At 49.7% G+C, this 70,532-nt stretch overlaps 2 protein-coding genes and 2 long non-coding RNA genes across 4 annotated transcripts; 3 read left to right on the plus strand and 1 right to left on the minus strand.

The window, feature by feature from the left end:
* Positions 1-25,793: 25,793 nt before the first annotated feature.
* Positions 25,794-28,645, plus strand: LOC123330541. Its single transcript, XR_006546536.2, has 2 exons — positions 25,794-26,552; positions 28,430-28,645. It is a non-coding gene; the product is annotated as an uncharacterized LOC123330541 (long non-coding RNA).
* Positions 28,646-31,826: 3,181 nt separating this feature from the next.
* LOC112580653 lies at positions 31,827-32,423 on the plus strand. The gene is made up of 2 exons (XR_003104994.3): positions 31,827-31,968; positions 32,231-32,423. It is a non-coding gene; the product is annotated as an uncharacterized LOC112580653 (long non-coding RNA).
* Positions 32,424-33,934: 1,511 nt separating this feature from the next.
* On the minus strand, positions 33,935-38,198 carry LOC112580664 (collagen alpha-2(I) chain). The gene is made up of 5 exons (XM_044932494.2): positions 38,085-38,198; positions 37,167-38,053; positions 36,859-36,991; positions 34,497-34,774; positions 33,935-34,331 (listed from the first exon to the last, which is right to left on the minus strand). The coding sequence occupies exons 1-5, from the start codon at positions 38,196-38,198 to the stop codon at positions 34,040-34,042; spliced, it is 1,704 nt and encodes a 567-aa protein (XP_044788429.2). The 3' UTR covers positions 33,935-34,039.
* IRX2 (iroquois homeobox 2) lies at positions 38,100-43,725 on the plus strand. Its single transcript, XM_025270733.3, has 5 exons — positions 38,100-38,442; positions 39,787-40,192; positions 40,497-41,219; positions 42,019-42,093; positions 42,798-43,725. The coding sequence occupies exons 1-4, from the start codon at positions 38,197-38,199 to the stop codon at positions 42,069-42,071; spliced, it is 1,428 nt and encodes a 475-aa protein (XP_025126518.2). The 5' UTR covers positions 38,100-38,196; the 3' UTR covers positions 42,072-42,093; positions 42,798-43,725.
* Positions 43,726-70,532: the final 26,807 nt, after the last annotated feature.

Genomic DNA, 70,532 nt, shown 5'->3' on the forward strand with positions numbered 1-70,532 from the left:
AGGCAGTTTAGAACATCTCTTGCCTCTCACAGTTGGGAGGCTCTGAACAATCACATGTGGCCAGAAAAACCCATTCAGGCAGGCTAGAGGATTTCCAAAGGAGTTTGTAGGTTGAAACACTGTCACATCCAGGAATTATTAACTGGAGCTGTGAGCTAACTCTTTTTTCAGAGAGAGGTAGTGGGGGACAGCCCCCCGTAAAGTCAGAGGTGTAGGTGAAAGCACAAAGCAGAAAGTAGGCAGACTCTGGTTTTGGGGGTAGATGCTCGAGAATTTCCAGGGGGACTCCTGAGGCTCGATCCCGCCTTTGCGTATGCCGAGCCTCCTTCCTCATGACCTTTGTCATGGGCGGAGTGCCTCACGCTGGCTCCCGGCAGTGATAGAATTCCAGTTGAGCTATTACAGATCCTCACTCAATATGCAATATGCCGGCTCCCAGCAGGGCCTGAAGTTTTCCAGTGGTGACGTTCAGGCAGCAGCCCCTCCACGTGGAGGATCTATCACTCCGTCACACCTTTGTCACCCATAACATTCTCTCCCAAGACATCTATTCCAGGTTTTGACAAGTCTTTTCTGATCACCATTGGCCCAGTAGGAGACCCTTGATGCTAAGTCCCTCAGACTCTGTTTCCCAGGAGTTGGAGGGAGTCGTGTGAACCCAGGTCCCCCAGAGGCGGGTCTTTCCCCAGACACACTAAGACTCAGGGAGTCCTGTCTGCTGGAGAGCAGAAAACACAAAACCCCTCAAACACAATCATGTCTCAGGAATGGTCAACCCTGGTTTGGGGACTTAAGTTACTTTGTCCTCGCTAGGATAAACCATTTCGATCTCCCGTTGTCCATTACAGACTGAACTGTGTTTTCCCAGATTCAAAACTGAAACTCCAGCCCCAGCACCTTGGAATGTGGCTGTTTGGAGATGGTCCTTTGTAAACAGGTGAAGGTTAAATGAGGTCAGAAGGGTGAGACCAGCTCTCTAGGACTGGTTTCCCAACAGGAGGAAAAGATGCTGAGAAGGCCACCTGCGACCCCAAGAGTGGTTCGTCCCCGGAAACCGCTGCTGCTGGGAGCTTGATGAGGGACGGGCAGCGTCTAGAGCTATGAGATGACACAGCTCTGTGGCTAAAGGCCCCCGTCCGCAACACTCTGTCAGCGCGGCCCCAGCAAACCTGAACAACATCCCTAGAATTTAAGCTCAGTGTAACGGCTTCCTCAGTGCGATAGATTTACACAGGAGAGTTCCATAAAGAAATTCCTTACTGATTGATACTTGAATTAAAAAAAAAAAAACCTGAAGGGACCCCAAATAAGTTTATTTTAGGGTAAATCTTACCTTGTGTCAGTTTAAGGGGAAATGGCCATATTTCATTTTATAATAATGGCATTCCCTTCCTCAGTAGCTTAAATGTCCCCAAACTCATTATCCCCACCTTTGAAGATGCACCCAGATTAAGACCCCTACTCAACTCTGTCTGACAGGTCCTCACAGTGTCCAAGGTCAGGTCTAGTTGCCACGTATTTATAAACAAGAACTAAGGTAAGATCTGGCTGTGGAAGAATCCTCATTGTGGCTGATTTGCTGGAGATTTATATCTCATCAAAAGGCCTATATAATTTTTGCACATACCCTCATTTAGGGGCTCATAATTCATCAACGAGGAGACTTAGTGAAGTTGCTTTTATAAAATTTATTTATAATTACATTAGAAGGGAAAAAGGAGAAGTTACAACAGGCAACACCAAAGTATGAAGGATCATAAGAGACTATTGTGAACAACCATATGCCAATAAAGTGAATTTTAAAGAAATCTAAATAAATGTCCTGTATGTTTTCCTAGCAAATGTGATCTTAGGGTCCACTCCTTGTTAAGGAAGGCTCCGCGTGGGTGTTGACTCTCTGCTGGGGGGAGTTTGTTGCCATCACAGATAAGAGGTCATTCCAGAGGAAGTGGTGAACCACGAGGAATGTCGACACAGAGCAGAGGTCTCCAAAAAGCAGGTTTCCTACCTCCCTCCACCTGCGGGGTGATCCCAGCTCCTACCTGCCTGCAGCTGCTCAGCTGAGCCCTCAGAGAAGCTGGTGGAGCAAACGGAGAAACCACTGCCTCACATGATGTCAGACAATGACAGAGGGCTTCTTTATTATTCCAGGGACAATCCAAATCTGAGACGAGTGACAGATGACACTGAGTCTGAAGCAATGTGTCCCATTAGAAATGTTTACTCTGAGGATAATCTGCCAGCTCATGTGATGTCCTCCGTAAAGCACCATCTCTCTCAGTTCTCACCTGGAGAATCTCTTTCAGATCAGGCGCTTATTTGGACTAAGGGCTGGGAGTAGAACCGCAATTGTGAAATTATTCCATTCACTGACTATAACTTTTCTTTCACAGACATGAGTATCCGAGCTCTTGTTTTCTGCTTGGTTCAGAACCAAAAATAAATATTTGGATTGTAAAGAGCTGAATATCAATTCTCAGACACGTCACAGTTGTTCTCAATACTGTATTTCACATTGTCAAATGGATTACAAATGAGACTCACTCCGAGAAAGTCACCCAAAGTGCACTGAACTGAAGTGTTAATCACTTGGTCAGGTCCAACTCTTGTGACCCCATGGACTGTAGCCTGACAGGCTGTTTTGTCCATGGGATTTTCCAGGCAAGAATGCTGGGGTGGGCAGCCATTCCCCTCTCCAAGGGATCTTCCTGACTCAGGGTTTGAACCTGAGTCTCCCACACTGCAGGCAGATTCTGCACTGTCTGAGCCACCAGGGAAGCCCAAAGCTCACTGAAAGCCATCTCAGACCCTGAGACCGGAAGGTGGACCCAGCATCGGAATTGCTGCCAAGTGACATCACTTGAGGCTGAGATCATCAATCAGGTGAGCCTCTCATGGGACCACACCCCTCAATCCGATGGTGCTCAATAGCTTTCTCTCAGGAACCATTTAATCATTAATACACTTCTCAAAGGGTGGTAAGAAAGTGAACTCTTTAAATGTAGGTGGTTGCTAAGAGACTGATATTTTGAGAATTTTCGTCTTTATCAGATATATTTTTTCCATGGCAGACAGGATCTCAAGATCTGTCAAGAGGGTTAAACTATGACTTTAACAGAAGAAATTTATGCAGTTTTATAAATATTAGTCCCTCTTTTCCAGAAATGATTTTCTTCAAGTCTAATTTATTAATGAACTTTCAGCATCCTCATTCAGGCTAATGACAATTATTTACTTGTATTTAATAACTGAATACTCAACAAAGAAAATATCTACATGCCAGATAACATTCTCTCCTTTCATGCTTTCTTCTCCTGCTTGCGTGCTCAGTCATCTCAGTCATGTCGGACTCTTTGTGACCCCTGGGCTGTAGCCAGCCAGGCTCCTCTGTCCATGGAATTCTCTAGACAAGAATACTGGGGTGGGTTACCAAGCCCTCCTTCACAGGATCCTCCCAACCCAGGGATCGAGCCCAGGTCTCTTATATCCCCTGCATTGTCCGGCAGTTTCTTTACAACTAGTGCCACTGGAAGCCCCCTTTCCTGCTTAGGTTAGACTACTTCCTAAACCAGATTTGAAAACTTGAATGAAATAGACAAATAAGATTAACAGTCATTCCTAAACCTGAGGCCAGGAGGAATAACAGAGATAAATAAATCTGCATTTTATTAATTGATTCACTGATCAGATCCTCTGCATCATCATTGTCATCATCATTACCAGACTCGGATGTACTTCTGGTGGAGCTGAAGAAACCACATTTACAATCCAGCATTTCTGTGTAATTTTAAATTATAAGAGGAAAGAAGGCTGAGAGCCGAAGAACTGATGCTTTTGAACTGTGGTGTTGCAGAAGACTCTTGAGAGTCCCTTGGACTGCAAGGAGATCCAACCAGTCCATTCTGAAGGAGATCAGCCCTGGGATTTCTTTGGAAGGAATGATGCTAAAGCTGAAACTCCAGTACTTTGGCCACCTCATGCGAAGAGTTGACTCATTGGAAAAGACTCTGATGCTGGGAGGGATTGGGAGCAGGAGGAGAAGGGGACGACAGAGGATGAGATGGCTGGATGGCATCACTGAGTCTATGGATGTGAGTCTGAGTGAACTCCGGGAGTTGGTGATGGACAGGGAGGCCTGGCATGCTGCGATTCATGGGGTTGCAGGGAGTCGGACACGACTGAGTGACTGAACTGAACTGATTCTCATATTCACTGGAAGGACTGATGCTGAAGCTGAAGGTGGCTTTGGCCACCTGATGCAAAGAACTAACTCACTGGACTGCAGTACGCCAGGCTTCTCTGTCCATAACCAGCTCCCTGAGCTTGCTCAGACTCATGTCCATCAAGTCAGTGATGCCATCCAGCCATCTCATTTTCTGTTGTCCCCTTTTCCCCCTGCCTTCAATCTTTCCCAGCATCAGGATCTTTTCCAATGAGTCGGTTCTTCACATCAGGTAGCCAAAGGATTGGACTTTCAGATTCAGCATCAATTCTTCTAGTGAATATTCAGGACTGGTTTCCTTTAGGATGGACTGATTGGATCTCCTTGCAGTCCAAGGGACTCTCAAGAGTCTTCTCCAACACCATAGTTCAAAAACATCAATTCTTTGGTTCTCAGCTTTCTTTATAGTCCAACTCTCACATTCATACATGACTACCGGAAAAACCATAGCTTTGACTAGACAGACCTTTGTTGGCAAAGTAATGTCTCTGCTTTTTAATATGTTGTCTAGGTTGGCCATAGCTTTTCTTCCAAGGAGCAAGTGTTTTTTAATTTCATGGCTGCAGTCACCATCTGCAGTGATTTTGGAGCCCCCCAAAATAGTCTGTCACTGTTTCCACTGTTTCACCATCTATTTGCCATGAAGTGATGGGACTGGATGCCATGATCTTAGTTTTCTGAATGTTGAGCTTTAAGCCAACTTTTTCACTCTCCCCTTTCACTTTTATCAAGAGGCTCTTCAGTTCTTCCTCGCTTTCCACCATAAGGGTGGTGTCATCTGCATATCTGAGGTTATGGATATTTCTCCCGGCAATCTTGATTCCAGCTTGTTCTTCATCTAGCCTGGCATTTTGCATGATGTACTCTGCATATAAGTTAAACGAGCAAGGTGACAATATACAGCCTTGACATACTCCTTTCCCAATTTGGAACCAGTCTATTGTTTCATGTTCATTTCTAACTATAACTACAGAAGTGGTAAATGTGTAGATAAGCATTGAAATATTCTCAATCTTGAATTCTTTTAAGGATAACTCACTAAAGTAAAATGTAATTAGATTTTGTGAGGTTTATATCATAGGTGAATAAAATATATATCATTGTAAAATGGAAGCACATTCTTATAAGATTCTTATATTATATTAGATATAAAATTTAAAAGCATATTTTATTGAACTAATATCAAATATTGTAAACTCAAGAGACCAGTAAAAACATGTAATTTTAAAGATGTATGTTTAATGAGCCAATAATGAGATAAAGTAGACTAATAATTTTAAAAATCTGCCTTCCCTAAGAAGGCAGAAAAGGATAAACAAAGAAAGAGAAAAGATGGATCAAATTGCAATCAGATCCAACTAGTTCATCTTAAAGGAAATCAGTCCTGACTATTCATTGGAAAGACTGATGCTGAAGTTGAAACTCCAATACTTTGGCCATCTGATGCAAAGAACTGACTCATTGGAAAAGACCCTGATGCTGGGAAAGATTGAAGGTGGAGGAGAAGGGGGTGACAGAGGATGAGATGGTTGGATGGCATCACTGAGTCAATGCACAGGAGTTTGAGTAAGCTCCGAGTTGGGGCTGGACAGTGAAACCTGGCATGCTGCAGTCCATGGGGTCACAAAGAGTGACTGAAATGAACTGAACTGAGACTTAATCCAAATTATAACAATAAGTTACATTAAATATAAGAGATCTAAAAATACCAGTTAAATGGTAGAGATTGTTAGACCTGATAGAAAAACAAGACCCAACCATGTACTGTCTACAAGAAATAAGCTTCAAATACAGAAACACAGCTAAATTAAAATAAAAGAAAGTGTTAAAATGGACAGCCAGCAAGGCCCTACTGCGCAGTACAGGGAGCCCTGCTGAACATTACGTGACAGCCTGGCTGGGAGGGAAGTTTGGGAGAATTGAACGTTATGTGGCAGCCTGGCTGGGAGGGAAGTTTGGGAGAATGAAAACGTGTATATATAATTGCATCCCTTCGCTGTCCACCTGAAACTATCACAATGCTGTTAATCGGCTATACTCCAACATAAAATAGAAATATTTTTTAAAAAAGAAAATAGTGAGAAAGAACATACAATGCAAACACTAATCATAAGGAAGCTGAAACGATGACCTTGGTGTCAGACACTGCACACTGTAGGACCAGGACTGTTGCTATGCATGTAGAGAGATATTACATGATGGCAAAACTGCTGATTAATCGCAAGTATATAACAATACCAGATGCGTATGCACCTAATACTAATGTGCTGAAACACAGGAGGCAAAAAAAGTGATAAAGTGGTGAAGAAACAGACAAATACAGCTGACAGTGTTAACATTCCTTTCCCAGCATGTGACAGAACAAGCAGATAGAGAATTGTTAGGAGCACAGGTGACCTGAACAACACAGTCAACCAACTTTAACAGATGGACTTTCATAGACTACCCCACCTTACAACAGCCTTTAGAGTGAGCCTAAGGTCTTTATAACTGTTTGAGTGAATTTATAACCTTTTGAGAGAGACTAAAATCCGCCCCCCATATAGACCAAATAATAGACCATGAGATGTTTCAATAAGTTGGGCAAGGATGAAATTATACATCATTTGACATGATATTATATTAGAAATAATAAGAATACATTTATGAAATTATAAGTATTTGGAAAGTAAGCAAAATATGTTTAAATGACTAAATGATCCAAGAAGACAGCAAGAAGAAAGAAAAATTAGAAAGTATTTTTAAGTAAACAAAAATAAAACTTTTTTTCAGGCTTCAGCAAAAAGCAATGTTTTGTGGGAAATTTATAGCGTTAAATGCTTGTGTTAGAAAAGATGAAAAGTCTAAAAGGGTCTAAGCCTCCATATTCAGAAGCTAAACATTAAGAAAATAAGAGAAGGAAGAAAATAATAAAGACCAGCGCTGAAGTCAATGAAATATAAAATGGACTAACTGTAAAGAAAAAGCAATTTCTCATTCTTCGAAAAAAATCAAAGAAACCAAAAACTCATTCTTTGAAAAAAATCAGTACAATTCATAAATCTCCAGTGATCTAAACAAGGGAAAAAGAGAAGATACAACACACCACTACCAAGAACCAACGAAGGCATTTCGCTAATCGCCACAGATCCCACAAACATTGAAAAGATGATAAGGAAAGATGGCAAAGCGATGTATGCTAACACTCAACCACTTAGATAAAAGGGAGCCATTTCTCAAAAGATGTCAAACTTAAGAAGCATAGAAAATCTTGAGTAGTTCTAGGTCTACCTAAAAATTACAATTATAATTTAAAATCTTCCCATAAAGAAAATTATTGGCCCATATGACTTCAGTCATAAAATTTATCAACATTTTAAGAAGATAATAGTAATACACAAAATCTTTCAGAAAATAGAGAAGGGGGTGGAATACCTCTCAACACATATCGTGATACTAGAAGTATTTTGATACCAAGGTACCAAACCCAGACAAAAACATTGTAAGAAAAGAAAATTACCAAAATCCATCATGAAAAAAAGGATGAGAATTAAAATAAAAAAAAAAAAAACCTAGTTAAAGTTAAATCAAGCAACAAGAAGAAAATATATTTTGACCACATAAAGTTGTCTAAAAAATTCAAGCTTAACATAACATTTAAAAATCAATCAACACAATTCACCACATGAAAGAAAGAAGAAAAGCCATGCAGTTACCTCTATAGATGGAGAAAAAGCATTTGACACAATTCTACACCTATTCATGATGAAGAGCTCTGAAAGAACGAAGGGAAGCAGGGAGCACCGCAATTCAACCAAGATCAGCGACAAGTCATCATCTCACGTCACGTTAAACAATGCAGCACCACCTGCTCCTCCACCATCAGGAACCGGCCCAAGTGTCTGTTTCCACCACTCGCAGTCAACACTGCACTAGAGGCCCTGTCTAGTACAACAAAGTGAAAGAGAAAGTCACTCAGTCGTGTCCAGCTCTTTGTGACCCCACGGGCTATACCGTCCATGGACTTCTCCAGGCCAGAATACTGGAGTGGGCAGCCTTTCCCTTCTCCAGGGGATCTTCCCAACCCAGGGATCAAACCCAGGTCTCATACATTGCATGTGGGTTCTTTATCAGCTAAGCCAGGGAAGCCCAAGAATACTGGAGTGGGTAGCCTATCCCTTCTCCAGGGGATCTTCCTGACCCAGGAATCGAACCAGGGTCCCCTGCACTGCAGGCAGATTCTTTACCAAATGAGTCATCAGGGAACAAGAAACAAGAAAAAGCAAAAGTCACGAAGACTGCAAAAGAAGAAACAAAATTGTCTTTATTTGTAGACAACATAATGCTGTATGTAGTCAATCCTAAAAAAAAAAAAAAAAAAAAAAACTATTAAAGCTTCTAGAATTAAGAAGTGAATTTAGCAAGACCATAGAATAAAAAGGCAATACACTATAATTGATTATATTTTCTATGCTATCAACAGAGAGTTAGAAAAAGATTTTTTAAAATATGTATCATGAATAGCATAAAAACATTTTGCAGTAACAAAAATATCAAAATATGTACAATATTTGTACACTGAAAACTATAGAATATTGCTGAGAAAAATTAAATAGACCTAAATTATTGGATAGATATGTCATATTCATTGATTGGATTTTCAGTATTCTTACAGTACAAAATGCCCTTCAATTAATGGGATAGATTAATTACAATCCAAATCAAGATCCTAACTGGCTTATCAGTAGAAAGTGGCAGGCTGGTTCTAATACTTATATGACAATGCAAAGGATCTGGCTGTTTCAAAATGGGTTAGAGATGGAGGACTCAGTCTGATTACAGAGTTTGCTACAATAACAATGGTATTGGTATTAAAACAGGCATGTGGATCAGTGGAACAGAATGAATAACCTAGACACAAATGCACATTTCGGTGGTCAGACAGTTTTCTGCAAAGATAATAAGGCAAGTTAATGGGTAAAGGGGAGTTATTTAGTAAATGGTACTAGAACAGTGAGCAGAGTTGGAGTCAAAGCAAAAACAACGCCCAGCTGTGGATGTGACTGGTGATGGAAGTAAAGTCTGATGCTGTAAAGAGCAATATTGCATAGAAACCTGGAATGTTAGGCCCATGAATCAAGGCAAATTGGAAGTGGTCAAACAGGAGATGGCAAGAGTAAACATCGACATTTTAGGAATCAGCGAGCTAAAATGGACTGGAATGGGTGAATTTAACTCAGATGACCATTGTATCTACTACTGTGGGCAGGAATCCTTTAGCAGAAATGGAGTGGCCATCATGGTCAACAACAGAGTCCGAAATGCAGTACTTGGATGCAATCTCAAAAACGACAGAATCATCTCTGTTCATTTCCAAGGCAAACTATGCAATATCACCATTTCCAAGTCTATGACGGGACCAGTAACGCTGAAGAAGCTGAAGTTGAACAGTTCTATGAAGACCTACAAGACCTTTCAGAACTAACTAAAAAGATATCCTTTTCATTATAGGGGACTGGAATGCAAAAGTAGAAAGTCAAGAGATACCTGGAGTAACAGGCAAATTTGGCCTTGGAGTACAAAATGAAGCAGGTCAAAGGCTAACAGAGCTTTGCCAAGAGAATGCACTGGTTATAGCAAATAACTTCTTCCAGCAACACAAGAGAAGGCTCTACACATGCACATCACCAGCTGGCCAGCACCAAAGCCAGACTCAGCATATGCTCTGCAACCAAAGTTGGAGAAGCTCTATACAGTCAGCAAAAAAAAAAAAAAAAAAAAGACTGGGAGCTGACGGTAGCTCGGATCATGAACTCCTTACTGTCAAATTCAGACTTTAATTGAAGAAAGTAGGGAAAACCACTAGGCCATTCAGATATGACCTAAATCAAATCCCCTACGACTATACACTGCAAGTGACAAATAGATTCAAGGGATTAGATCTGATACAGTGCCTGAATAACTATGGTTGGAGATTCGTAACATTGTAGAGGAGGCAGTGAACAACACCATCCCCAAGAAAAAGAAATGTAAAAAGGCAAAATGGTTGTCTGAGGAGGCCTTACAAATAGCTGAGAAAAGAAAAGAAGCTAAAGGCAAAGGAGAAAACGAATGATATACCCATTTGAATGCAGAGTTCCAAAGAAGAGCAGGAGAGAAAAGAAAGCCTTCCTCAGTGATCAATGCAAAGAAATTGAGGAAAACAATAGAATGAGAAAAACTAGAGATCTCTTCAAGAAAATTAGAGATACCAACATTTCATGCAAAGATGGGCACAATAAAGGATAGAAATGGTATGGACCTCACAGAAGCAGAAAATATTAAGAAGAGGTGGCAAGAATACACAGAAGAACTATGCAAAAAAGATCTTCATGAACCAGATAACCGAGATGTTGTTAGAGACACCTAGAGCCAGACATCCTGGAACGTGAAGTCAGGTGGGCGTTATGAAGCATCCTTACGAACAAAGCTAGTGGAGGCAATGGAATTCCAGCTGAGCAATTTCAAATCCTAAAAGATGATGTTAGAGTGCTGCACTCAATATGTCAGCAAATTTGGAAAACTCAGCAGTAGCCACAGGACTGGAAAAGGTCAGTTTTCATTCCAATCCCAAAGAAACGGAGAAGGCAATGGTAACCCACTCCAGTACTCTTGCCTGGAAAATCCCATGGGCAGAGAAGCCTGGTAGGATGCAGTCCATGGGGTCGCACAGAGTAGGACACAACTGAGCGACTTCACTTTCACTTTTCACTTTCATGCATTGGAGAAGGAAATGGCAAGCCACTCCAGTGTTCTTGCCTGGAGAATCCCAAGGACCGAGGAGCCTGGTGGGCTGCCATCTATGGGGTCGCACAGAGTCGGACACGACTGAAGCGACTTAGCAGCAGTAGCAGCAGTGGAGGTGATGGAATTCCAGTTGAGCTATTTCAAATCCTAAAAGATGCTGTGAAAGTGCTGCTCTCAATATGTCAGCAAATCTGGAAAACTCAGCAGTAGTCACAGGACTGGAAAAGGTCAGTTTTCATTCCAATCCCAAAGAAAGGCAATGCCAAAGAATGCTCAAACTACCACACAGTTGTACTCATCTCACACGCTAGTGAAGTAATGCTCAAAATTCTCCAAGCCAGGCTTCAGCAAAACGTGAACCGTGAACTTCCAGTTGTTCAAGCTGGTTTTAGAAAAGGCAAAGGAACCAGAGATCAAATTGCCAACATCTGCTGGCTCATGGAAAAAGCAAGAGAGTTCCAGAAAAACATCTATTTCTGCTTTATTTACTATGCCAAAGCCTTTGACTGCGGGGATCACAATAAACTGTGGAAAATTCTGAAAGAATACCAGACCACCTGACCTGCCTCTTGAGAAAGCTATATGCAGGTCAGGCAGCAACAGTTAGAACTGGACATGGAACAACAGACTGGTTCCAAATAGGAAAAGGAGTAAGTCAAGTCTGTATATTGTCACCCTGCTTATTTAACTTCTATGCAGAGTACATCATGAGAAATGCTTGGCTGGAAGAAGCACAAGCTGGAATCAAGATTGCCGGGAGAAATATCAATAACCTCAGAAATGCAGATGACACCACCCTTATGGCAGAAAGTGAAGAGGAACTAAAGAGCCTCTTGATGAAAGTGAAAGAGGAGATTGAAAAAGTTGGCTTATAGCTCAATATTCAGAAAACGAAGATCATGGCATCTGGTCCCATCACTTCATGGGAAATAGATGGGGAAATAGTGGAAACAGTGTCAGACTTTATTTTTTTGGGCTCCAAAATCACTGCAGATGGTGATTGCAGCCATGAAATTAAAAGACGCTTACTCCTTGGAAGGAAAGTTATGACCAACCTAGACAGCATATTAAAAAGCAGAGACATTACTTTGCCAACAAAGCTCCATCTAGTCAAAGCTATGGTTTTTCCAGTGGTCATGTATGGATGTGAGAGTTGGACCAAAAAAGAAGGCTGAGCACCAAAGAATTAATGTTATTGAACTGTCATGTTGGAGAAGACTCTTGAGAGTCCCTTGGACTGCAGGGAGATCCAGCCTGTCCAACCTAAAGGAAATCAGTCCTGAATATTCAGTGGAAGGACTGATGCTGAAGCAAAAACTCCAATCCTTTGGCCACCTGATGCGAAGAACTGACTCTTTGGGAAATTCCCTGATGCTGGAAAAGATTGAAGGCCAGAGGAGAAAGGGATGACAGAGGATGAGATGGTTGGGTGGCATCACTGACTAGATGGACATGAGTTTGAATAAATTCCAGGAATTGTTGATGGACAGGGAAGCCTCATCAGGTGGCCAAAGTATTGGAGCTTCAGCTTCAGCATCAGCCCTGCCAATGAATATTTAGGCTTGGTTTCCTTTAGGATTGACTTGTTTGATTTTGCATCTTTTAATGTCTTGGCTGCAATCACCATCTGCAGTGATTTTGGAGCCCAAAAAAATAAAGTCTGCCACTGATTCCATTGTTTCCCCATCTACTTGCCATGAAGTGATGGGACCGGATGCCATGATCTTAGTTTTCTGAATGTTGAGTTATAAGCTGCTTTTTCACTCTCCTCTTTCACTTTCATCAAGAGGCTCTTTAGTTACTCTTCGATTTCTGCCATAAGGGTGGTGTCATCTGCATATTTGAGCTTATTGATATTTCTTCTGGCTATCTTGATTCCAGCTTGTGTTTCATCCAGCCCGGCATTTCACATGATGTACTCTGTATATAAGTTAAATAAGCAGGGTGACAATATACTAACTTGACGTACTCCTTTCCCAATTTGGGACCAGTTCGTTGTTCCATGCCTAGTTCTAACTGTTGCTTCTTGAACTGCATACATATTTCTCAGGAGGCAGGTAAGATGGTCTGGTATTCCCATCTCTTTCAGAATTTTCCACAGTTTTCTATGATCCACACAGTCAAAGGCATTAGCATAGTCAATGAAACAGAAGTAGATTTTTTTTTCTGAAATTCTCTTGCTTTTTCTATGATCCAACTGGTATTGGCAATCTGATCTCTGGTTACTCAACCTTTTCTAAATCCAGTTTAAACATCTGGGAGTTCTTGGTTCATGTACCATTGAAGACTAGCTTGAAGGATTTTGAGCATTACCTTGCTAGCATGTGAAATGAGTGCAATTGTGCGGTAGTTTGAACACTCTTTGGAATTGCCTTTCTTTGGGATTGGAATGAAAACTGACCTTTTTAGTCCTGTGGCCACTGCTGAGTTTCCCCAATTTGCTGGCATATTGAGTGCAGCACTTTCACAGCATCATCTTTTAGGATTTGAAATAGCTCAGCTGGAATTCCATCACCTCCTCTAATTTTGTTTGTAGTGATGCTTCCTGAGGCCCACTTGACTGCACATGTCAGCATGCCTGGCTCTAGGTGAGTGATCTCAGCATCGTGGTTATCTGGGTCATGAAGATCTTTTTTGTGTAGTTCTTAGGTGTATTCTTGACACCTCTTCTTAATATATCTGCTTCTATTAGGTCCATACAATTCCTGTCCTTTATTGTGCCCATCTTTACAAGAATTGTTCCCCTGGTATCTCTGATTTTCTTGAAGAGATCTCTAGTCTTTCCCATTCTATTGTTTTCCTCTATTTCTTTGCATTGTTCAGTTAGGAAGGCTTTCTTATCTCTCCTTGTTATTCTTTGGACAACTGTATATCAATTTGAAAAACACAGATGCCAAACACAAAAATGGATTGTATGCCTAATATAAATCTGTAAAATTCCTTGAAGAAATAATTAAGAGAAAACATGTGTGATATTGAGGCAGGGAGAGATTTCTTAGAATGAAAAAGTGTAAATCCCATAAAATAAAAATTGATAAATTGAACTTGAATAGAATTAAAAACCTCTGCTCTTGGAAAGATTTCTAAAAAGTAAAAAGGCATGCCACCAACTGGGGAAAATATTCACATGTCAGACCAAGGGTTTATATCCGAAATATATAAAGAACTCTTGTAACTCAATAATAAGAACACAAATTGCCAAATTTTTCAATGTTGGCAAATATTTAAACATGCTACATATAAACAAAAGATATGAGAAAGATCAGTAAGCACATGAAAAGACATTGATTGAGTATGAAACCATTGGAATAGTTAAAATTTAAAAGCTTGAAGACAGAAGTGCTGGCGTGGATTTAGAGTAAGTGCAACTCGCACCATTACTGGTGGGAACAATGCGCTCCCTGGTAGAGCCGTCAAGAAGGCCTTGTAACGTCCGAAGTACACTTATTACAAGGTCCTTGTGCTACACACCGCTGGCACTCCTAGATATTTACCCAAGGCAAGTGAAAACAGTCCACATAAAACGTGTGCATGCATGTTCACAGCAGTTTTATTCTTAATAGCCTCAACGAACACATAAAATCACGCTCTGATAATGATGCTTAAATATACAATTAGAGAGAGGTCGGGGGTAACTTAGAAAACATGATCAACAAAATGAAGTTTACAAGGAAAGGATAAAAAGGGAAAATATGGTACCTAGAGAAACAAAAAACAAACAGAAATATGCAGAAAAAAAGCTAAGCCTATCAGTACTTATAGTAAATGTAAGTGAGCTACATTCATGTCATAAACAGGATCTTACAAACTGGGTTTAAAACATCCTATTTTAAGTCAATTGAAGAGACACATCAAAACATGGAAGTTGAAAAGAATGGGAAGGATAAAGACAGGCTAATCAAATGTTAATAAATTGTAAGCAACTGGAGCAACATTGACGTGGAACAAATCAGAGTTCAGAGCTAAGAACAAAGTGGCTGAGGCTGGATACTGATATAACCAAGGGCACAATGCACTAAGAACTGCCATCAGAAACCTTGTTTGTCCCCAACAGTACTTCTCAAAAGGACACAAAATAAAGACAAGGGAAGCATTCTCACAGAAGCAGCATAAACTTAAATTTCAGAAACTATTAACAACAGATTAAACAGAGAAAGTGTTTAATCCTGAAAAGTTGGACATCACACTTAACAAGCTATATCTACTTTGCTTTCAATATTAAAGTTGAACAATGAAAGAATATGCTGTCTTTTAAAATAATCATGAAACTGTCACAAAAATTGAGCATTTATTACTGCACATAGAAATTTCAATACATTTTAAATAAATCTTAGAGTAGACAGTCTCTTGATGGATATAAAAATTGATGTTTAGAAAAGAAATAAGATGAAAACTGCATAAGTTTGAATAAGAAAAAATGGGAAAACACAAAAAAACAAAATTCACCATGGAAGAAGAGCATAAATGATTAAAACTTTACAGAAACACATTTTAAAATCTAGACGTAATGAAATTATCATGGAGACATAAATAGACAATACTGTCTCAGGAACAGGTAGAAAATCTAAAACAATGGACTATTTTGCAGTTGATAAAAAGCAAGGAATTTGATGATATGAAAAGTTCTTAAAGGTTCTTTAATGAAAGAAGACGGCAGAGTATGCACAGCAGATTCTATAGGACCTACTGCATTATCTATTGAGTATACACCTATTATTTCACAGTTTGTGGTTCAGAAATCTGAGTGACTTAGAATCTCTGGAAAGGCTGTGGTGCTGCTGATGGCTGAGACCACAGCCATCTCACTGGGAGAAAATCTAACCTGATCCCACTGGGATCAAGGACCCTCCTCCAAGTTCAAAACATGTCTGTTGGCTGGCCATGACCCCCCACCAGGCAGGTTGCTTCGCAGAGAGCTGGTTTTCCACCAGAATAGGTTATCTGAGTAGCACAAGAGAAAGCGCACCCACAATGGAAGTGGCAGGCTTATAACTCAGACTTGGGAGTCCACCATTTATGCCATATTCTGTTCAAAGGCTTCCCAGGTGGTGCTAAGAGGCAAAGAACCCATCTGCCAATGTAGGAGATATAAGAGAGGTGAGTTCACTCCCTGGGTGGAGGAGATACCCTAGAGTAGGAAATAGCAACCCACTCCAGTATTCTTGCTTGGAGAATCCCATGGACAGAGGAGCCTAGCAGGTACAGTCCATAGGGTCACAAAGAGTCAGACATGACAGAAGGGATTTGGCACGCACATGCTAGCCAGTTAGTGAAGTTCTAGCTCCTGTCATATGTATGTATACGCCTAACACGCCTGCACATGCATATGCACACGCCTGTGCCCAATATGTCTGTAGATGCATGTACATGCACAGAAATGCGTGGAGAAAGCTCCAAACAATACACGCTGACCCTGAAGTAAGATTGATATACTGGTCTGAGGTGGGTGTATAATAGCAGGCCTCAAAATCCACCCACGTCCTAATCCCAGAACCTGGAAATGAGACCTTATTTGGGAAAAGGGTCTTTGCAGCATCCTTTCTGCTCACACCTACAGTCAGCACCCAGCCACATGACCTAGCTGCATGGCATTCTGGGAAATGTGGTCCTTACTCCAGGAGACCATGGACTCAGCTAAACACCAAGGTTCTGTGTTTCTAGGACTGGGCGGTTTGTGTGCCGAAGGGTTCCAGGCTATAGCATTTCCCAGTCACGACAGTTCAAAATTGCGTCCTGTGGACGCCAGTCCTTATAAGAAGCAGGGGCTTGCTGATGAAAGGCAAACAGGTTTTGTTGCATCAGCCAGAAACAGTCCATCATTGAAATCATTCAAATAATGCGTAAGGATTCAAGACAAGTTACTATGGTGTTACCATTTAGCTTTCCATGGTTTTATTAATAGGATATGTGTAGATCACACTTGCTTTATCATACACAGAATCTAACAAGTTATAGAGGCGATCTTCACGTTTTATTTCATATATTACTGCTTCATCCTTTTTCAGAATCTACTTAATAGTCTACTGTTGGACTGAATCATAAGGTATGTGACTGAGGACCTATTGGCTATCTTTTTAAATTGTAAAATGCTACATACCTGTGGTAAAAATAAAAAAGAAGAAAATCAAGAAGTACACAAGCTCCTCCTAGTTTCCCTTATCCCATTCCTCAGAAGTTATTCATATGGAATTTAACCATACAGGATGAATCTTAACAAAAGCTTTCAGTGTGTGTATCAACTGTACAAACCACTGATCTTAGACTTGCCAAATAATACTCCATCCATGAACTCTTACCTACTGCGTTTCCCTGACAGTAGATGTTTACTTAATTTTAGGCTGTTACAGACCCGCAGTAAGAAATGCCCTTTTAAGCAATTTTGGGGGTATTTCCACAATTTAAATTTGTAGAAATAAGATTCCTATTTCAGAGATTATGAAGACTTAAAATTTTGAGGAGCACTGCCAAGTGGCCTCCAAAAAGTGTGACGAGTGTCTATCCATGCCCCGATCTGTAATGTCCGTTTCCCCTCTGCCCTGGTGGACACAGTCTCACAGTCACCCACCAAATCGCTTGAGCTTTTCTCCTTCTTGTTGTTGCTAAAGTTGTTTCCTTTCAAAGTAGGTTCTTTGGGGGTTATTTTTTCATTAATATGATATTACGGTTGCCTATCTTTTATTTGGAGATTTAGGACATAAGTTTAATAAATTTTCTATGAATTTTATAAACATCTTTATTTGCTGAAAGTGTATATTCATAACATTTATGTATATACAAATATATATTATATATGCAAAATTTCAATTAAGATATGTCACATAAAAGGCACTAGTTGACAGCTGCTACATGAATTCCTCTTAGAAAACTGTCTTTGTCAGCATAAAACCTTGAGAAACTTGAGACCGAAGCTGACTGTTGGCAGAAGCCCACTCATGGAACAGTGGTCACCGCGCCCTAAGAAAGAGCGCGCGCCCTGGCTTTTGGGACGCAGGCCCGGGTGGACGAGCACCGGGGCTGGGAGGGCCGCTCTGGCGGGGAGGGGGACACTCGGGGGAGGGGAAGGCCTTGCTCTCGCTGCAGACCCTCCCCTCGTTCTCCCGTCGAGGCCGAGCCGGTCCGCGTGGGTCCCGCGGGCGGGCTCTGGGCGCGCCTCCCGGAGCGCAGGTGCGGAGCGCGGCGCCTCGGGGCGCGGGGTGGAGTCGGCCGTGGCCCCCGCCTCCCGAGTCTTCCAGCAGGCGGTGCGGAGTCTGGAGTGAAACTGGTTGAACCAGTTGCGCTCCGGAGCCTCTCCACCTGCATGCCGGCCTGTGGGACTGGAGGGCGCATTCCTGCGGCAGAGGAGGCTGCAGGCTGGAGAGTGGGGGGAGGGGCGAGGGGCGCCCCAGCGGGGGAGTGGGGGGCAGAAGACTCCCCACAAGCTGGAGCGGGCCCGGAATTCGGACGGTACCCTCCGCAGGCCTCCATGGGGACGGGAGAGGGGAAAGGCCGGGAGCCTTCCGCAGCCCGAGGGCAGAGCCGGGGCGGGCAGAGCCGGGGAGGTGAGCGCTCAGTCGGGGAGACCTTCGGGCAGTAGGGGGACCCTGGAAACCGAAACTGGAGGGAAGGGTCGGTGGAGACGTGAGAAGAGTCAGGGGAGTGCAGACCTGCTTCCCGCCGGCCCCTGCCCCTCCCCAGTGAGTCAGGGCGCTGTGTTCTGGGCTGCGGGGGCGGTGAATGTCCCCCAGATGCCAGCCGAGTCTGGGTGGGGACAGCCGCTCTCCCTGCTTTCAGAGCAGTCCTGAGTGTTCTCTCTCAGGACCCATTGGTTCTGAATTCCTCTAAAGTCTGTGTTGTTTAGTAGCTAAGTCTTGTCTGACTCTTTGCGACTCCATGGACTGTAGCCCACCAGGCTCCTCTGTTCATAGGACTCTCCAGGCAAGAATACTGGAGTGGGTCCCCATTTCCTTCTCCAGAGGATCTTCCCCACCGCTGGGATGGAACCCGTGTCTCTTGCATCTCCTGCATTGGCAGGCAGATTCTTTACCATCTGAGCCACCAGGGAAGCCTGTAATTTCTACATATTGTAGTTGGTTGAATAGACAACCCTCCCCGCCAAAAAATATAGATCCACTTGGCACCTCTGACTATGACCTTATTTAGATATAGGGTTTCTGCAGATGTGATCAAGGCAAGCATTGGCCTGGGTTAGGATGGGTCTAAGTCCAAGACCATGTCCTAAGAAGAGGATGCAGAGTGGAAGACCACGGAGCACAGAGGCAGAGCTTAGAGATGGAGAGTTGGCCCCAGACACTGAAAGAGGCCTCAGGAGAGAGCCTGCCCTGGGCAGCTGGGCGTCACACTTCTGATGTGAGGAGCTGTGAGAAAACCCACTCCTGCTGGTTTCAGATCAGCTCCATCACTCAGTCAAGTCCAACTCTTGCGACCCCAGGGACTGCAACACGCCAGGCTTCCCTGTCCTTCACCAACACCCAGAGCTTGCTCAAACTCATGACTCATGTCCACGAGTCAGTGATGCCATCCAACCATCTCATCCTCCGTCGTCCCCTTCTCCTCCTGCCTTCAATCTTTCCCAGCATCAGGGTCTTTTCCAGTGAGTCAGTTCTTCGCATCAGGTGGCCAAAGGACTGGAGTTTCAGTCTCAGCATCAGTCCTTCCACTGAATATTCAGGACTGATTTCCTTTAGGATGGACTGATTGGATCTCCTTGCAGTCCAAAGGACTCTCAAGAGTCTTCTCCAACACCAGAATTTAAAAGCATCAATTCTTTGGCGCTCAGCTTTCTTTATGGTCCAACTCTCACATCCATACATGACTACTGGAAAAAACATAGCTTTGACTAGCCAGACCTTTGTAGGCAAAGTAATGTCTCTGCTTTTTAATATGCTGTCTAGGTTGATCATAACTTTTCTTCCAAGGAGCAAGCATCTTTTAATTTCATGGCTGCAGTCACCATCTTCAGTGATTTTGGAGCCCCCCAAATAAAGTCTCTCACTATTTGCATTGTTTCCGCATCTATTTGCCATGAAGTGATGGGATAGTATGCCATGATCTTAGTTTTTTGAATGTTGAGCTTTAAGCCAGCTTTTTCACTCTTCTCTTTCACTTTTATCAACAGGCTCTTTAGTTCTTCTTTGCTTTCTGTCATAAGGGTGTTTTCGTCTGCATATCTGAGGTTATTGATATTTCTCCCGGCTATCTTAATTCTAGCTTGTGCTTCATCCAACCCAGCATTTCACATGATGTACTCTGCAGAGAAGTTAAATAAGCAGAGTGGCAATAGACAGCCTGACGTACTCGTTTCCCAATTTGGAACCAGTCCGTTGTTCCGTGTCCAGTTCTGACTGTTGCTTCTTGACCTGCACACAGATTTCTCAGGAGGCGGGTCAGGTGGTCTGGCATCCCATCTCCTGAAGTCACTTTTGCACTTTTGGAGTCACTGTCTGCATCAGTCACAGGCAACAAACACGCCGTGAACTCCGTCCTGCTCCCGTGGGACTGGACGTCTGCGCCCGCCTCCCCACACCTTAGGGACGCTCTCTCTCACTGTCCTCAGGTTCCTGCTTAAAGGTCTTCTTGTCAGCTTGACATCTGACAAGAGGGCCCTCTGATCACTGCCCTGTGGCTGGTCCCTTCCCCCATCACTTCCCCCACAGCAGAAAACCGGACGGATTCCATGGATCCTCCTGCCCAACCTCTCTGACAGTCTCCTCAGCAGACACCTCTCGGGGCCAGGGTCCAGCCCCGGAGACCTGTGCCTGTCCCTCCCTCTAGCCCGCAGCTTCCCAGGTCTGCACCTGCCGTGTATGAGGACCGCTGGGACCTGAGCACAGAGACGAGCCCCAGTTCTGCGCTCACAGGACTCAGGGACGCCCTGCAGAAGGATGTCGCTACACCCACAGAGCCCTCCGGAGGCCCTTCAGGGAGAGAGCCCCTCCTCATTCTACTCTAGAGCACAAGCCTGGACGTCCAAGGCAGTCGAGAAGGCCAGCCGCCTGACACACATGTCCCGGAAATGTTTTTCCCTCCAACAGCAGAGGAAAAGGAGACTCGGATGAGAAATGGTGCTTACCTCACAGGTGACTGAAAACCATGCTGGATTTTCTTAATTTCTTCTTGAGTAAATGGAATTTCCTTTGTTTACTGTCCCTTGCTTGGCTGCTTAGGCTGCAGTGTGGAACTGAAGATACGGTATTTGTTGCATATTTTTGGATGCTTTTGGCATTACCAGTGTGTGTGCTAAGTAGCTTCTGTTGTGTTCAACTCTTTGCAGCCCCATGGACTGTAGCCTGCCAGGGTCCTCTATCCATGGGATTCTCCAGACAAGAACATTGGAGTGGGCTGCCATTCCCTTCTCCAGGAAAGGCAAAGTGAAAGTCACTCAGTCGTGTCCAAATCTTTGCTACCATGGACCACACTGCTGCTAAGTCGCTTTAGTCGTGTCCGACTCTGTGTGACCCCATAGACGGCAGCCCACCAGGCTTCCCCGTCCCTGGGGTTCCCCACACAAGAACACTGGAGTGGGTTGCCATTTCCTTCTCCAATGTATGAAAGTGAAAAGTGAAAGTGAAGTCACTCAGTCATGTCCGACTCTAGCGACCCTGTGGACTACAGCCTACCAGGCTCCTCTGTCCATGGGATTTTCCAGGCAAAAGTACTGGAGTGGGGTGCCATTGACTTCTCCATGGACTGTAGTCCATGGAATTCTCCAGGCCAGAATACAGGAGTGGGTAGCCTTTCCCTTCTCCAGGGGATCTTCCCAAGCCAGGGATCGAACCCAGGTCTCCCGCACTATGGGCAGATTCTTTACCAGCTGAGCCACAGGGGAATCCCAACAATATTGGAGTGGGTAGCCTTTCTCTTCTCCAGCAGATCTTCCCCACCCAGGAATCGAACTGCGTTGCAGGTGGATTCTTTACCAACTGAGCTATCAGGGAAGCCTTCCCTTCCCCCAGGGAACTTCCCAACCCACAGACTGAACGTGTGTCCCCCACGGCTCCTGAATTGCTGGCGGGTTCTTTATCAACTGAGCCACTGTGGAAGCCCTAGCATACCAATAACCACACTAATTCCTAAAAGCCAATTACCTTTTTCTTTATAACTTTCTTTGTAAAAGAGCTTTTATCAGACTGATGAAATGCATGGAAGCCCCAGCCAAGGTAATATATCATATTAATGTAAAATTTGCATTGCTAAAATATCGCAAATTTTGTTTGAATACAGACCAAAAGCACGGCAACATTAAAATGTTTAATTTGTTTAGATTATCATGATATACTAACAAATAAAGATTGGGATGACTATGAAAGAAACAAGCCAAAACAAAGCCAGAAACAAACAAAAAATAACCGTGTTGATACAGGTGAAGGGGAAGCTCACTGGAGATAAAACTGTGATGCTTTAATCTTATTATGTCTTTGTCCACACCATCAAGACCCTGCAAGACCCTGCAAGACCCAGGCACGAACCCATGCCCCGTGCAGTGGAAGCAAGGAGTCCTAACCACTGGACTGACAAGGGATTCCCGGAACTGTCATGCTTTTAGAAAAGAACAGGAAAGCACAGTCTAAACTCTAGGAAGATCAGCATATCCTTCAGCAAACCTAAGAGAGAATGAGAACACCCGGAGGACCAGCAGTGATGAGGGTGTATTGGTGTCTGCACGCGAGCGTGCCCTGGAGCACGTGGGCTGCGTCGGGAAAGCTGGTCACCGCACATGACTCTGCATGAAGCGGCTGCAGTCACTTTGGATGTTGGCAGGAGGTTTGGACTCCTGTGCTGAAATCCCAGCGCTCTCTATTCTGCATAAGTTTATAGATTATATAACCTGGTGGAGCTTGGCCTGTGTGTCTCTCCAAGTCTTCTGATGGGTTTAAGAAGAAACTTGGTGCTGCAGTCTCTCTGCCCCACAGTGCAGAGTTCTTCTGCGCAAATTCAGTATAAGTGCATGGAGCACTCCAGTGCCCCCACTCATTCCAGCTTCAGTCTGCTCTCCTGTGAACACTGGTGCAAACCCCCAGAGGGAAGAGATTAGGTCTCATGGACAGCCCCTTCCCACCTAATCTGCAGGAAGCTCAGGCTGGGGTGGGGGAGCCCGCAGGCGGCTCTAGGTGTCTGCCACTAGCCCCCAGAACGCGGTGCTGCCTGGGGAGTGAGGGGCTGCTTGCCCACCTCCCACCCACAGGGAGCCTGCCAATAATCTGCCCATTGAGCACTGTGATTTCTGTTTTTGAGCCCATCTCAAGACAAATCAGCTAGGAAGTGTGACAAACTACCTGTTCCCTTAGCTTGATGTTGGGGTTGAGTGTGCAGATCATGGGGAAGATAGCGGTCACAGTCAGGAAATGCAGGCGGAGACTGTGTGCTGGGGAAGCAGTGCATTTGCATCCTTACCCTGGTGGCTCAGCTGGTAAAGAATCTGCCTACAGTGCGAGAGACCTGGGTTCGATCCCTGGGTTGGGAAGATCCCCTGAAGGAAAAGGCTACCCACTTCAGTATTCTGGCCTGGAGAATTCCATGGACTGTATAGTCCATGGGGTTTCAAAGAGTTGGACACGACAGAGAGACTTTCACTTTCACACTTGTATCCTCACCCTTGAGCATAAACCCCATGCAACCAGACCACTTTTTTTCTTACTCATAGTAGCATTCACAGAGGCGGGCCTCGTGGCTATTACTTTGAAGGTGTTTGTATCATCTTGTCAGGCTGCCCTAGTGAAGTCACAAGACTGAGCAGAGTAAAGAATAGGAATTTATTTCCGCACCGTTCTGGAGGTCAGCAATCCAAGATCAGGGTGCCCACAAGGCTGCGTGGGTTGCATTTCCTTCTCCTGTGTGTCATGAGACATGTAGGCCTGAAAAATGATCATGTGATCATGACCAAGAGGAGTAGCAGAAGGGGGTGACAGAGGATGGGATGGTTGGATGGCATCACCGGCTCAACAGACATGAGTGAGCAAACTCCGGAGATAGTGAAGGACAGGGAAGCCAGGGTGCTGCAGTTCACGGGGTCACAAGGAGTCGGACACGACTTAGCAACTGAACAACTAACCATGACCAAAAGGCCAGGTTGGGCTTCCCTGGTGGTTCAGACAGTAAAGAGTCCACCTGCAATGCGGGAGAGCTGGGTTCAATCTCTGGGTCAGGAAGATCCCCGGAGGAGGGCATGGCAACCCACTCCAGTATTCCTTCCTGGAGAATCCCCATGGACAGAGGAGCCTGGTGGGTTACAGTCCATGGGGGCGTGAAGAGTCGGACACCACTGAGCGACTAGGCACAGGGCACAAGGCAAGGTTGGTTTGACATTTGAAAGCTGATTACTGTAATGCATCATCTTAGTGGAATAAGTTTTTAAGATATGTTTAATCAGTAGATACAGAAAAACAATTTCCAAGAAAGTGCAGCTCCCCTCCATGCTTGAAAACTCTGGGCAACCTAGGAAAAGAGGGTGACTCCTAAGTTAAGGCCGTGTTCAGAACTTACAGCAGCATCGTGTTTGGTGAGGAAGGGCTGACCTTTCTAACTAGGGTCACGCCAAAACAAGGCTGCCTGCACCGCACTGCGGCTGCATAATCCCAGAGGCGCTGGCTGGTGCAAGAAAGACAGTGGCTGAGACAGCAAACAGGCTGGAAAGGCTGAAATAAAACTTTATTCACAAAAGGCATGATTGCTTATGCAGGAAATTTCAAAATTTACAGAAACCACTATAACAAATCACTGAAGTAAACAAGATCGAAAAACACGTGGTCAATATGCAAAAATCACTGCTATTTCTAAATAAGTGATGTCAAAATATGTCACACAAAGGCATTCCCAATGGCTTAAATAAGTAAATAAAATACTTAGTAATAACTTTAGTAAATCTTGTCCAAAATGTCTACACTAAAAACTATGAACGATTCCTGAGAAAACTTTTTTGGACTCAGTGGGAGAAGGCGAGGGTGGGATGATTTGAGAGAACAGCGCTGACACATGTACATCACCGACTGTAAAACAGATGGGCAGTGCAAGTCCCACTCGTGAAGCAGGGCACGCAGTGCCCTGGGGCAGCCCAGAGGGCCCGGAGCATCCGGGACGGGGGGACACACGTATACCTGTGGCCAATGCATGTTGATGTGTGGCAAAAACCATCACAGTGTTGCAATTACTCTCCCGTTAAAATAAATTCATTTTTTAAAAAACCTAAATAAAAGGAAAGGTATACTATATTTATGGATTGAATAAGTCAATATTTTTTAAAAGACCAGTTTTCCACAAATTGATTTATATTATCAATTAAGTTCCAATCAAATTGTAGAATTTGTAGAAATTGAAGGACTAATTCAAAATTCACATGGAAATACAAAGGACTTCAAATTTCCAAAACAATTTTATGAAAGAAAAATAAAGTTAAAAGACATACTACATAATTTAAGATTGTCTGTAAAGAGATAAAAACAAAACAATACGGTATTGAGCTAAGGACAGACAGGTCTGAAAGGGACATTGTTAAGAAGCCAGAAATACACCTACACTCAAATGGGCAATTGTTTTTTTTCTGCAAAAGTGCCAAGATAATTCACTGGATAAAATATGATCTCCAATAACTGGCATGATATAACTACATACTAGATGGGGAAGAAACAACGTTGACTCTTACCACACATCATACACAAAACTATTCCAAAATGAAGCGTCATAGGTAAAGGTAAGAGCTACAATCACAGAAACTGCAGAAATCACATAGGAGAAAATCTCCATGACCTTGGATTAGGCAAATATTTCCTTAAAATAACACACATATACACATCAAAGGAAGACTTTTTTAAAACTGATTTTTATAAACATGGGAAGTTTTGCTTGTTGAAAAACTCCATTAATAAAATAAAAAGAAATTGAAAACTCAAGGTACAGATTGGGAGAAAGTGTCTGCAAAGCATATATCCGAGAAAGGACTTGTGGCCAGAATATATAAAGAACCCTTATAACACAATAATTAGAAGAAAACACAGTTTTAAAAATGACCACAAGAATTGTATAGCCACTTCAGAAAAGAAGGCACGTGGATGGCCTACAGCACAGGAACAGATGATCAACATCATTAGTCATTTGGAAAGTTCACCTTCAGCCATAATGAAATGGCCATTTTGTTCTGAAACGAACGTGCGGGGTTTTACCTCCGGGAGGTGACTGAGCTCCAACGCCCAGAGGTCAGTGCCATGGAAAGGAGAATTTATGGCTCACGTTTCACACATCAGACTAGACAACATGCCGAGTTTCTCCGAACAGTCTACACAGTCGGGATGAGGAGAAACGAGCAGTTATTCAGGCTGGTGTCTGAGTACAAAACAGGACAGGGATCTGCCAGTTCCAGGAAAAACCGCACCCTGTGACCAGACGTCCCAGGTCTGAGGGCCAGGTTGGAGCGGCGTCTTCTCCAGCAAGAAACAGCCTGGAAGAAAGCTGCCAACCGCAGCGCTAGAATAGGGCGCAAGCGTATCACAGCACGCGAGTCCTTCACCGGGGTCTGGGGCGTGCCTATGACGCAGCCCTGAAGGGAATGCTGTTCCGCTGTTTTGCAGAAGATCAGGTATATTTGGGGAAATCTGCAGAAAGGAATCCGTAGTAATCTCCTTGAGTTACTGTTAGGAAAACATAGCAAGTTTTGCAAGGATGCGTGTAACCTGAGAAAGAAATGGAGAGGATTTCTTGACTAATGGCCACGAACGTGTGCATGCATTTGCTCACGTTTGCAAAAAGAAATGCTGCAAAGACGTGTAGAAGCTAACGAGGGTGGAGAGGGACTGCTGGAGGGCAGGAGAAACGGAAAACAGGGCCAAGGCTGCACCGCACCTGCTCCCTGACTCTTAACCACGCAAGTCATGGAACCCAAAGTGCAGCTCCGCCAACACGGAGGAAAGTCCTGACACTAACTCAGGGCTGAAAAGCAAATCTTTGTATTAAACTAGTAACAGATGAAACGCTATTTTCAAGTAATTTTGTAGATTGTTTTGTGAATCCCAAGTGTGATATTTTCTAGACATTAAATGATCTGCAAAGGAAAATAAAAGCTGTACTCAGTGATTTATTGTTAGTAGTCATGCAGATATTTATAGTTTTGAAGCATTTATGTATGTTTCACAGCAAATCAAATGAATGAAAACTGGTGAAAGAATGAAGAGCTTCAATATATGAGGAAAGATATAAAGAAACATTAAATATGAATTAAGATGTGTGCTTATCTCAAATATAATTTATTATATATAATAATTCAGAACATAGATGTATAATATATATATTTCTCAGACTAATGTAAAAACATATGAAAGTCAGAGATTTCAAAAGATAACATAAAAATATGTTTTTCTCATCTCATTATAGTACACACCCAACTCGTCATATTTGTGTATAATTTTTTAAATCTGAAGTCTAGTTGATTTACAGTGTTGTGTTGATTTCAGGTGTAAAGCACAGTGACTCAGTTATATGTACGTGTATATATATATGTACAGGCTTCCCTGGTGGCTCAGACGGTAAAGCATCTGCCTGCAATGTGGGAGACCTGGGTCCCTGGGTCGGGAAGATCCTCTGCAGAAGGAAATGGCAACCCACTCCAGTATTCTTGCCTGGAAAATCTCATGGATGGAACCTGGTAGGCTACAGTCCATGGGGTCACAAAGGGTTGGACACAACTGAGCGACTTTGCTTCATATATATGTACATGTGTGTGTGTGTGTGTGTGTGCTAAGTCACTTCATTCGTGTCCAACTCTTTGCAAACCCTGCCTGTAGCCTGCCGGGCTCCTCTGTCCATGGGATTCTCCAGGCAAGAATGCTGGAGTGGGTTGTCATGCCCTCCTCCAGGGGATCTTCCCGATCCAGGAATAGATGCACCTCTTAAGTCTCCTGCATTGATAGGCAGGTTCTTTACCACCAACGCCACATGGGAAAAAATATACATACACTTCCTCAGATTCTTTCCCATGATAGGTTATTCTAAGATACTGAGTATCGTTCCCTGTGGCATGTAGTAGCTCTTGGTGGTTTATCTATTATGTATATATATTAGATTCACTGATCCCAAATTTCCAATTTATCCCTCCCCAGCTCTGTATATAACTTCTATAAAAATCATCAAATACTTATAAAAGTCCAAGATACGGAAGGCAGTGTTCCTGGCTTGGCTCCTCCAGAGAGATGCTGCCTCTTACTGTCCCCTCTCACATGTCCTGCCTGCCTGTGCTCAGAGCGGGCACCGTACTCTGAGCCCCACATCTTCTGCAGCTCGAAAGCCTGAAAGGTCTCTGAAGACACAGACAATCAAGGTGTTGCCTCTCATCACCCTGAGGATCCCGCCTGTTCCTTTTTGTAAACAGGCCCCCCTCTCTCGTACCCTCCCCCCGACTCCCCCACCTTGTCCCTGACAGCCATCAAGCTGTTCTCTTTTTCTAAATTTTTGTAATTTCAGAAATGTGCTCTTGGCAGAATCACGCAGTAAAGAAGCTTTGGCATCGGCTTTTGTCCTCCAGCCCAGTTCTCTGGAGATTTCATGCGAGCTGTTTGGACCAATAACTCACTTCTACCGTTGAGCGTTAGTTCCACCCACTGAAGGACATCTGGGCTGACTCCAGTTTCTGTTACAAATAAAGGTGCTGTGAACACCCGTGTACAGGGTTTATGTGAACACAAGTTTCTGTTTCTCTGGGAACAATGCCCAGGAATGCGATCGCCAGCCTGCATGGTAGTTTCAAGTCGAGTCTTTTTTTTTTTTTTCTTTTAATTGATTTATTGTAATTGGAGGATAATTACTTTAGAGTATTGTGATGGTTTTTGCATCATCATGAATCAGTCACAGGCATATATTTGTCCCCTCCACCCTGTACCCCCGTCCCACCTCCCTCCCTTCCAGGGTGGGGTGTAACCGGCACTGGACCCCTGCGTCATGCATCAGACTCCCACTGTTTACCTTTATCAGAAACTGCCCAGCTAGTTCCCACAGTGGGTTTACCACATGACATTCCCACCAGCAACGTGTGAATGACCTTGTTTCTTTGCATTCTCACCTTTGATGTTATTGCTACTTTATTTTCTCATTGTAGCCATCCTGATAGGTGCATATACTTCTCAGTGCTTTTAATTTGCATTTCCTTGATGGTTAATGACACTGAACACCTTTCAGGAGAATATTTGCCATCTGTATATCCCCTCTGGTGAAATGTCTTTTGGCCAAATTCTAATTGGATAGTTTTGTATTGTTTTGTTTTACTATTCGGCTTTGAGTATTCTTTATATATTCTAGATACTAGTCCTGTGTTGGATACATAATTTGCAAATAGTTTCTGTCAGTCTGCATTCTTTTCATTCTTTCAGAGAATAAAATATTAATTCATGGATTCTGCTTTTGGTGTCTAGTCTACAGATTATTTGCCTTGTCATAGATCTTGAGATTTTTATCCTCTGTTCTTCTAAGTTTCATAATTTGACATGTAAGTCTGTGATCATGTCTAGTTAATTTCTGCATAAGGTACGGGAGTTGGGTTGGAGTTTGTGTATGTTTGTATGCGCATACTTGCTTTGTGCTCAGTTGTGTCCGAATCTTTGTGGCCCCACGGACTGTAGCCTACCAGGCTCCTCTGTCCCTGGGATTTCCCAGGCGAGAATACTGGAGTGGATCACCGTTTCCTACTCCAGGGGATCTTCCTGACCCAGGGATTGAACCCCTAGCTCTTGCATTTCCTTCATTGACAGGTAGGTTCTTTAACACGTTCAATTGGTCCAGCACCATTTGTTGAAAAGACTAACTTTCCTCCATTGAATTGCTTTGCATCCTGTCAAAATAAGTCAGGAATATTTATACATGTTTGTTTTTGGGGATTTTCTCTTTTGTTCCAATGATGTAATGTCTTGGAATTGGGTAGACTGATTCTTCCCACTTTATTCTTCTTTGTCAGAATTGTTTTAGCCATCCTAAGATTCCTGCCACTAAAAATAAATTTCAGAAGAAACTTGTCTGTTTCTAAAAAAAACCCTTGCTAGGATCTAATTAGCTTTAAACGGTCGGTCCCACTCTGAATTTTTCATTAACAGTATCTTCAGTCTAGTTTGCTTTTGTTCACTTTCCTTTTTCACGAACGTCTGTGTGCTGGGAATGGCACACGTCATGCGGGATGCAAAAAACAACAACAAAATGCACGCTCGCTCTTCTCAAGGAATGGAAGCTTTGGGGCTGACTGCTAACTCAGGAATTTATTTTAAAAATGAAATGCTATTTTCAGTGTGCATAGCTATCGGGACTTAAAATTCAACGTGGCAATGCACCGCGCTTCATACTGGAGAGCCAGGGCTCCCGAGGTATGATCAGGTTTGCCTGGATCACTCGATATCAAGACAGTCATGTGCACAGAAGATGCCTAGCAGGGAAGCTGGCAGGACACGTACGCAACCGTGATTTTTCTGTTTCTGTCCCTCAGTATCCTGGGTACCTTTGAGAAGAAAAAGTGAGTGACCAAGAGCAAGCCATTCACTGACTCAGTCAGTCAATATGTGTCTAGTGCTCCACAGAGCCCCATGGCAGGGGGTGACAGAGCCCCATGGGCAGGACCTTTGCAAGTGGCAGGGACTGATGTGGAGGGATGTGTGGCCACAGGCAGGAGGGCCAGCAGGCCAGGAGCCTGGGCAGAGAGCTGGCCAGGTTCGGGCGGCAGTCAGTCCCCAGGGCCTTCAACCTCGTGGGCCCAGGGAAGCCTTTGGACACACGGGGCTCCCCAGGAAGCCATCCCCTCTCCAGGTGCAGCCCCCCTCTGTCTGATCTTGACTTGAATTTTCTAAGGCACCTTTACTGTGGGTAGTGAAAAGATTTCAGACTTCTCCAGGGCAAAAGCGCCCCTCCCCAGAGACGAGAGCGGCCAGCCCCCGAGAAGAACCAGTAGCCACAGGTGAGCCACTCACCTGATGGGCCCAGGTGAGGAGCCTGAGGGCCCGCGGGCAGCATCCTGCCCAGGAAGCCCCTCTCTCTGCCACGTTCTGGATGACACCCAGTGACAGACGCACCGGGGGCAGTCCGTTCAGAGGTCAACACTGCAAATCTAAGACTGTATCTTTACGTTCTGAAGGATGGGATGGGCGAGGGTGGGGGGAGGTGAAGCCAGGAAGAAAGAGACAGAAACATACATTTTTGAGAAACTATTTTTTTTTTAAAGAAAGCACTCCTCAATTAGTTCCCTATACTTCTGCACTATGACACTTCTTTTAAAGGATAACACACATTCTTGTTTTAATTTTCCAATTGTTAAATATTTCACATGCTAGGAATGTAGAGAGTGATAGAATCCATGTAACCATCATTTCAAGTTAACAATCTCTGGTGACATTTGCAGCAGATAGATTTTTCAGAAACAAAGCCTAACCACCAGCGTGGGCCCCAGCCTCTCTTCAAGCACACAGTGGGCCTGCAGCCAGGGGAAGAGGCCCCATAGCGACACTGCCACCCCCGCCTGTAAACAGCAGGTATATTGCTGGTTTGTTTTTCTTTTTGTCAATTGCGGCAGGACCTCAAGCTGTCCGTATCCTTTTCTGAAAGTAGTATTATTTTCCCCAGCTCAACCTTATACCCCCAGGACTGGCTCCAGCGGATGCAAGCAGAGTCTGGGGTGGTTTCCGTCATCCCTGGGGAACACTCTGTTCCAGGGGACATGCCCTGGGCTGGGCTCTGCAGCCAGGCCTCCTCTGCCTGCCATTTAGGACGCTTCCAGCCCTGCACTTTGCAGACAATGCTGCAAGGGCAGTGCCAGGGCTCAGTGCCCCCAGCCTGGCTTTTTCTCAGCGGCGGCAGACAATGAGGCAGGGATCTGGGGGTCAGCGGGGTGGGCAGCTCCTGCTTTTTCAGATATGGACAAATGTCTCCCGGATTCCTCTGTAGCAGTTTCAACGAGCACAGCAGGGAGAGCGCGCCTGATCTCCACACACCCTGGCCCTTGTTTGGGGTCACACCGTGGCATCTGTCACATGGTAAGGTGTCCCCGTCAAGAACGAACGTGGGCCTCTGTCCTCTGTGCGGAGACTCCTCCGGCCTCCTTGGCCCGTCTCTCGGGCGGCTGGCTTCACCTGCTGACCTTGGGCGCCCTTCCTGGTTCTGTAGGGCAGTCTTTGCCATTTACGGTCACTGCAAACCTTTCTCCCCAGGTCAGTGCCAGCAATTTCTCTTCAACTGAAGTTTCTTACTTTTAATGCAATCAAATTTATCAAACCTTCCTTTCTGCATTTCCGCCAGTATTAACAACAACGACAACAAAAAAAAGGCCTTCCTTACCCGCGGCTCTCCCACCCAGCTGCGTCAGTGTGCGCCTGACCACGGTCTGGACGAGCCCTTTTGATGAAGAGTCAGCAGGCGGCTATGAAACGGGACCGGGACAAACGCCCTCTATAGCCTCTCTCGTCTAATAAAAGTAATGGGCAAAACACGGTTCCTTCTCCCCCGCTGGTTTTCTTGCGAGCGAGGATCCTACCCGCTCTGGCCCGATCCGAGCGACGCTCCGGGTCACTGCAGCCCCTGGGCGCGCTCACACCCGCGTGCACGTGCCGAGCTGCGCTCCGGAGTGGAAAACAGGGAAAGCAAAGCGAGTAATGGAGAGGCTGAGGACGGCCTGGGCGTCGGGGGGGCGGGGGGGCGGGTGGTGAGAGATGGGTGTGTATGAGCTAAGTTCTTCCAAAGGCTGTCTCGCAGAAACATTTAAAAGAAAAAAAAAAAAAAAAAGGGACACCTTTCATCTGTTTCCACTTGCCTACAGCCGCTCCCGCGGCGCGCGGACCTCCTCGGGCAGCGCGACTGTGCGCGCGCACGTGTGTGCAGGTCGGGGCGCCTGGCCGCGCGGCCGTGAACGCGGAGGGCAGAGCGCTCGCCCACACTGTCCTTCCAAACGATCGCCGACCGCTGAACGAAGGCGCTCGGGTCTTGGCGGCTTGGAAGAGGGTCTCGGGTCACTGGAATCCTTCATCCCATCCGCGGCGCGCGCACCGCCGCCCGCGCACCGCCACCCTTCGGCTCACCCCCGCTCGGCGCTCCCAGCTGGGGACGCGGACACCGGCGGGGACCTGGGCCCGGGGAAGCGCGCACGGCTCTCCCAAAGGGGCTGCGGGTCGGGGTTCGCGGGGGGCAAGGAAGAACCGGAGCGATGGAAGCACGGGATGCGGAGAAGAGGCGAAGGATGCTGATTCCTGGGCCGCGGCGCAGGAGAAACTTCAGGAAGCGGGTCGGAGGCGGGGCGTTCGCGGAGAGGATGGGCCGTGTGCGGCCGCTGAACGAAACCAGGAGGAACACGTTAGCGGCCCGCACAGTTCTAGTCCTCCGACCTCAGGGGCTGGGCCATGGTGCTAGAACCGGGTCTCAGGCTGAGCCCAGAACGTGCAGAAGAGCGCGCCCCGGTCCAGGGACCCCTCCCGCGGCACTGCCCGCGGGGCCCGAGTCTTTCGGGCCGGTGGAAACCCAGGGGCCGCGTCCGCGCTCCAGGTTCACTGACTGGAGCGGCGGGGACCCCCTGGGCTTCGCCTCCCGCGGTGTTTTGCAGACACGCGTGGCCGCATCAGAAGACCGTGTCAGAGCTTCGAAAGGCCAAAGTGTCCAGAGACCCGTGAGCGGGCTCGACCCCGCTTGGAAGGCATTCTCGTTTCATTTGACTTAAACTCTGTACAGTTTACAGCGAAGTGTTCCTGTTTCCCAAAAAAGAAAACACAGACCCGGACTCGCGGCTCTTCTTGCCAGTTTCTGATGCCACTCGCTCCGCAATCCCCCAGGAAGAGCGACATCAGAGGGGACAGGTTGCACTTGACACAGAACTTCACGAAGAGGAACCACGTAAAATGTGTCTTTTTAAATCTTAATTGACCCCCTCCCCTCGGCATATCTACACGCTCCAAGATGGTACCTCTTTGCCCACCCAACTCTTACAAACTCCCAAGACAGGGCAAAAGGCGGGAAGAGAGAGAGAAGCCGGGCTCGGCTAGGCTTTATTCAAACGCTCCAGGGTTGCTGTCCGTTTGCCCCGAATGCAATCGACGTGGGGGAGGCCGGGCCGGGGCGCCCTCAGTGGCCGGGGACGGCGCCAGGCCCACCGCGGCGGGGACGAGGCGGCATCTGCGGGCCACAGCGCCCCCTCGCCGCCCGTGCGCACGACTTCGGGCCGCGTTGCCGCTGGGCCTTCCCGCCTCCCGGGAGTCCCGGGAAAGGAGTGGAGGGCGCCTCGGTCTGCGCCACCGCTGCTTTCCGATGAGGACCTAGAGCCCCAGGCCGCCGTTCCCCAGAGCTCGGCCTCCAGGAAACCGCGGTTCCCGGAAACACGAGTGTCCTCGCCAACTCGTTCCAAAAGCACCGGCCACTGTGGGGACAAGAAACAGAAATGTGACGGTGTTAACCGATCCCTTTTTTTTATTTTTTTGAATGCACACCTGGGGCAAAGTGTGTGTGTTAGGGGCGGGGAGGTGGAATCCACCGTAAATCCCGCAACCGAACTGCTCGGATCCATCGCGTTCAGGGCACGCACCCGGTTGGCCTGCGCGCCGGCTCTTTCTCTTCCATCCCAGTGAGGAGGGCAACCGAAAGTGACAGAGGCCGTGTCCGTCCAGACTCCAGCGCTCCACAGGCCTGAACAGCCTCCTCGCCCGTGAGCGGAGCATCCAGGTCCTGCTCCCCGAAAGCGACGGCCGCGGGGTCCGGGAGCTCCCCGCGGTGACCCGAGACGCAGTTGCAGGATTCCAGGCCACCCTCGCAGGCGGCCGCGCGCCCAGCCATCGCGTCGAGCCTCCGCATTTGCAGCCTGTTCTTTCGATTGAGTTTTTAGAAAAGAAGACCGAGCCAACTTTAAGAAAAGGGAAAGTGATTTTATATATTTAAAAAAAAAAAAAAGCAGAGTGCTTTAAAGCGAAACGGAGTTTATATATCCCGGTAACAATGCAGAGCGTAAATGTTAATGTCTCTGCGTAGGCATTTTAATTTGCTACAGTCACCACCAATAAAAACAGCATGTAGTACGATTCGACTGTTTAATAGTGCAAGGTAGACGGCTTTTATTAGTAGCAGGCAGCAGTATGGAAAATTTAGATTTCAGGGGAGGAGTATAATTGCTGGGGGGAAAAAAAGACACTGAGCAGAGACTGTCTTCCGGATCAGCTGCGCTGAGCTGCGGGCAGCGCGAGAGCCGGCAGCCCTTTCTGGAGAAGCACCCTGGGCGACGCGAGACCCTCCAAAGCCACGTGCACATGTCTGGTTACACACTTAATTGATGTCAAAATCGAGTGTATCGGAGCTTATGCTCCCTGCTCCAAACTGGAGATGTTTTTGTAATAATTCGCTGTTTTCTTTTCTGCCCCTGGCAGAGATCAAGCCCTGGGGGTGGGGGGTGGGGGTGTGGAGTGGGGGAATCGAGGGAGGGGGAGGAGAGGGCGGGGGGAGGGGAGGAGAGGGCTAGGGGGGCGGCCCCAAATGCTAATGAGACAACAGCAGGATCTGGTCTTTAGAAATGGAAATACTCAGGCCCGTCCTCCTTGGAGATAAAAATTAGACCTGAATTTTTTTTTTCTTTTTTCACTTGAACTATGTAATTGGAAGGGAACCGAAGGCCCAGAACCTGGTCTGGCGCTGTGAACGTTGGTCATCCGTCGTGTGTCTGTCTCATTTCGGCCTCTTCCTGGCCGAATTCCCTCCCGGGAAGACCACGGATGCCGGGAACCCTGGGAAAAGCAGGCTCCACGGGGCTGCTGCGGCCTCTGATTCTCCCCGCTTCCCTTTCCTTTTTAACGCGACAATAATTGATTTAAAATAACTGCCCTGAACTGAATTAGGGCGTCCTGCTTGGGGTCAACGCATTGCTGAAACTCACCTGCTGGGCCCTCGAGGTGGCGCAGAGTGTGTGGGGTGGGGTGGGGGTGAAAGTTTGGGTGGGTGGTGAGGGGCTGGGGAGTGTTTGGGGGTGAGGCGTCTAGGAAAGTGTAGAGGGTGCAGGCTGGGGTTTGTGGGCGGCGCGGGGGCTCAGAGAGGAGAGCAGGTGTTGAGGGGACAGGCGAGGGCGCAGCGGTTTGGGGGCAAGTGGGGAGGCGGCTGGGGTCAGGTGCCTGGACCTCACCTACCGGGGGACCACCGCCTGCAGGCGGAGGCGGGTGGGCTCTGCTCAAGTCCAATCCTGCAGTTTACAACCGGTCTCTTTGGATCTGGGGGAACGAAACGCGGCCTCGATGGTTCCGCAGGCGGTCAGGCCCGAGGCTGGAGCCTCCTGGTCCTCGCGCTGCAGCCGCGCCTCGCAAGAGGCCGCATGGCGCCTGGGGTACCCGGGAGGCCGAGACCCGAACGCGATCACCCTGGTCCTTCCGCGAGCTGCCCAGCCAACGGGCTGGGAAGTGGGCCAGGGGGGTGGGTAGGCGGTGGGGTAGGGGGGTGGGTAGGCGGTGGGGTTGCAGGGTGGGTAGGCGGTGGGGTTGCAGGGTGGGGGTAGAGGAGTAGGAGATGGGGTAGAGGGGGGGTAGAGGGGTGGGTAAAGGGTGGGCGGGGTCGGGGGAGGTGGGTAGGGGGGAGGTGGGTAGGGGGTGGGGGAAGGAGAGGCTGCGGCCTGGAGCTCTGGCCTACCGCGTTCCCCACCACCCCGCAGGAAGAGGCACCTGTTGTGTTGACCACCACGCCTGGGCCTCGCACACCCGCCGCCTCCTTCCCCGTGCGCCCACTTCCTGAGCGTCCACCGGTGGCCCCATCTGCCCCCGCCCCAAGACCAAACCCCAGACGCCCTCCTCCACGGCCCAGTGGGGGAGGGTGGAGGAAGCCCGTGGAGAAGGGTGTCTGTGGGACTGGGTCCCAGAGCCTTTTGCCGAGCGCCTCGCCGCTGGGCCCCGAGAGGCGGCCCCCAAGTCGCCTGTTACCTGCGCTACCTGGGCAGCCGCGTGCGCCGCCCGCGCCCCCGGCCCGTGACTGTCTCGTCCCTTCCCGAGTGACAGCGAGGCTCCACGTCCTGCCAGAGGCGGTGTGTCCGGTGACGATCGTTTCCCCCGAGTGCTTTACAACACAAATCCGAAAGAGGCGTCAACTTATTAAAACAAAAAACCCTTTGGGGGAGGCGGCGGCGTCCTGGAGAAGCACTGGAGACGCGGGCTAAACCGCATCCGAGAGCAGAAGAGTCCTGACACCCAGGGCCCGCTGGCCACTGCGGACCTTGGGGCAGAGAGCTCACCTCAGGGCCCTCCTGGCGGCTCGCGACGAAAGCGCCCGGGATCCGGGTCCCGCGGGGACACGCCGGGGCGGCGCGGGGCCGGCGGCCAGCTGCGAGGCCCCGCGTGGAGGCTCGCCCCGTGCAGCAAGCAAGGACGAACCGGGGGAGGTGGGCGTGAGAGCCGCGCACGCCGCCCGCAGGAGGACTCGGGCCATGGCGCCGCACTCCCGCCGCATCACCCGTAGCTCCGATCCGGGCACGAGAGTCCGGCGCGCAGTACGCGGCCGGTGAGGGGGGCCCGGGCCGCTCGTCTCCCCACCCCCCCCCACCCCAAGTGGCAGCGGGCGGCCTCTGCGCGGGTCCTTGCGGGCCGATCTGGGGGCGGGGCAGTGGGAGGGGGCAGAGTGGCGGGCGGGGGCGTGGGGGGCGGCCGGGAGGGGGGGGGCGGGGGCGGGCGCCGGGAGTCCGCGCGAGTGGGAAGAGGGAGCGCGCACTGCCCGGTGCGGCCGGGCTGCGGGCCGGGGGCCGGGGCTGCGCGAGAGGCGACTGAGCCACAAAAGCCTGCGCGTCCTGCCTCTCGCTCCCGCCGCCCCTCCGCCCGCCCCACCCCCGGCGTCCCCGCCCCTCCCCCGGCCGCGGCCAGACAGCGGGAGCGGGCGGAGCCGGCGGAGCAGGGGAGGGGGCGGGCGCCCGAATATGCAGATGAGCCCGTGACGGACAGCTCCGCGTTCCAATGTCCCTCGGAAACTCGAGCGCTCCTTCCTCAACTCCTCACTCCCGACTCCAGACTCCCCCAAACCCCGACCGCCGGCCTGGCGCGCGGCTGCGCCCACCGGCTCCGAGCTGCCGCCGCCGCCAACGCCGCCGCCGCCGCCCCGCCGCTCCCCCGGCCCGCGGGGCCGCCCGGGCTAGTGCGCGGGCCGGCCTGCCTGGGCTGGCGGTCCCCGCGCCCGCCGCCGCCGCCTCGCGCCCCGGCCGGGCGTGGATGGAGGGCGCCGCGCGCCCTGCCCGCTGCTCGGCGTGACGCGGGCCCCCGCGCCCCGCGCCCACCATGTCCTACCCGCAGGGCTACCTGTACCAGGCGCCCGGCTCGCTGGCGCTCTATTCGTGTCCGGCGTACGGCGCGTCGGCGCTGGCGGCGCCGCGCAGCGAGGAGCTGGCGCGGTCGGCGTCGGGCTCGGCGTTCAGCCCCTACCCCGGCTCCGCGGCCTTCACCGCGCAAGCGGCCACCGGCTTCGGCAGCCCGCTGCAGTACTCCGCCGACGCCGCCGCCGCCGCCGGCTTCCCGTCCTACATGGTAACCGAGTGCGGGCTGGCGGGCGGGGTCGCGAGATGCCGGGCGCAGAGACCCTGGTCTGTGATCGGCGAGCTGAGGGTCGCGGGGAACGTGGTGTGGGAGGCGGCTCCGAAGTCGCGGAGTTGGGGCCGTGGCGCGGCCGGCCGGGACGAGAGGCAGGGCGGTCGGCCGGCGACGGCCGTAGCGCGGGGCTCCGGGCGCCCTTCCCCTCGGCTGCCGAGGTCATCTCCCGGCGAGCCCGAGAAGTGCGACCCCACTGGGGTCGGGACAGGATCTGGCCTGGGTGGCCCTCTTTCAGGCGCCGAAGCTGGGCGAGGAGTCTTGAGCGGGCCGGGGCTCGCTTCTTCCGGGGCGGGCAGCAAGGGTCGGCGCCCCTGGGCCTCCGGGGCGATCGCCAGGCGCTGGGCACTTTCTCGCGGGGCTTGGGGGTCACGGGGTTGGAGAAATCAGCGGAGCCTCGGCCGCGGCTCTGGGGCCCGGCCGGGCCGGCCAGATCTTCGCCTTCATCTGCTCCACAGGCCCGTGCTTTAGAAAAACATGTCGGCCGGCGTGCGGCCCGCTAAGTGCCGCCTCGGTCCCCGCGCGCCGAGAGCAGCCCCTGCGTCCCGGGCCCCCGGGCCGGCCCGCGCTCCTCCTGCTCCGCTGCCCGGCCAGGCCCGGGGGCTGGCAAAGCGTGTTTTAGACGCTGGAGGCCCGGACGGGGTGGGGGTGGGGGGGAGCCCTGGTGGCCACCTCCCGCCCTCGGCGGAATTCCAGAGCAGAGACGGGGTAGCCGGGGCCTCGGCGCTGGCTGTAGAAGTCTCGAATTTAAACGTTAAGGGTTGAATTAAAATGCTAATTGCCGCGTATTTGAAGAATTCGAAACGGTGACTGGCTTCGAGTTGCAAATTGGATTTGCCGAGCTTTAGAGTGGTGAATAGCGGAGCGGGGGCTCTGGGGTGTTTTTTTAACCATTTAAGGGAGGGGAAGGCGACTAGGAGGAGGCGGCGACTCTTTACACCAGGAGAAATTTAGATATCAAGAAGCTACCTGCGGGCCCGTGTGTGCGGGCCTGTTTGTGCACGCCCGTACCGGCGGCTCAGGGGCATTTGGGGCCAGATGTGTCATTTTTAGTAAAATGAAATCGTTGGAAAATTTGGGAATAAAACTGCAGCGCTTTCCGAGATCCACAGCTGGCGTTAAACGACCCGCTGCGTCCTCCGGATCTGTTGCTGCGGGAAGGCACAGCCCCAGCTCCGGGAGGCACCCTGGGAAAGGCGGCCGCGGGCGGGCGGAGGGGTCGCCGGGGCTCTGACACCTGTCCGGCCCTCGGACGAACGCTCACCGGGCTCTTGTCGGTTGCAGGGCGCGCCCTACGATGCACACACGACCGGGATGACGGGCGCCATCAGCTACCACCCTTACGGCAACGCGGCCTACCCGTACCAGCTCAACGACCCGGCCTACCGCAAGAACGCCACGCGGGACGCCACGGCCACGCTCAAGGCCTGGCTCAACGAGCACCGCAAGAACCCCTACCCCACCAAAGGCGAGAAGATCATGCTCGCCATCATCACCAAGATGACCCTCACGCAGGTCTCCACCTGGTTCGCCAACGCGCGCCGGCGCCTCAAGAAGGAGAACAAGATGACGTGGGCGCCCAGAAACAAAAGTGAGGACGAGGACGAGGACGAGGGCGACGCGGCGAGGGGCAAGGAGGAGAGTGCGGACAAGGCGCACGAGGGCACCGAGACATCGGCTGAGGACGAAGGTGAGCGCGGCCGAGGCGGCGCAGGGGCGCGGAGCCTCCTTCTTCCCAGGCGGGTCGCCGAGCTGAGGCCGGAGAGGAGGCCGCCCCCCCACCCCGCCCCCCGGCCCCCGGCACTCCAGGCTCCGCCGCCTGGCGCCTCTGGGGCCCCGTGAGAGCGCCGCTTGGAGCTCGCGAGCGGGGAGGTCAGGCTGCCTGGAGCACGCGGCTCGGGTGGGGTCGGGGTGAGGGATGGCGGGGGCGGGGAGCGGTGGGCAGCGGGGCCCGGAGTGCCACAGACCGTGCCCCCCACCCCGCGCTTCTGCAGGGATCAGCCTGCACGTGGACTCGCTCACCGACCACTCCTGCTCCGCCGAGTCAGACGGAGAGAAGCTGCCCTGCCGCGCCGGGGACCCCCTGTGCGAGTCGGGCTCGGAGTGCAAGGAGAAGTACGACGACCTGGAGGACGAGGACGACGACGACGACGAGGACGGCGAGCGGGACCTGGCGCCGCCCAAGCCCGTGACCTCGTCGCCGCTCACCGGCGTGGAGGCGCCGCCGCTGCTGAGCCCCCCTCCCGAGGCCGCGCCCCGCGGGGGCGGGGGCGGCAAGACGCCCCTGGGCAGCCGGACGTCGCCAGGCGCGCCGCCGGCCGCCAGCAAGCCCAAGCTGTGGTCTCTGGCCGAGATCGCCACGTCGGACCTCAAGCAGCCGAGCCTGGGCCCGGGCTGCGCGCCGCCCGGGCTGCCCGCCGCCGCCGCGCCCGCCTCGAGCGGGGCGCCGCCGGGCGGCTCGCCCTACCCCGCGTCACCGCTCCTCGGCCGCCACCTCTACTACACATCGCCCTTCTACGGCAGCTACACAAACTACGGGAACTTGAACGCGGCGCTGCAGGGCCAGGGGCTGCTGCGGTACAACTCGGCGGCCGCGGCCCCCGGAGAGGCGCTGCACGCCGCGCCAAAGGCCGCCAGCGACGCGGGCAAGGTGGGCGCGCACCCGCTCCCGGAGCCCCACTACCGGCCCCCGGGCGGCGGCTACGAGCCGAAGAAAGGTAGGCGGCCCGCGGGGCCCCGGGGGCGGAGGGGGGCGGTGGGTCCCGGCGGGCGAGCACCCCTAGGAGCCGGGAAAGGGAACCGGGCACCTGTAGGTCTGGCCGGGGAAGCCCTGTCCCTGAACCGGGAATGGGAAGCGGATGGCTTTGCACTCCTAAGTTAGAAATGAAGGAGGGGGGGGGGGGCGGAGCTGGTGAAGTCAGAAACAGGGTGGGGGGCCAGGCGATCCTGCCTCGAGACTGAGACAGGACTGACCCCCTTATTACTGACTTTTCATTTGATTTGTTATTATTCCTGTTGTTGGTATCGTCCTGACTGTTTTCGGTTTGACAAATACAAATCGACGCCAAATGTAGCTTCCCTCCGGCGTCCTGAGCGTCAGCCTCGGCGCTTTCTGTCGGTTCCTGGTCTCAGCTCAATCTCCTCTTCTGCCTTCGGCTGCAAGGAGATAAAGCCTTCTGCTTCCTCCCAGGGGTCTCCGGTTTTTAAATCTTCAGAACAGAAAACCAGAGTCCGTTTTCTCCCTCCCTTTCTTTGCCTCGCCTCTGTTGCTCCTAATGGAGGCTTGAGCCGATCAGACCTATAAAAGGAGGTCAAGGGGGCAGAAAATGCGGAAATGTGACGGGCGAGTGCCTCAGGGGGCGGGTGAGGGGGGGCAGCCGGGTCCCCCAGACTGCTTGGGGGTTCAGGGGGAAGGGCACGGCGTTGTTGGGCGGCGCGGGGCTGGTGGCCGCGAGGCTGTCGCGAGGCAGATGGCTCTGGGGTCGGGTCCTGACTAACTGCCCCCTCCCCTGACAGATGCCAGCGAGGGCTGCACCGTGGTTGGTGGGGGCGTCCAGCCCTACCTATAGAAGGGCCGAGACAGCAATGCAAGTAAGTGGGCTCCCTGGGGTCCCCCCTCCCCACACCCCTTGCGGAACCTTCCACCAATTGCCCAGCAAATTCGCTTAATGTGTATTTCTTGCTTCTTGCCATGGGGTCTGAGGACAGAGCCTTACTTCTCTCTCTCTCTCTTTTTTTTTTCTTTAAGTGGGAGAGGATTATGCTCTTTTTGAGAGCTCTTCTTCTTCTTCTTCTTTTTTTTTTTTTGTGCTCAAGTTCTGCTTAAAAAGAAAAGTCACTCCTTCAACTGGAATGTGTTTATTCCACCACTGCTGCTGTTTTCTCTTTGGAAAAACAGATTCTTAAAATCTGGGTATTTGTATGCAGTTTGGAACCTTAAAAAACTACACTTCAAAGGCACTTGCTTTCATGAGCTAGTGTTCCCGAAACTGGGGGTATCAGACCCATTTTTAGATGACATTTGCAGTCAGGCTGGAGAGACACAGAAATACTAGTCTTTTATCAGGCCTGTCCCCGTGTCCAGATGGAGTAGATAGTACCAGCAGTTTGCCTGGCTGACAGGAGTGTCTCAAAAAGAAAACTGCTTTACAAGTAGGCAGAATTACTCATCACAGATCTTGAAGGTGGGCAAGAAGCGAAACCTTTTGAGATGGACCCTTTTTAGAATGTGGTGATTGATACTGGTGGGGGCTGAAGGATTTGGGGGATGACTTGGTTTTTTCCTTGGTCCACAGGTAGGTGTCACAATTGCTTTGGAAAAAAAAAAAAGTCAGCAGGCCATTCTCTCCTCCCAAGTTCATAAATATACAGATATATATATATATATAAAATGACCTCTAAATCCCGACCGCGTCTTGTGCCACTGTAAACAGGAAGGATCCACAGGGCACTGCCAACCCACAGACTCTATCGGAGCAGACTTTTGTTGGACATACGTGAATTTGTTGGCATAGTATAGCTTCCCCAATGTATGTGTGACTTTTGAAAACAATCTTTTTTCTCAGGATATCTTGAATTGATCACTTCATTGCCACGGTATATATTCTATAGGTGTGATAGGATTTACTGTAAAATTTATTTGTAAAAGATGTACACAGTAGAAATAAAACGTGATTATAGAACTTGAGTACTTAAGAAGTGGAAACAAATTTGATATTTATTTTTATAATGATATAAAGCTTCTAGTAATTTATGCAAGTTGTATTGCAATGGAATCTAAACCTTTTGTAAATAAATTCTGCCTGGTTTTTATTTGAACATTGCTGGTTATACAATCTTTGTTGGTTGTTTAACAAGAATTCTTTACTAATTTATATCTTAAATTGTAAATAAAAACAAACTAGTCTACAACAGCGTGGTGTTTGGGGCTCATTTGTCCTGGAAGAGGCTTTGGGTAGGGAGCCCTGGGGACAGCAGCCCCTCCCCCCAGGTGATCTGACCTCAGGCTTTTTAATGAAAATGTGTAAAATAATCCCTCCCGTCTGCTCCTGCAAGAAGGCAGAGGCAGGAGCAGTACACTGTAGGGAGATACGCATGGTTTTACATTATTTATATACACATGCATTGTAAGAAAATCTGGATTTTGTGTTCTGAATATGCAAATGGATTGTTAGTGTACATTTTAAAAACTTGGCAAAATAAAGTGATCTGATACCCCATTCATTAGGATCCATTGGACATTTATTTCTGGGCTTACTGAGCCTCCTCAGTAACTAGAGTATTGTGAGTGGATAATGTGGATAATATGGGGTATAAATGATGCCCCCACCATAAATTATTGAGTGAAATAATTGTTTATTGTTTATTTGAATTATCCAGATTGGCGTAGATTATTCAGATTTATTGAAGGACTTCTTAACTCTCCTTTTCATATAACTCATGTTTAACACAAGGCGAAAATCTGGGGAGGAGAGATTTATTTTCCTTTCAGTGGCTCTTAGCCTTACCCTGGGGGGAAAGAAAAGTTTAAAGAACCCTAGACTATTGCCTCGTTATTGTGTGACTCACTACCTAATTCTAGGACAAGTCTACAATTTGTAGTCAAGGAACATATTCCCTTTGATTAGTATCATAAAAGCAGCAAAACTGTCACTTTAATTTTCAGCAAAATTATATGGATACCCATATAATATAATTTCAGAAAAGAAATGAACAATCGTTTATTTCCTCTCCAAAGATAAATTGAGTGAATATAACTTACGGTTATAAAACAAGAATAATAGCTTCTTAGATTGCCCTTTAATCAATCATACACTTATTTTTCAAGAGGTTCATCTATTTTATTCCATGATTAATAATGTTGCAGCCTGAGAGCATTATTGGATCCCAGCGGGGGTCGGCCCGGATGCTTTTAGCTGCTTTGGAATGGTCAGTTGGGGTTCATTATGGGCTGATATTGAACAATTTATAAAATCTTGTCTAAACATCTGCCGGCTCTGATAGGCCAATGTGTCTGAGGATGGGAAATTGCTGGACCAGTTGATATTGACAAACGAATCTCTCTCCAGTGGCTTTTTGTGCCGTGGAAATTAGTGGCCTCTTGCTGGGGTCTTGTTAGAAAGGGTATTCGAAAGTAATCTTAGCTACTTGAGGCAAAGCTGGGGGGCTGTGAACTGGTCACAGAGCCCTGCCTGTTATGGGGTCTGACTGCCCAGGAAGGCGCAGACCAAGGCTTCGGTTTTCTGTTCCTTTTCAGGCATTCTGTTGGCTTGGAGTAGATAAGCGATCAGAGGTTAGCAGAAAGCGAATCTTTGCGGGTAGAGAACTGTTTTCCTCCTTCCTGCCTCCCCTAGTAGGAGACCTGGACATGTTTGGAATGGAGCTATCTCTTGGCGACAGGGAAGATTTTTCACGTGGGAAGCCTGGTTGCTCTGTGGCAGCCGTCTGGAGGAAAACAGATTTGAGTCTGTGCACATAAAAGGGAGCCAGGAGCTCCTTTGCCTGTTTTTGTTTCAGATGGAACCTTTGTGGAATTACCGGGAGGATAATGATTTTCCCTCCAGATAGCATTTGACATTGCAGTCTGAAGATGTTAAGCGGTTTTGCTTTTATTAACATTAGCCATATTTCCTAAATCAGCAGAGAATCCAACCCTCGTGACAGCAGTATTTCCTATATGTGATATTCTAATTTGAAGACTTGGGTGAAAAGTATGAAAGTTAACAATATTTAACAAATAGGCACTGAAAGACCATGCTCCCTGATGAAGATACATAGTGACAGCCTCGGGCTCTTAAGGAAGCAGGGAGAACGAGGAAACCAAGTAAAAACTGATCTCCCTGCATATGTTCAGAAACTGAAGCCTGGATGAAAACTGCCTCCCTTTGGAACAGAAGATTGTTTTACCTGGATACATGATCCCTTCGCGGCACACACAGGCGTGCACGCGCGTGCGCCCACACACACACCACACACACACACACACACACACACACACACACACACACACACCCAGACCTCCTTCTCAGGGACAATCTGCACCTTTCAATTGGTGCAAACTCCGAGCAGCTCAGGAGATTAGCCCACACTAACGAATCCTCTTTGATGTTTATATGCCCAACAAATTATCAAAGATTTCCATAACTTACCCACCCTGCCACCTGACCTGAATTTCTTTCGGGAAAACTTGATTTTTTTTTTTAATGTATGCTAAGCACAGAAAACCTGCAGGTGTTTAGAGGGATCTTTGTTAAGGAAACGAAGAATGCAGTTTACGGTTCCTCCGCTGCAGCTCTTCAGGAAGGATGAGGGAGAAACAGAGGCTCTTCTCATGGAAGAGGGTTACTGTGTCTGATTTCTCTCTTCTGCTTTAAAATTCAGCTAATCAAACATTACGTCCCGGCCCACGGAGACTTTCGCAGATGTTAGCGGAGGCCGGGGAGAGGGAGGCGGGCGGCGGCGAGCGCGGGGCCGCGGGGCCGCAGGATGGAGCCCGTGCGGCCCGGCCTGCCGGCCTCTGCCCTGCGCCGCCCGGGGCGCGTTAGAGCCGACTTATCGGAATTCGCGCTTTAATCTCAGGTGGGACCCGGGGGCCGGGCCGAGAGCAAGCGGGGCGCTGGCCCGGCGGCCGCTGCCTCCCGCGCCCGTCAAATGTCAACATTTGTTCCCAATAAAAGAGTTATTGTTTCTGCAAAGCTGCTGCGCAACTGCCTTTGAAACTTGAAAAGAACTTCATCCACCTTTGTCTGCGGCCAGGCGGCGGGGCTGGCGCAGGGGAAAGGACAGGGGCTCCGCGCAGCTCGCGCCGCCACCGAGCTGGTCCAGGAGGCGGCGAGCAGCCGGTCCCCGCGAGGCCCGCCCCGCGCGTGTTCAGCCGACACCTGCGGGCCTGGCCCGTGCGGGCCGCTGCTCGTTTTGCGGTCATCTCACACCGCATCGAGATATTATCAAAGAGGCTAAGAGTCAATTCGATCTTTTGTTTCTTAAACAGGACAGAAAATATGCCCTAAACTTTCTCTGCTCAAGTCGAAGTAAACAATCAACCGTTTGCCAAAATCATCCAAAGCCATTTATCTGTGAAGTCAGAGCATCTCTTTCAAGTGTAAATAATACACTGGATTATTATAAAGTTCCTTCAAGTAACAGTCTCCAATGATCACCCACCATATAATTTTCCTTTAGTTCCCCAGTGCATTGACAATCCCAAGGAAAGCATTCATTTTAACCCCCAAATTAAGGACATAAATAGACCTTTTAAATATGTGTTTTTACACTGCTTTTTAAAAACAACATTGTAAACACTTAAAAAAAATGTGTTAACTCAAGAGGCAGTCGGGAACAATACACAACAGCCTGTCATATGTGGATATTATGATTAACAGCATTTGAATTTCTACAAATCGCAAAGGGGACATGTCCCTTTGATGTATTTGCAAACCTTTATGTAAGTGACAAATCCCTACAGATATTTTAAAGGCTTATTATAAGGAGAAGTAATCTATGACAATATAATTTTCCAGTTGCTGGAAATTACTTTCTATTGGCCATGACAGCACACGCCAGCCCTCCCCTGCCCTTGGGCTGCAAGGCCAACAAGCCGGTGTTTGATGCTGTGCACTTGGACATCAGGCCTTGGCAAGTGAGAGAGAAAGCATCCCACCCTGGGTTTGGGGAGCAAATATACCCCCTTCTGCACGCCCTACTCTGCTCTTTCACCTGTGTCTCCCTCAAACAGAGGGACGTTGTTTTAGCTGGCACCTCACCCTCCACCCTCCAGGCAGAGGACGGGCTTCTGTTCCCTCTACTGAGGGCAGCATGTTCACGCTCTTTCTAAGAAAGATAAAAACTGAAGATGTTAGGAAGGAGGACTCTCCTGGTAATATAATGCAAATAGGATGGCTTAGGAAACCCGAGGACCATTCTTTTGCAATCCCAGGTAAAAGGAAAGAGGAAGAATGGTCTTTGTTTGTTTAAGGGTGGCTCCACAATAATAAGGAAAGGCCTTTTAAAAGGCGTCCCCATGTTAGTCTGTTCTGGATGAAACTGAAAACAAATTAAATGGAAGGCTCTTAGAGAAGCAAGTGGGAGGCTTGGGGCTGCCTCCAGTGGCCGCAGCGGTGGAGCTTGGTAGGCAGTGACCAGGGGAAGGAGCGGAGTAACAGGACTTCACTCAGGGTTTTGTGGGGGAGATAAATTGGCAATTGATTGTGTGTAAGTCCTGATCAATTATTAACCATTAGTGTCAACAACACAAGGTTATAATTACCTTTGGTTATTTTAAAGACTTTTTTTTTTTCATTTCTCTGGTCGCATAATTAAGTTAATGCTCTTGAGGAATGATTCAGAGGGGAGATGATCAAACCACGCCCCTCCTGTTGCTGACCTTTAGGGGAAACACATTCACTGCTCTCCTTGTCAGAAACCCCCTCTCTGCCTCCATTCTACTTCAGGCACATATTTTTTTTCCTTTTCCTCTGCCATAAATAATGATTGCGCAAGAAAAGGGAAAAATGACAAACAAATAGAGCGCAGCTGGAATTAATAAGGCTGATCAAAGTTATTGGGGCTGGGATTGCTCGCTGCTACAGGTCTAAGGCCCATAAAGGTGCCAGCAGTTCCCGCTTTTGCCCTCCAAGATCAAGAGAAAGGGCAGAGCGAACATGTTAACCCCCGACATCTTCTAACGCGGGAAGGGTGAGCTTGGGAGAGAACGCCGGTTTTCAGGCCCTGTTCGCACCAGCACAGCGAGGCCGCCTGGCCCGGGGGTGGGAAGGGTGCCGCGTGTTCGCCCGGCGCGGGCGCGGGTTCCGCTTGCGTCCGGCTCCCTCATCCACCTCCGGCCCGAGGGCGGGGGCAGCGTCCTCGACCCTAAAAGTTGGGAGGTGAGCTGGCAGGTCAGATGGGGACAAGTAGGTGTCCGGGGAAGATCGGGGCGGCAGATGGATGTCCTCCGGGGAGGCAGTGTCAGCCCAGGAGGCCGCCCCGGAGCGCGTGCGAGGAGGGCCATGGGCGCCTGCGGCCCCGAAGGAGGCGCGCGCACGCTGGAAGCGGCCGGGCAACCCGAAGTTCTTTAACGTCCGTCACCCCAAGTTTGGTTCGAGCCCACGTTTGGCTCCTGCACAACTACTACAATCATTTCTTCAGGGAACTGTCTCCTCCTTTGCCTCCAGCCCCCGGGGGGGCCTTCCGGGGTTGAGGTCGGCCCTCAGCGGACACCCCCAGACTCATTTCTGTCCCGCCGGCCTCCGGCGCAGCGCCACCGCGTGTGCGCTCCTTGGTCACATGGAGGCACCGAAAGGCAGCGACCAGGACCGAAGAGGGCAAGCCGAGCCGCAGGTCCCGGGAGCACGGAGACTTGCCCGGGCACTGGGAAGTGCGGGGCGCGCGGCCTGCTTAAGGCCTCCCGCCATTTCCGGGCCCCAGCCCCTCGAGGGGAGCGGGCTTGGGTCACCCTTCGAGGCCTCCTTAGGAGGCCGCAGCCAGGGCCCGGGCCATCCAGCAGCCTGCCGGGACGCGAGACTCCCGCCGGGTCCCAGGGGAGGCCCCATCCCGGGCTCCCCCGACGACGCGCGCCCCTAGCTCGGCTTCGCCGGCCGCCCCTCCTCCCGGTCCCTCTCCGCGCCCCCAAGCCCTCCAGGCCTGCTCCGGGAGCCCTCGCCGGCGGCTCTGGGTGCCACCCGCCCTGCCCCTCGGGAGCGCCGGTGAGCGCGCGGAAGGGGCGCCTAGTGCACACCCGGGGCCGCCGCAAACCGAAAGCTCTGCCTTGGAGCTCGGGACGATCGGCGGAGGCTCGGGCGCCCTTCCCACGCCTGCGAGGGAGGAGCCGCCGCCAGCCTCTGTCCGCCCCTTTCCCTCTGCCTCTGCGAGTCTGCGGCGCTCACGGCGCTGCTGCGCGGCGCTGGGAGCCCAGTCGGGATGACACTCGCTGGGCCGCCCGGAGCACTCTCTCCGCCCGTCCTGCCGGGCGGTGACCCGCCCCCCACCCGCCGCACCTCCGGGACAGCGAGTCAGAGGCCTGACGGTTCTAGAGCGAGCCGCTTGGTCTGGGCGCGACTTCCCACTGGCGAGGGGCCTGAGACATCTCTTCTCAGAGCACTTACCAGGAGAGGTCGGGGTTTTACAGGCCCGACCAGGCGAGCTGACTTACCTCCACAGGCTTCTTTTTAAGAACTGGTTGGAGGGCTGCCTGGAGGTGCTGAGGTGCCCGCGGGGACACAGCGGAGTTAGGGGTTCGGATAGGGGCGCCCTCGGGCGTGCCAGGTCGCCTGGGTGGCCACCAGCTACAGTCCCTCAGGACAAGCTCCAGAGTCAAGGGGTGGGGGGGTGCTTGAACCCTTGAACCTCCAACCCTTCACTTTGGGAACTTGTGCCTGCCAGACCCGACTGGGGCCCTCCTCTGGGGGGTCCTGGCGACCTTGGCTTGGCCTCTCAGAGCTGGCAGCGCAGAGGTGGGACCACAGAAGTGGAGTCCGGAGCTTCCCGCTGGGCTGGAGAGGGTCCTTAAGAAAGGCAGGACGTGCAGGAGGCCTGGCCCTGCGGAGGAGGCTCTGGGGCTGGGGGCGAGTGAGGGTTGGACCCCTGGAGGTGCTTTGTACCCTTTGGGAATCCTCGGATGGGCCTGTTGTTCTGGGTCAGCTGTGCCCAGGACATGACTTTGGCCTCAGCTTCCTGCCATCCCACTCCAGGAGGGAACAGGGCGGTGGTCCATACACATCCAGGATGGGGAGATGGTGGAAGGGGCCTGGACCAACCCGCCAAGGCCTGGAGGAAGGAAGGGCTGGGTGGGTGGAAGGGTGGGAGGAGTGGTGGAATTTAGGGCCCAACGGACCCCTGGGCAGAGCCAGGTCCCATGTGCTGGTTTATTTAGACAGGAGGCCCTGGCTGCTCCAGGTTTATTCTTTCTGACTCTCGGGCAGTGGAAAAGCAATTTGTTTTAAAATGATTAGTGATCCTCAGCCCCTCCAATAATAACGCCTTAGTTGGTAATGGGCCCAGATGTAAACAGGAGTTCCTGAAAGGCCCAGCTTCCTGGGGGTGGGGGTGGGGGGCTGTCTGTGGCAGGGGTTGGGGGATCCCAAGCCCTGATGAGAAAGGCGTTGGCTTAACCTCTGGTGGGGCTCGGCCTCTTGCAGTGAAAGGGGCTTACTTAAGGCTGCTGGGCTTTGAAAGAAGATAAAGCCCCTTGCAAGGAGAGAGTGGCACAAACGAGTTACAATGTAAACTTTCTGCTGACTTCAGATCTTTAAGCAGAAGCAGAGGATGTTCTCAGGGGCTTGCCCCTGCTGGCCCTGCCTGCCCAGCACAAGGGTGTCAGAGCCAGACAGAAGGGTGCGCCGCAGGTGGGCCGTGGGCTGCAGGCGAGGCCCTCTTGGCCTGTTCCCTGGTGATCAGGGAAAGCCGCTGGTAGTGAATCTGTGGGAGACAGGCCTGCGGTGGTCCTGACTCATCGTGGTGGTAGAGGCCTGGGAGGCCTCAGGCAGGATGCCCAAGGCAGGTGCTGAGTGCCGTGATGGCATCGTCATCTGGAGTGTGTCCCACACTAGATGACGGAGCGGAATGGGGTGCGCAGGCGGCCTCCTCCGTAGGGCTCCAGCTCTGGCTCTGGGCAGGGGTCCTGAGGAAAGAGGCAGGGTCTGCACTCCGGAGGCAGAGCTGCTGGGCAAACAACCCCAGATGAAGCGATGCCTGCCGGTGCCCACCACAGCTTGGGAGGGCAGGGGGCAGTGCTCAGGAGGATTCTGGGGGGGTCCCTTGAGCGCCCCAGGCAGTCTGCCTCCCAATTCCCAGCTCCGCCTGCCCCGGAGGCTCTCCAAGAGGCTCCTCACTGGGTGATTCAGGCCACTGTCAGCACCCACCTGCCCTGTTGGCCTGTTCAGAGCCCGAGGACAAGTGATGGCCACAACGGGTAATGAAGGGGCCATGAATGACGGCCATGAAGGGACCAGGCCAAGAGGGTAAACTGAGGCCTGTTTAGAATGCTCACCATTTTCAAATAAGGCTTATAAACTGCCCCGTGCAGTATGTTTTAGCTTTCTACCTGGGAAAAACACACCTTAAGCTGACACAATCACAAAATATGTGCAAAACAAAGTTTGCACAGAAATCATTACCATATCAAAGAGGATTGACTTTAACGATTACTCTGCACGTCTGGGTGTTTCCTTCTGAGGGGCGGCAATGCTCAGATTTGTAATAAAGACTGTGTAATTCATAAATTATATATTTATTCAATCTTTTTCTTGTCTTCTTTTCAGCAGGATCACTCCTTACCTTATAGTAATCAAGCTTTTCACATAATTTCTGTTCCGCTGACAATAATGATTCAAAAATTAGAAAGCAACTGTATTCAAAGTATACATTTAAGTACATTTTCAACAGAAACTATGTAGTAAACCAGATGCAAAAAAAAACAAGAATACCCCAAACTGGGTGTTCTGTTTTTTATTTGCTAAATCTGGCAACCCTAATACTGATGAAATGCATTAAAAATATTTCTCAAATGATACTTTCTTCATACATGGCTTGGAACAGAGGTGTGTGGGAGGGGAATTGAGGCAGAATTGACAGGATTGAATTTAGTGACTTGCACAGATGGAATTAGAAGTGTAATGGGACTTGGGTTCAAGCCAGGATTACATCACCCAGAGACAGAAAGCAGGCAGAACTTCTTTTTATACAGAGTTACTGCTGTTCAGTTGCTAAGTCATGTCTGACTCTTTGCAACCCCATGGACTGCAGCTCACCAGGCTTCTCTATCCTTCACTGTCTCCCACGTTGCTCAAACTCATGTCCATTGAGTCGGTGATGCCATCCAACCATCTCATCCTCTGTCACCCTCTTCTCCTCCTGCCCTCAATCTTTCCCAGCATCAGGGACTTTTCCAATGAATTGACTCTTCACATCAGGTGGCCAAAGTATTGGAGCTTCAGCTTCAAAATCAGTCCTTCTTATGAATATTCAGGACTTATTTCCTTTAGGATTGACTGGTTTGATCTCCTTATTATCCAAAGGACTCTCATAAGTCTTCTGCAACAGCACAGTTCAAAAGCATCAATTCTTCAGTGCTCAGTCTTCTTTATGGTTCAATTCTCAGGTCTTTGTATATGGAAAAACCATAGCTTTGAGTATACAGACCTTTGTTGTCAAAGTGACATCTCTGCTTTTTAATACGCTGTCTAGGTTTTCATAGCTGTCCTTCCCAGGAGCAAGTGCTGGTTGCTCACTCATGCCTGGCTCTTTCCCATGGACTGCAGCCCACCAGACTCCTCTGTCCATGGAGCTTTCCAGGCGAGAATACTGGAGTGGCTTGCTATTCCCTTCTCCAGGGGATCTTCCCAATCCAGGGATTGAACCTGAGTCTCCTACATTGCAGGCGGATTCTTTACCAACTGAGCAAGCACCTTTGAATTTCATGGCTGCAGGCACCATCTGCAGTGATTTTGGAGCCCAGGAAAATAAAGTCTGTCACTGTTTCCATTTTTCCCCTTTTATTTGCCGTGAAGGGATGGGACTAGATGCCGTGATCTTCATTTTTTTGAATGTTGAATTTTAAACCAGCTTTTTCACTCTCCTCTTTCACCTTCATCAAGAGGCTCTTTAGTTCCTCTTTGCTTTCTGCTTTAGAATGGTGTCATCTGTATATCTGAGGTTATTGATATGATTCCCAGGGGTCTTGATTCCAACTTGAGCTTCCTACAGAGAGACCCCAACAATTCTTTCCTCCAAAGGATCCCTCTCCAAACCCTCCATCTCACATTTCTCCAGTGAAAAGCTGCCCCCAATTCACAGTCTCTTCTCAGAAGTAAATGCTGCTATTTCAGAACGGTCACCTGACTTCAGCATGGATTTGTTGCCAGTCACCCACATTTGGGGCTTTTACATTGTACATTAAGTGACTTCATATGTTAACCCAATGCTTCTGAGCCAGGAGAGGCTTGAATTCACCTATAGAGATCGGGGGTCAGTTGGTCTGGCGGGACCCAGGCGCAGGACCGAGGTGAGAAAGTGAGAACAAAACAAGCCGCAGTGGACCTTAAGGAGGCAGCAGGGGGTGGAGTCCTGCAGACAGGGCTGGCCCTGTGGCGTCTGTGGGCTTCCTCCAGGGTGGAGTGCAGACGTGATGACCCACATGCTCCCGAAAGAGCCAGGCATTTCCAAAGACCGCTGACATCGGGCAAACGAAGCTGTGTGGAGACACTGGGGACGGTGGCCTAGCGCGGCCAGCACGGGGTCAGGAGGCCCTTGGTGCCCGTCAGAGGCAGCGCAGTGTCTGTGTGTGGCAGATAGTGGTGCCCAGCATGGGGGCTGCCTCAGCCGGTGGGCACACAGACCACTTTCCACCCCACTCAGCAGGAAGAAGGGGTGCTGGCGTTCTTTTCTGCAGACGATTTGACCTACAAGGCTGCCTGTCCTAGCTCTGGCCAGCGCCGAGATCCGGGGACTCAATGGGCAGGGAGCCTCTCTGGGTTGGTCTTGACTCCAAATTGATACAGTGAGTATGTGTGGGTTTAGCTGTTTGCAGATAGGAAAGGAACAACAGGGTGGAACTGAAGCGATAGGTTTGGTCATGAGGCTTTTCCCTGGGTTCCTGGCGCATGTCTTCACCTCCACGAGCTGCTTTCACATTGGTCCATGCTGGGATCCTGGGCCCTTGGTAATAGACTTGGGTGTTTCCCGCGTACTTACTGTTACATTCAACAGGAATTACAGACAGGAGATGTAGCTTCAGTTTTCAGTAATTTCTCATTGGATTTCATTGTGGTGGGACAGTCCCATTATGAATCCAGGTGTGTTATCAATAAGCCCCTTAGAATCCACCATGGACCTCTAGGGACTCAGGTTTCTTAGGAGCTTCCCACTGGCCTCAGTCACTGTGCAGCCCTGGACGTGTGTATTAAGAACACACTGATCTTTGTGGTCTGTGGTCTCTGTCCTCCAGCACAGAGCAGAGTAATCCTGGCCCAGCGCCTGGCCCGTGTCTGTTTCACGGCAGCTGCCTTGCTTGTCTGTGGAAGGACATCAGACTTTTAACTGCCCCAGACATAGCAATGGGTATTTTGGAGGTTGGTGTGGGATGGCTTGGCACTAGGAGGGCTCAGGGGCAGGAACCCAGGGTCTGGACGTTGAGGGGGCAGAGAGGTGAGGACTGCCCGCAGGGACACCAAAGAGTAGGCTGGAGAGTCAGCCAAGGGGGCAGAGGATGTGGGCCACGGGCACTGCTCTCCACTGGCATGTGTCTTCCCTCCAAAGCAGCTGAAAGCACAAAGTTCAGTATCTCTTCAGCCCCTGGCTTAGTGCATCTCTTATTTCTTCTTCTCAATATCAGTTCTCTCTGCTTAGAGTGTAAATTACTGCTTGAAAGTCACGTTCTATTTGAACAAACCCTGATGTCATATATCAACCCCAATGGATACATCAGTTAAGCTGACAACTCTGTTTATCAATACTTTATGCATGAGTTATAGCCCAAAATTAAAAACTGCAGGTAACAGTGTGTGTGAAGTGAGTGTGCAACTGTCTGCACAGGCACCAGTAAAATTCTCACCTCCTGGGCCCCATTCCCAGCTCATGAGCCCCAGGACACACACATTTTGACTGGGTACAAGACTCTTCGGGCTTCCCTGGTGGCTCAGATGGTAAAGAAACCACCTGCGATGCAGGAGGCATGGCAAGAGCCCCGGGTTCAATCCCTGGGTGAGGAAGACCCCACCCCCTGGAGAAGGAAATGGCAATCCACTCCAGTATTCTTGCCTGGAGAATTCCATGGATGGAGGAGCCTGGTGGGTTACTGTCCATGGGGTCGAAAAGAGTTGGACACAACTGAAGCAACTTAGCACCTGGCACAAGCTAAAAACCCACATGGGTTTTTATGGCTAATGCCTGAACCTCAGTTCATTCCAGCGACCTGGGTGAAGTTCAAGAGTTGCAAGTTAGGTATTTTGACAGAGAAACTGGGGGATCTCACAGAACTTTCACGGAGTGGGAATCTTGGGGCTGGAGGCGCCCCACAAGCAGAGCTGGAGAAGACGCACATTGCTGTGGGACCAGCTGAGAGTGAGCAGCACCTGCCTTATCCCCTGCAGTATCTCATTTAAATGCCGTCCCTCAGGGCTCTCCGGGCTGACACCATGTTCTTCATTGGCGCACAGGAGAGCGGGGATGTTCCGAATGTTTTGTCTGGGGACACACCTTCGCTGGGAGAGGCAGTGGGTGCCCACGTGTAGTTGGTGCCCACTCTAAGAACTGACTCATGGGAGAAGACCCTGGTGCTGGGAAAGATTACAGGCGGGACGAGAAGGGGGCTACAGAGGATGAGACAGTTGGATGGCATTGCTGACTCGATGGACATGAGTTTGGGTAAACTCCAGGAGTTGGTGATGGACAGGGAGGCCTGGGATGTTGCAGTCCATGGGGTCGCACAGAGTCGGACACGACTGAGCGACTGATCTGTGCACTTGCTCTGGATCATCTCACCTACCCTTCCCAGCAGCCCTGAAGAAGGGTTGTGAGCTTCATCTCCGCTTTACAGGTGAGAAGCCCGAGACTTGTGAGTCGCCCGGATTAACTCCCAGTGGGGGCTGTGCTGCAGACTCTGCTCTGGGCCCCGTGCGCCCCCGGGGGCCCAGCTGAGACACCGCTGGCCTTCAGCTCTTCCAGACACTTCCCCCTCGCCACAGGCTCTCGGTGCTGTGCCAGCCCCAGTGCCAACGGCCGGCCTTCAAGCAAACAAAGGTTGTGGATGAAACAACAACAGGGTGGCCCATCCCACGGCCCATCCTCGTTGGCCCTGGTAAATGTCCCCGGGACCTGGGGACACATGTGAACGCAGTCCCGTGAAGCTGCGCCTGCAGCGCCCAACTTCCCCCGCAGCTGGGAACCGCAAAGTCCCCCGCAGACAGGAACCGCAAATCCCCCGCAGCCGGAAACCGCAAATCCCCCGCAGCTGGGAACCGCAAATCCCCCGCCTACAGGAACCGCAAATCCCCCGCAGCCGGAAACCGCAAATCCCCCGCAGCCGGAAACCGCAAATCCCCCGCAGCCGGGAACCGCAAAGTCCGTACTGGTTTCAGCAGAGCAGGTGCCAGCATCCTCCTAAAACTGCTCTACAGCAAGTTCACAAAAGAGGGCTTCCGGGTTTGCAGAAATCAACGGACGCGCTGTAGCATCCAAACCACCGCCTGGCAGAAAGTCACAAATGATGCTGGTCTCAGCCCTCAAGCCAATGGGGCTATGCTCTGCTGTCCTTCTGGGGTGCTGGGTGGCCAGGATGTGCTCAGACGGACCCTGTGCTACACCCCGGCTCTGCACATGGGGACCAAGAGGGACCCTGGCCTTTTCCCTCCTGGACCCGTTGGTTTCCTTCCCGAGAGCTGAGGTTTTTTGATCTGATGGACCTCTCTGCAGCCTTCCCAGGCAGCACTAGTAGTTAAAAAAAAAACTCACCTGCAAGACAGGAAACATGAGAGACACAAGTTCGACCCCTGGGTCAGGAAGATCCCCTGGAGAAGGGCATGACAGCCCACTCCAGCATTCTTGCCTGGAGAGCCCCATGGACAGAGGAGCCTGGCGGGCTATGGTCCATCCATAGGGTCCCAAAGAGTCGGACACAATTGAAGCGACTTAGGATGCCTGCCTCTCAGGGTGTCTCTCTCTGCCTCTGTTTCTCTCTGTTTCTGTCTGTCTGTCTTTCTCTCTCTACTCATATACCATCCCTCACCCATGAAGTTTACATTTTCAAGAATAAACAAAAATCTGAAAGGAAGCTGAAGTCTAGAGCTGCAGCTTATGCCAACGTCGCTTGGATTTGCTCTCTTCTAATGAGTAAACTGTTGGCTTCTTCCTGACCTGAGATCAGCAGGACACCGGCCAGGCACCCTCAGCTTACCCAGGCAGGTCCCATCTCTTGCCCTCTCTAGTAAATTATTCTCCTGTTTTAAAAATGAGTGTCCTTGGCACAAATAATAGTTGAGGTTGTGCAACCCTTAAAAATCAGGCATGGTGTCTTTGCCTCTTGATTTCTGTCACACACACACACACACACACCCCATTACGTTCCCCAGAGGACTGCAACACTCCCCTAATTGCGCACGAGGCTCAGATTCCTGCCTTGCCTGCACAATCTAATTTTGGAGCAGAAGTATGTCTGCCTGCTCCATGCTGTGGAGAAACAGCCCTTAAGCAAGACGAATCAAGTTGACCGCGTATCTCAGGAATACGTGGGGACTGTCACCCGTCATCCGTCAGCATCTCGACACTGTCTGCCTTGCACCAGCTGCCTGGGAAAGCCGGGCTGGGTGGGGTTCACACCCTGTGTGCTCCTCTGTCTCTTTCAAAGGCATTGGGAGCTGGTTGGGATCTGCAGGCCTCGATTCAGTGGACAGGCATCGCCAGATGTTTACACAAGCAAATACTCAATTTCCGGATGAGGGTTAGGTGCACTGACTGGGAGGTGGCGCCAACAGGGAGGTGCTGCTGGGAGCAGCGAGGAGGGCAGGGCGGGGGCAGGGGCGACCTCCCCAGTGTGGCCTCCTGGGGATGGGGGAAACCCCCTCCATGTGATCCTGGTGTCCGGCTCCCAGGCTTCTCCATGGGGGTCCCCCTCGCCCCATCCCCTTGGAGCGAGGCGCCCCCCCGACAGTGCCCCTGGGGTGTGGGTGCAGCCCCTCTTCCCGTGGGCGCTGGAAGTGTCTGGTGGGGACAGTCCCTTACCTGCTGTTGGCTCCACCCTGGGCCCCGTGTTGGACACCTGTGTCCTGAAGGACTGTGAGAGCAAGTATTTTGAAAAGCACATTTCAAACATGGGTTTATTGAGTGTCTCCTGATCTGAGAGGACGTGGTGGGCACATTCAGGGGGGGTCAGACACGGCCTTCCCCTGCTCCCCGGACGTCCCATCTCTCCTGCACCAGGAGGAGTTGTACCAGACCAGCCCTGGAGCCGCATCCACGCGGAGGCTCTGGGACACGGGGCCCTCTCAGGTCGGGCTGCCTGCAATTCTGCAGAACTGAGAGCATCAGACAACACACTCATTAGCTCACTATTTGGGAGGGGTGTCTGTCGTCATCCTAGAGTTCCTGCAAAGTGTACGCTGTGGTAACAAAACCAAGATTGTTTACTCTTGAAAAGGTTATTTTTAAAAATGGAGTCCATGTGAAAATACTAAAGAATGTGTGTATATGTGTAACTGAATCACTTTGCTTTACAGCAGAAATTAACAATAGTGTAAATCACCACTACTTCAGATAAAAAAGAAAATTATAAGACTACTACTCAGCCATAAAGAGTAACAGAATAATGCCATTTGCAGGAACATGGATAGACCTAGAGGTTCTCATACTGAATGAAGTCAGAGAGAGAAAGATAAATGCAGTATGATATCACTTATATGTGGAATCTGAAATATGGCTTATGGAACAGAAACAGACTCCCAGACATAGAGAACCGAGCTGCGGTTGCCCAGGGGCAGGGAGCCTGGGGGAGGGATGGTGCCAGAGCTTGGGATTGGCGGATGCCAAGGACTATATGTAAGGTGGATAAACAGAGTCCCACTGTATAGCACAGGGATATATTCCATATCCTGAGATAAGCCATAATGTAAAGAATATAAAAAGAGGTCGTACGTGTATGATTGAACCTCTTTGCTGCAGGGCAGAAATTAGTACAACATTGTCAGTCAACTATGCTTCATCAACAACCACTGGGTGAATAACACGGGCCTCATGCAAAGCACCCAGCAATCAAAAGGGTTTCTACTACTGTTAAGGATGGGATCAATTATTCAATTCATTGAGTATTATTAACTGTCGCCACTTGGTCACTTCAGGCATGTCTGACTCTTTGAATGATAGCCCACCAGGCTCCTCTGTCCATGGGATTCTCCAGATAAGAATACCGGAATGTGTTGCCATTTCATACTCCAGGAGATCTCCCCCACCCAGGGGTCGAATGTGCATCTCTTGTGTCTCCTGCATTGCAGGCGGATTCTTTACCACTGAGTCACTGGGATAGCGCTAATTATAAGTTGAATCCTTTGTTGGAGAGATAACTCAGAAATACTCCTAAAGCTTAGAGACAGCAGATGGGTGTGGTATCTATTATCCATGAATGTGATCCCATACATAAAAGGAAACAGAAAAAAAAAAAATAATGTTGAAATAGAGCACAATCCTTTAGTCCATAAACCCCATGTCCTACATCTGTCTTTTGTCTGTGGAAAAACTTTAACCAAAGAATAAGTTTAATCAGAGAAGTGAGAAAAATGTCAAAACAGAAGAAAGCAGTCAAACAGGACAAAACAATACTCCTGTAGTCACTGAGCAAAGTCAAGGCCTTTAGTTCCTTCTCAAGGGCTGGACGTAATACTCGGGCTGTGTCTTGTGAGCTGTCCTATAGATGCTAAAACCCCTGCCAGGTTTGAGAGGTTAACTCCATAATGACCAGACCACAGCCAGGACATAAACTGCCACCATTCTGAGAACTGGCCTCAAGAAATGGGAACAAACCAACCCTGGAACCGAAGACCAACTGTACCTAAAACGATCAAGACGACACTCGTCAGACCACCGATGACCACTCTGAGGATGCCTGTCAGAGCTGACGGTACTGTTTCTGCCTGAAGCCCCCTCCCTCTGCCTGCGAAAGCTCCTGCCCCCGGATTGTTGTGCAGGGTTGGGCAGGAGGGGTGAGGGGTGAGGGGAGGCCGCTTCCCCCAAAGCTGCCAGCCCGGCATCTGAAACACAGCAAGCTTTCCATTCCTCCAACCAGACCTCTTTATGGACTGTTGAGCAACCAGCAGCCAGACCCCACTTTTGGTTACAAAGTGACCCCCTGCAATGGCAGAGTGCTCCCCACCCCACCCCCACGGTGGGAAAGAGGGAAGCCGAGACAGACTCTATAAAGGTGAAAAGAAATCCAGGAGAGCCGTATTGACTTAGGCCTCTGTAGAACAGAAAAATGCCCCAGCTAACTGTTCGTCTCTATGGAAGGTGGTCATGTATGGACATGAGAGCTGCACCATAAAGAAAGCTGAGCACCAAAGAATTGATGCTTTTGAACTGTGGTGTTGGAGAAGACTCTTGAGAGTCCCTTGGACTGCAAGGAGATCTAACCAGTCCATCCTAAAGGAAATCAGTCCTGAGTGTTCATTGGAAGGACTGATGCTGAAGCTGAAACTCCAATCCTTTGGCCACCTGATGCGCAGAACTGACTCACTTGAAAAAGACCCTGATGCTGGGAAATATTGAAGGCAGGAGGAGAAGGGGATGACAGAGGATGAGATGGTTGGATGGCATCACTGACTCGATGGACATGAGTTTGAGTAAACTCCAGGAGCTGGTGATGGACAGGGAGGCCTGGCATGCTGTAGTCCATGGGGTCGCAGTCAGACACGACTGAGTGACTGAACTGAACTGACTGAACTGATGGAAGGTGGGCTCTGGAGCTTCTCTGCTTCTATTTGAGAAGGGACACCTGAATTCACGGAGCCAGGGGCTCACGGGAAACAGAACTGTGGACTCATAACTCACAACGTGGTGATGGAGTGTTGCACTTAGCCTGATTCATATTTGCACGTTGCCTCCTCATGAGCTTTCCCTCTATGAGAGGAGCCATGTCGTTCCTGACCCTGAGACCCTCTCCAAGAGGCTCTCAGTACTTCACAAGTATAAATTCACCAACTCATCCACAGCTGTGGAGGCAGCAAGGCAGAAGCAGCATCGTCCGGGTTCCTGAAGCTGAAGCACCTTCGCTGAGGTCACTGGAGTGTCCCTGGGTGGGAGAGGAGCCAGTCACCCTCACCCTCAGGCATGGCCCTGACCACAGCCCAGGGGGCCCGCAGAGCCCCTGGGGATTCTGTGCACCCTGAACGGAATTTCTGCTTCTTTTCCTTGAGAACAATCCCTTTTTTCATAGTGAGGTGTTTTCACGATGTGGTTTTGAAGGAGAAAATCAGAAGCGATTAGGGTGATGGCTTGCTGTCTCTAAGACGCTTGATCGCTTGGTGTCGCATTGGGGAAAGGAGGGCTTCACGTCGACAGGCTATTCCGCTGCACTCAGAGGTGATAAACTATACTGAAAGACATTTAAAAATACCTGTGCCCGATGGCGGGATGCTGGCAGCCAGGCGAGGAAGAGTTTAGTACGCTTCACGTGAAAGTTCTTTACTGGAGAAGCTGACAGGTGCCCCATTTGTATGAGAAAAACCAGCTATTGTTATCCAAACCTCTCAGATTCCTTAACACTCTGCTTGACACAGGCGGATGGATCAGGATGCTGTCTGATGGCATTGTTCACCGATTCTATTAATAATTCCTCACAAGCACTTCACTAGTGACTAAAATGACCTTGGATTCTACAAATGAAAAACCTTCCCAGCCACATCCAGGGGTGAGCAGGAGGCAGGAGGCCTGGTGGGTCCCTTCCCTCCGGTCACTCATGTGGCCCCTTCTCAAGCAGCTTTCTCAAGCACGTTTCAAAGACATGTTTCATCCTCCCCTGGAAATGCCATCTCAGGAGTGTGAATTGAGATTAAACAAAACTTTGTTTTCTCGCTTCCCGCAATCTAACCTCATCAAAACCTGGAGCTCATGAGACGAGGGCTGTGGGTTTGCCTTCTAGGTGAGCTTATGGGAGACGAGACTTTGGGGGGGTTGTGACCCCATCTCCTGTCTCAGCTCAGCGGCGTGGGAGAGCAGGCAGGAGTGCACAGGTGAGGCAGAGCAGTGGGCCTGCCCGCTTTGCTGGGAGGATCTTCAGGTTCGGGAAGCAGCGCCTTTACCAGCGTGAAGGTGAGCTGGGGCCACGGGCGATGGGTGCCAACACAGAACTCGCCCCAGCCCGGGGCCTGCTGTGTGGCCTTGGCCTTGTCCGAAGGGTCATGCTCATTAATTCAGTTTGTATAACTGCCCTGCCGTTGCATACTGGGTGCTGGGTCAGACAATTTACTTCACAGATGCTTTCCTTTTAATGAATAAAACAAGCATTGGTAAGAAGGGCCAACTCGGTTTCTTCCAGAGCTAATAAGAGTTCATAACCCTGAGATCGTCTGGATTGACATTTGATCTTTTTGAAGTTAGTAAGAGCTCCTTGAACAGAGGCGGTCCTATATGAAGCTCGCTGATAACTCCTGTCTGTCTCATTAAGCTGTTTAACTACCTTGGATAAAAGCTTAAGTCAACTACACAAGGATGAAGGCTTCCCAGGTGGTGCTAGTGGTAAAGAAGCACCTGCCAAGGCAGAAGACTTAAGAGACACAGGTTCAAACCCTGGGTCGGGAAGATCCTCTGGAGGAGAGCATGGCAACCCACTCCAGTATTCTTGTCTGGAGAATCCCCATGGACAGAGGAGCCTGGCGGGCTACAATCCATAGTGTTGCAAACAGTCAGACGTGACTGAAGCGACTTAGCACGCATGCACGCAGACAAGGGCTCAGTCTGCAGTAGTGGTTGGAAACAGCATTGGGAATCCAGCTAAATGCCTCTTGGAAACAGGCTCCTTGTGGCCACAGAAATGGAAGTGTCTCACTCTATGTAGGGAAAACCTCATGGACAGATGCTTTGGGCATGAATCTGCAGTGAAGCAGCCATGAGCAAGCAAGATGGTCCAAGAAATTCAAGTCTGTTTTTGAATTGTGGGTTTCTCCCCACAGTGTGTATCCAGTTTTTCTTGAATGAAATAGGACAGAAGAGAAAGTAACACCCAGAAGGTAAGGGGCATTCTGTGAATGTGTATTTCAGCTGTATGAGAATGTGTGTGCAGATAATACTTCTTTCTGAGGACTGTGGTCGGAAGCCGCCGGTGGAGGCTGAGTGAGTGACAACCCGTGCTTCTCTGACAAGGGTCAGGATTTCAGCCGGGCTCCGCTTGGGACGCTTGCTTTCCATGGGGCTTCGTGCAGCAAAGCCCAGGCGCTGGGCTGCAGGGTCTGTGAGCCAGCAGGAGTCTGGGCCTCTGCTATTGCCCGTGCGTGGGGCAGCCCAGCCAACCACCCCACACCCCTCCCCGGGCCTCTATCTCTGCCTGCCAATTAAGACAGTGAAAAGTGAAAGTTGCCCAGTCGTGTCCGACTCTTTGCAACCCCATGGACTATACAGTCCGTGGACTTCTCTAGGCAGGAATACTGGAGTGGGTAGCCTTTTCCTTCTCCAGGGGATCTTCCCAACCCAGGGATCAAACTCAGGTCTCCTGCATTGCAGGCAGAGTCTTTACCAGCTGAGCCACAAGGGAAGCCCCAGAATACTAGAGTGGGTAGCCTATCCTTTCTCCAGTGGATCTTCCCAACCCAGGAATCGAACCAGGGTCTCCTGCATTGCAGGTAGAATCTTTACCAACTGAGCCATCAGGGAAGCCCAATTACGACAGTGAATAGCCCTAAAAGGTGAGGCAAACAGACGCTACTCAGCCAAAGAGCTGTGGCTATGGTCGTTGTTGGTTTCAGTACATAGTTAATGGGCACAAACTTCACCCTTGAGCTGCTGGCGATGGCTGGCGCTGTCAGGACTTCTGCGTCCCGCAGAGAAAGTGTCTGGGGCCTGCGAACATTTCCGTGGAGCCCTTGTGGGTGTTCTTGCTTCTGAAAGTTCCCAGTTTTCCTGCTTCAGCCCTGCACACAGCAGCGTGGTCTCACTCCATCATTCCACCAGCCACCACGGGGAGGTTATTTTATAAACTCTTGGGCACTATATTCTGAGAAGAGAAATCCCAGCAAACAGAGTAACCCAGACCTCTTGGCTGGCTCTGAGAAAGAGTCTTGAAACCGGGGGTGGGGGGGAGTCACACTGACAAGGACCATGTGACCGAAATCTTAATTTCCATGGTTGGCTCCCCACCCCTGCCCTAGCCCCATGGGGCCCCAGGATGGATTCTCAGCCCCAGTTGTCTTTCAGGGCAATCTTCTTTCAGGAAACCCACTAAGGAATATTAGTCTTATTCCATTTAATCACCAGATCCGAACAACGAAGAGCCCTCTTCATTAAAGGCGCTTAGAAATTCTGGCCAGCTGTTTCCTGCCACTTGGTGGAAGATGGGCTTGGGAGCTCTCCGAGGTGCTCCGCGTGCTTCAGCTGTGTCTTTAAACTTTTATCATCTCATTCCCAAATCCGGGATCCAAATCCAGGAGAGGTCCTGTGACTTATGGGCTTAACTTTTGACATGCTTTAATGCATATTACACACCCTAAAAGTTCTGGAGATTGTGAGAATCGTTTCCAGCTAAGTTTTGTTTAGTCATGCCAAGTCAAGTCAATTTAGTTACATTTACTCTGTGGCATTCATGAGCTTGAAGTCCTGAAACGGGGAGAGAAACCAAAGCCAAGCGCAACTGGTGGCTCGTGCAGGTGCCCCGTGTGTGCGAGGAGCTGTCCTCTCCGCAACTCTACTCTAGGACACAAAGGGCGCCTGTCCTCCAAAACGGCTCCAGGGCACCATGCTCTCTCTGTGGTTATCACCAAACCTCTCGTTCTCTGCCTGCAACCCCAGAATGGTTGAATGGGAAGTTTCCATTTGTTTAAACCAGTAAATGGACAGCTCCTGTGTGCTGGGGCTGGGCATCGCTGGTACACCGCGGACCCTGAAATGACCAGGGTGTGGGAGGGGCCCCCTGTCCCCAGACTCGGGGGTTTCCTGTCTGCAGACATCCCTCCTTCACTTCCATCGGCAAAGTCTCTTCTCTCCTGGGCACCCAGGTCAGTGGCTACTCTGCACGATCACGAGAAGGAATGACCTTCGTGCGCGTGGCCTTGGCTCCGGGTTTCTGTTCTGATGGGGAACAAGCCCTCTCCCGTGCAATGTGCAAGAATACATCAGTGCAACCAGGACGTGCCTCTGGGGTGAGGGCCTGTCCCCTTTAACCCAGCCATTCTTAGTCTGGGGGCTCAGCGTTCACTAAGTGAGGGGCCCCTGGTACTCTGATGCTCTAGTGAAGACTGGGGCAGGCAAGAGCCTTCCAGCTGAGAGAGGAAGAGGAGCAGGCTGTAATCCTCTGGCCTGTCTTCTGTATACTTCAGGTTTTCCTGATTACTTACAATAAATATCCACGACAATGAAAGCAGGAAGTAGGTATCTTGACTCTCGCTGCTGCATGGACAATGGGTTTTCTCGGGCATCCATGCAGGCTGGTTCAGGAGCAGAGGACATATTTAGGTCAGGGTGTGGGGACCACGTGGGGCTCTGACTACAGGGGCTCTTGTTTGGGGTGAGCGGGTGACTCCGTCAGGGAACGTGGCTCCCAGATGGGCCACGAGCCCAGCGTCTCACACTTCAGGCTCAGCTGCCTGCCTTGTCACATTCCCTTCATACCCAGTGGCAGCCCTTCCAAAGGGCTCCCCCTACTCCAATGGGGAGAAGGACGTCTCTGGAATGTGTCCTCCACTCTATGAGCACGTGGCCTTGTGTTCAGGCTCCACTTCTCCCTGGTGTTTCAGACAGTTGGGGGTGAAGCACAAGTCTGGTGAAGGGGCTCCGCACCAGGCTGCTGGTGGGGGTGGTCACCGCTGGACAAGCCCCGTGGCCGTCAAGAGGGGCTGTGTGGCTGGCCCTGTGCCTGCCATGTGCTCAGACCCAGGCCTGCCCCTGCACACAGAAGTCTTCCAGTACATTGATGGAAGCCACACCTGCATCACCCCCGGAGCAGGTGTGGCCCCACCTGACCCACAGGACTGACAGTGTGTGCACCGGGGGTGGGACGGCACTCAAGGTCTAGGAAGGCAAGGCCAGCCCACACCCAGCCCATCTTGCAAGCCACCTCCCTGCTTGGTCCCCATTGGACCATCTTCCCAAAGCCACAGGTGTAGAGTCAGCCGGACTTAATCCTCATCACTTTCCTGACGGCAAAGCCCGGATTCTGCTGCTGAAGTAGCCATGAAACATCTCAGTGGCTGACGGGTGTGAACAAGTGGGGGAAGGACTGACTGACAATGTGCGGAATAAGAACACATCATCCTTTTCCTCAAATGACACAGGCCATTGTGAGTGTGTGGTCTTCTAACTTACGAGGGTTTTAATATCACAATAAATCACGGAATTTTACTTCCTGGGGACTGTATATGGAGCAATCAGCCTCAGGGCTCCCCGAGTGCTCTGAGATTCCAGCCAGGTCTGGGCAGGCCCGTCACCCGTCACCATGTGACAGAGTGACCGTGCAAAGCAGCTCTCCTCGCGTGCTGGGTCGTTCTCCTCGCGTGCTGGGTCGCTGGCGGAGACACACGTGTGGCTCGTTCCTTTCACCCACATATTTTAGGAGCTGGGATCTGTTGCCTTTTCTCAAAGATGCTTCGGATGCATGGATGGGCCTGACCTCAGTGCTGTTGACTCGAAGTCTGACCACCCTGCACCAGGCCAGAGCAGAGGGTGTGGGACTCAGGGTGAGGCTGTGTAATCGCTCCTCGACACTTGCTGGGCTTGAGGATTTCGGCTCTGACTCATCACATCATTCTTCATGCTGCTCACTTATTTGCAATTTGGCAAAAGCTAGAGAATATCATGGCTTCTATTTTTAAACGTGAGGCAGGGATACTCTGATCAGAACTGCTAAGTTCTAGGGACACCTGAGAGCCTCTGGAGACTGGGATAATTCAAAAAACACAAAGTGAAATTTGTAAATCATTTCATAAATGTGTATATTGGGATCCTGGAAAGTGGGACAAATCTGTATGCCTTTAAAGTATACATATTGTGAATCAACAAATAATATGTAAATGTATATGGTCACGTAACAGTTTTATTCTAGATCACGTGAAGGGTGAGTACAATGCAATGCTTTAGGCATGTCATTGCATTATGAAGGGATGCTTCATTTCTCAATCTGTGTTTGGTACTGCAAAGCCAAGAAGCAGACAAAACCCATCCTGAGATTGTGTTCCTGATACTCTGTACGGCAGTCACAGGTTTTTGCTGTTCGGTCAGAAGTGACAGGTTTTATGCTGAAGTGAATCATCTTTCCACACTGATTTTTCCCTCCAACTACAGATTTTTCTTTTTAAATGATCTATTTTATATTAATTAAGAAATATGTTTGGGAAAAAGTTTTCTAAACATTTGTAAAAATAATGTGGCAACTAAAGTCAAGCACTTGAAGCGCTCACCACTTGCAGCTATGTTGGATCGTTGGGTGCTCCTTTGATCGGGTGGCCCTTCAGGTGAGCCTTGATGAGGTGACGGAGGGACCTGGAACCTGAGAACCCCAACCTGCTTTCTGGCCACCAGCATGCAGCCCTTCCATCCTGGAGGTGAAATGGTGGAGAATGCAAAATGTTACGACAATCATGACAACATCTTCCCAAAGGCGCTGGGAACCGGTCGGCAGGAAGGTGGTTTCAGTGAGAGCCTCTGCAAGCAGGGTCTCTGGGAGGTGTCGGCCTTCATCACCAGAGAGGCCGTTTCCGAGACACGGGGAGGAAGCAAGCACAGCCGCCTGGGTGGGGGTCCGAGGCAGGCGCCGGCACCTGCACACAGTCCTGCCCGTTTCCAGAGCCGAGGACGGTGCCGGAGGGCTGCGGTCCACATCGCACCGCTGCCTCGTGCCCAGCTCCTCCTCGCCCCTTTCTTCCTCCTAGACTCTGGAAAAGCTGGGCGCTTACTCCACAGAGCTCCCTGCTGCTCAGCCCCAGCCACAGAACCCCTCCTAGTCAACCAGGCAAAGTGTAAATGGCTGTGCATCTTTTTTATTTATCAAGGACTTGGCTTTGCAGTGGAAGTCCTGGCTCCCATATCTCGTGGACACCCCCTTTTCTACGGCCGTTTTAAAGTCACAGCTGAGCAATGGCTTCCTGACCTTCAGCTGTGTCTGTCCTTCCCCCAAAGCTGTCTCCATTTAGGGAGAAATGAGCCAGTAGCTGGGCTTCTGTCTGTGACTTGAATGGTAAGGAATCTCCCTGCAATGAAGGAGACCTGTGTTCGTTCCCTAGGTCGGGAAGATCCCCTGGAGAAGGAAATGACAACCCACTCCAGTATTCTTGCCTGGAGAATTCTATGGACAAAGGAGCCATTAACTAGATAAAAATTACAAAGATGGGCACAATAAAGGACAGAAACGGTATGGACATAACAAAAGCAAAAGCTATTAAGAGGTGGCAAGAATACACATAAAAACTGTATAAAAAAGATCTTCATGACCCAGATAACCACGATGGTGTGATCACTCACTTAGAGCCAGACAGCCTAGAATGTGAAGTCAAGTGGGCCTTAAGAAGCATCACTACGAACAAAGCTAGTGGAGGCAATGGAATTCCAGTTCAACTATTTCAAATCCTAAAAGATGATACTGTGAAAGTGCTATACTCAATATGCCAGCAAATTTGGAAAACTCCGCAGTGGTCACAGGACTGGAAAAGGTCAGTTTTCATCCCAATTCTAAAGAAAGGCAATGCCAAAGAATGCTCAAACTACCACACAACTGCACTCATCTCACACACTAGCAAAGTAATGCTCAAAATTTTCCAAAACAGGCTTCCAACAGTACATGAAAATCCAGATGCTCAAGCTGGTTTTAGAAAAGGCAGAGGAATCAGAGATCAAATTGCCAACATCCGATGGATCATTGAAAAAGCAAGAGAGTTCCAGAAAAACATCTACTTCTGCTTTATTGACTATGCCAAAGCCTTTGACTGTGTGGATCACAACAAACTGTGGAAAATTTGAAAGAGATGAGAATACGAGACCACCTGACCTGCCTCCCAAGAAATCTGTATGCAGGTCAGGAAGCAACAGTTAGAACTGGACATGGAACAACAGACTGCTTCCAAGTTGTGAAAGAAGTGCATCAAGGCTGTATATTGTCTCCCTGCTTATTTAACTTCTATGCAGAGTACATCATGAGAAACGCCGGGCTGGATGAAGCACAAGCTGGAATCAAGATTGCCAGGAGAAATATCAATAACCTCAGATATGCAGAGGACACCACCCTTCATGGCAAATAGACGGGGAAACAGTGAGAGACTTTAATTTTGGGGGGTTCTAAAATCACTGCAGATGGTGACTGCAGCCATGAAATTAAATGACACTTCCTCCTTGGAATAAAAGCTATGACCAACCTGGACAGCTTATTCAAAAGCAGAGACATTACTTTGTCAACAAAGGTCCGTCTAGTCAAAGCTATGGTTTTTCCAGTGGTCATGCATGGATGCGGGAGTTGGACCATAAAGAAAGCTGAGCACCAACAGAGGATGAGATGGCTGGATGGCGTCACTGACTCGATGGACGTGGGTCTGAGCAAACTCCGGGAGTTGGTGATGGACATGGAGGCCTGGCGTGCTGCAGTCCATGGTGTCGCAGAGAGTCAGACACGACTGAGCAACTGAACTGAACTGAACTGAAAAATACACTGGGCTAAAGAAGGTAATAACAGCCCGGGGATATGTGACAGAATGCTGTCCCAGTGCAGGCGCGTCTGGGCATCTCTGGGAAAACTACACACAGGAAAACCGGGGTCTTGGTTCCAGAAGCAGATGTGGTGGGAAAACCCACCCTGGATTCTAGGAGCTTAGACAGAAGCAGGTGGAGCCAGAGGCCTCAGTCCGTAGCCGACTATTTCTCTACATTGATAATGATCAATATTTATATCACTAATACTCTCTTTAGGGACATTGGCCATGTCTTTTTGTGAGGTGACCTGTAAGCTCTTAAGAAAAGGGCTATATCCATGGGCAGACAAAAGGCCCCCTCTCTTTCCTTAGAAAGAGTTGTAGAGACTAGTTAATTATAATTAATCAATTATTTAATCATTTCATTCAGTCGTTTAATGCATATGCATTCAATGCCAACTCCAAGTGAATTTCCGTGTAAGTGGCTTTTCCCCTATGACCAAGAGCTGTAAGTGGAAAAATTGAGTTGAAATATTACTGAATATCAACATCAAACACAAAACCTTTAAATGACTAATTGTTCATTCTAAACCAGAAGATATTTTGAAGAGTGGTATAAGAAAGGTTTTGGATTTCAGAGTATAAAATAATGAGTGAAGCAGAAAGAACCCTGAGGAAGTGTTTTCAAAGTTCAAGACTTAAACCCTTGAAAATCATTTTTAAAAGATAAAATTTTATTTT

This window comes from Bubalus bubalis, chromosome 19 (assembly GCF_019923935.1).
Source record: "Bubalus bubalis isolate 160015118507 breed Murrah chromosome 19, NDDB_SH_1, whole genome shotgun sequence".
NCBI classification, from domain to species: Eukaryota; Metazoa; Chordata; class Mammalia; order Artiodactyla; family Bovidae; genus Bubalus; species Bubalus bubalis.

Excerpts from the sequence above, each read along its gene's own strand:
- LOC112580664 (XM_044932494.2), bottom strand. The coding sequence starts at position 38,198 with ATGGTGGGCGCGGGGCGCGGGGGCCCGCGTCACGCCGAGCAGCGGGCA. Across the intron at positions 34,775-36,858 it reads CGGCTGCCCAGGTAGCGCAG|AACAGGCTGCAAATGCGGAG; the intron begins GTAACAGGCGAC and ends CTCAATCGAAAG. Across the intron at positions 34,332-34,496 it reads CCGGCGCGCAGGCCAACCGG|TGGCCGGTGCTTTTGGAACG; the intron begins GTGCGTGCCCTG and ends TTGTCCCCACAG.
- IRX2 (XM_025270733.3), top strand. The coding sequence starts at position 38,197 with ATGTCCTACCCGCAGGGCTACCTGTACCAGGCGCCCGGCTCGCTGGCG. Across the intron at positions 38,443-39,786 it reads CCGGCTTCCCGTCCTACATG|GGCGCGCCCTACGATGCACA; the intron begins GTAACCGAGTGC and ends TGTCGGTTGCAG. Across the intron at positions 41,220-42,018 it reads CGGCTACGAGCCGAAGAAAG|ATGCCAGCGAGGGCTGCACC; the intron begins GTAGGCGGCCCG and ends CTCCCCTGACAG.